General features: G+C 37.7%; 1 protein-coding gene across 6 annotated transcripts; it reads left to right on the plus strand.

Moving 5' to 3' along the window:
* Window positions 1–15,786: 15,786 nt before the first annotated feature.
* Window positions 15,787–47,892, plus strand: Tnip3 (TNFAIP3 interacting protein 3). 6 transcript variants are annotated; one of them, XM_013515239.1, is made up of 11 exons: window positions 15,787–16,137; window positions 18,865–18,973; window positions 20,523–20,588; window positions 22,064–22,204; window positions 24,745–24,873; window positions 27,431–27,550; window positions 30,545–30,670; window positions 34,408–34,458; window positions 35,319–35,417; window positions 38,199–38,259; window positions 47,278–47,892. In XM_013515239.1, exons 1-11 carry the CDS (start codon window positions 16,130–16,132, stop codon window positions 47,307–47,309), a joined length of 942 nt encoding a protein of 313 aa, XP_013370693.1. In that variant the 5' UTR covers window positions 15,787–16,129; the 3' UTR covers window positions 47,310–47,892. The 6 variants fall into 6 exon arrangements, with proteins under 6 accessions (XP_013370693.1, XP_013370696.1, XP_013370695.1 ...); XM_013515238.1 differs by having other exon boundaries at window positions 15,793–16,137; window positions 18,893–18,973; XM_013515242.1 differs by lacking the exon at window positions 18,865–18,973 and having other exon boundaries at window positions 15,789–16,137.
* Window positions 47,893–72,089: the final 24,197 nt, after the last annotated feature.

Below are 72,089 nucleotides of genomic sequence, written 5' to 3' on the forward strand. Positions count from 1 at the left end.
CCCACAAAGCCCTCATGGAGTCTCTACTCTTCATCCCACTCTGCCTGAGGTATATCTTCTTCAGTTGTCCCAAGAAGGTACCTTCAAATATTAGATTATGGAGTAAAAACAGCTTAGTTTACAGCTGGAATTTGCTGAATTATTATTTACATAATAGCACTCTGTAGAAGGTAATCCTATAATGAGAACAACAACAAAACAGAAGCAACAAGAACACCAACAACACCTGTACATTCTTGCTAAGATACAGATGGAACTGGGAAAAAGTAAACAAGATTTCTGTTTCGGTATGAAAGCTGCAAAAGAGCGAGCTGATGACCAAGGGACTGAAAAGTATCTGGTTTTCCCATTGAATGAATTCAGCATGAGAATGGTAAGGTAAGCTTCCTTTCTGGGAGCCAGATATTAATTTCTCTATGACTTTATGTGAAGGTAAGGGTGTAGCTGAGTAAGAGACATGATTTAGTGAAAGGGTCTGACACATACATCAAGTTCCCTTTTTACCAAGTTCTATTGCCAACAATAAGTAAAGAGAGAGAATTGCTGGAAGAGAAATGAACAGACTGACTCACTGCTTTGAGGAAATAGAAAAGCATGATTGCTAAACAGGAGCAATTCCATCAGCATGAAAATATACTTTAATATTCTAGAAGAATTGAAAGAGAAAGTTAGTGAACAAAGGTCATTTAAAGTCTTGTAGGCACAAGAAAAATAATTGCTTAAGAGAGACCGATATTAAGGTTCTAAAAATGTACATTAGATAACAGTTACATTCAGCCAAGTTATATCCTTATGCTACGAAAATGTTAATATATGAAACTGCAACGGAATGTCTTCAAATTCAACGGAAAGGAATAGGAAGTTCAAATGTGTGTCTTGGATAAAAAAATCCAAGGATGGAACCTGGGAGCGAGAAAGCAAAGAACTCAAATTTCAGGAAAATCCAGTTGATTTAAATTTGCTTGAGAACTCTGTCTTGTCTTTGGCTTGTTTTCCTTTTTCTGATTTTAACTTACATGCAGTTACAAAACATTGGTTTTAAATAGCTTCTTGTACAAGTGAACGGAGACACTCCTAGTGGTTGGAGACAAATTCTAGACCTGGATATTTCTTCCTGGTAAAAAAACATAGAGGACAGTTTGGGTAGCTTGGAGAGTAACATGAACATGAGACCTAGAAAATAATGAGGGGTAAAACTTAGAAGGAGCCTACATGTCCATCAGTATATAAATGGATAAAGAAAATGTGGTATTTATATACAATGGAGTAGTATTCTGGCATGAAGAAAGTTGAATTTGAGTCATTTGTGGGGAAAGTGGATGCACCTTGAGAACATAACAGTACATGAAATAAATCAGACTCAAAAGTTTAAATATTGCATGGTTGCTCTTTTATAAGAAACCCAAAATATACATAAAGAGCAAAATAAAAGAGATAAGAGAAAGTAGAAAGATAGATCAGTCTCAAAAAGGAAGGGGATCAAGAAATGGAGGACAGTATGAGAAGAAAACAAAATAGATTATAAAAAGAATTAAGATATGTTGTATATATGGACCACCTCCACACAACAAATCTAAATATTATGTACTGGAAATGTATACTAACAAAAATAAATAAAAAATACAACCAAATGTAAAAAAAAAAAAAGAAAAAAAAAAACCTTTTGCCAACTATAGTAAGTTGATGTACATTTTTGTTACCATATTGTAAGGGACGACTTGAATTAGAGACCACCAGGCTTGTGTAAAAGCAATATGCCATGCCATTCATTGTGTCTGGGGTCAAGCAGACAGAGGGCAAAAAGGCCATCTGTAGGCAGATAAATAGGGAACCTTTTTAGAGGGTTTGGGCAAAGAGGGAGTCAAGTGGGGAGATCAGGCACGGGACCTCCAGTGAAGAGGTCTGGGTAGACATCCGTGGTCAAAGTTCTCTAGTGCTTCAGTGGTCAAAGTCTTTGGGGTGCCGGTTGTAAATGTACAGACGTTTTCAGAAGTCCTGGTGCTTGGCAGACTCCTTGTTCTGTCCTGTCTTTTCTTTATGACATACTGTCTGGGGTTTGCTGAGGGCAGCAGCACTGGCACTGGTCTGGGTTTTCTCTGAGAACAATGCTGCCTCAGACAAACAGGGGGGGTACTGGGAAAGCCAGGTCCAAATTGAGCCTGATACCTATCATTGAAATAAAACAATCTAGGTTTTCTTCCTTTAGTCCCTTTTTAGAAACTTAAATTAGCTTTAATCTTTATCAAAATACAATTAGGTAACCAAAGCAAAATATTTGAATTTTGATCAAGATTGTATTTTGATTATCAAAATCTTATTTTCTCATTTGTAAAATTGGTTGTGATAATGCTATAAAGTAAAAGAAAATGTAAAAGTATGTAGTAAATGCAAGTCCTGAAGAGACTCCATATTGTCATCATGAAGAAAACAATGCTACTAGGATAAGCCTGAGTCTCAAAATTTTCATAACTGCTCTTCTCATGCAATTACTTAGCCTTCTCTTTGAATCTTAATTTCAGCTGTTGTAGTTGTAGATGATTTTGATCTGTCTTTCTTTTCTGTGAGAAAAAAATTGTTGAGTTGTTGCATAAGGACCTAGTTACTTTTCATTAGCTAGCGTTTGAATAGCTGGCTAGAAATTTCTGGCTCTGAGTTCTTCGGGAATGAGATGGTCTGTCTGGGCTCGGCTGCTTCACTGTCAGTCCTTTGCGGTGGGTGCAGCGGAACTGAGTGAAGTTATTTAAATGAGCTGTGTGCATTCTGCTGTTCTTAACGTTTGGCTATGAGTTTTCAAACTTCTGATCCTAACACTGTTTTAAAACCTCAACATTAAATAGCTTAGGTAAAGAAACCAGATTGTTCCCCCAAATATTACCATAGTATGAGATTAATCCTTTATTTAATCTGTGACATAGTTCTCCTTCCATTCATCACAGGAATTTCAAAAGGCTTCCACTGAACAGGAATATCAGCTACCTGTCCAGATGAGGAGGTCTTGCTACGTATGCCCAGCTTGAACTCTTGTCTCATAACACAGTATATCACTGGGTACTGCAGAAAAACAAAAACATTGATCAGTAAGCTAAAAGTGAAGCCTAAAACAAAGAATTAAAACTTTTAAAAAATGAGACAAAACCTTACCCTAACTTTTTAGAAGAATTTACTTAGTGGACAACATTTCTTTATGGGACAGGAGATGTGAAACAATTAAAAAATAAGCCAAGCCTCCTTCTTTGTAAATAGGTAACAGACTTTTGAGTAAGATGCTTCCTGTATTATAGAAAAATTGTCAGTTCCACTGCTGGGAGATTTTCCCCAAATTCCACAAAAAAGAGAGTTATAGAAAACTGAAAGGTCTACTTTTTTGGGAAAATGTAAACGAGCGGAAGGAGATTTCCTTTGGCTCAGTAAAAAGAATAGTCCTAATGGCCATAGTTATGTTTCCTAACGAGGCCAGGGGAGAATGGTAACTCAGCGGTTGTAGTGGAAACCATTAAAACTTGAAGACTTGAAGTGATGAGGTATCTTTGTAGAAATTACAAAAGTTAATTAAAAGAATATAAGGTACCCAGAACCATGTTAAGAAAAGAAAAAGTAGTGGGAGTCTTAGGGTTTCAGTTGACTGAAAATTTGGGACAACTTTTCCCTTTGAAATTCTCACTTAACCTTTGTCTTTGGTCAGATTTGTATGTTTCCAGTAACTAAATTTGGCCATGTCCTTCATTTTATGCAATAAGAAGAATAACTTTAGCCTGTGGTTTAAGAAATTTGTTAATTCATGACAATGAAGAAGCAAAACATTTGACTGTGAGATACCACAAAGAACATATTTGTGATTTTTAGCAAGCACATTATGTTCTTGATCAATTTCGCTTTGGAACAGGATGTGAACCTCTCAAAGAGACTTTCAAACTCAAGCTGAGTTTTTGAATTTAATGCTTCAATAAGCCTTCACATTTCTAGTTTTGTTTTTTTTTTTTTTACTTTTTTCCTGTACTGGAAATCGAACTCACCACCTTGTGCTTGCCAAGCAGGCGCTGTGCCGCTGAGCTAAATCCGAAGCCCCTCATTTCTAGTGTCACTGAAAGCAATTTTTAAGTATGGAAAAGGTACTACCAAAATGGACACTTTCAGCTCTCACCAAAAAATACATCATCCTAACATCCACCTTCCGTATGAAATACATTACAAAATTCTTTTTATCTTGTTTTACTCTTGAGGGGAGATTAAGATATGGCCTATAAAATACAGTCAGTAATGCCTTGGTTCATGGACAATTCAATTCACAAACGAAGCCTTTATGGAAAACTTTGCATCTGTTTGTGAACTCTGCAATGGGTGACCAACACAACTATAGCCATTTTCCATGCATGAACACAAACATAGCCATCTTCCCTAGAATCAGGGAATAAATTAAGTTTGTGAACCGAGATATCACTGTATGCAACTACCTTTTCCTGTAGGATTCTGGGATAAGTAGAGAAAATATGAGATAAAATATTTTTCTTTTTTTATAGTGAAGAAGATAGCTATACAAATTACATTTGAAAGTACCTATTCTTTAGTTATTAAAACTGTGTTAGCAGGACTATGGCATAGCTCAGGGATTAAACACTTGGTTAGAATGCACATGACTCTGGTTTCAGTCTTCATGACAAAAAAATGGGCTAATAATTGTTTGCAGCTATTGGAACATTTTCTTTTGAGCTAGGCTCTCTCTGAGAAAAACTGTCTTGATGTGCACTCTTTATATAACCTGGTTTTGAAGTCCTCATTGAAAGTTTCTGTTATCTATACATCATTTTTATGTGCATATGTTCTTTTTAAATTTTATAATTACAATATTTGTTACTTAAAATAGCATCTTCATCTACAGCATAGTTTTGAATTGCATTGCCTTAAGAAGAACTTGGCTCTCTCACCCTGAGGGTATTAAAGCTAATTTGGGTAATCACTTCACAGGAATGATATAAAAATGATTCTATTGTTAGTGGGGTGTAAACTAGAAAATAAATAAGAGAGACATATTCTTTGCTCACTTTTATGTTGCAGGACTTAGCAAAGTTATGTGACTCATGGTGCATAATCAATAAATATTTATTATAAGAATGAAAGCATGAATGAAGTTGAAATCCACACTTATGCAAAGAACAAGAGAAAAACAAAGTGATCTGTGTTGTCATCAAATGATTAGAGATTTATTCTCCTCCAGAGAGAATTTTTTGTTTAAAAATTTTAAAATAGGATTATAGTTTTTGAAGGTATTTTTCTCTTTTCTGATCACTAGTTTTTGGTAATAGAAATTAATCTCTAGGCAAGCTGTGGTAGGACTGATGCTATGGTTTAGACCTAAAATGTCTCTCAAAAGCCTCATGTTCACAGGTAAGGGACCTGGTCAGAGGAGCCACATAATTAACACCATAACCAGAGGAGAACATAACTAATACCATAACCTTCTCCCGTCTCTCTCAGCTTTCTGGCTGACATGGAATGAGCAGTTTTCCTTCACTATGTTCTCCACCATACTCTTTCTGCCTTGGAACCAACTAGATTGGTTCAATCATCAATTGAACCAATCATCATCAATCATCAATTGAATCCCACTGGAAAACATGAACCACATAAACCTCTCTTCTTTTAAACTGAAGGAGTTGGTTATTTTTTATCACTAATGGAAAGTGACAAATGCAGAAAATCAGTACTAGGAGTGGTGTCATTTGTACTAGGAATAAGACTCAAAGTTTTAGTTGCTATACCTGACCATATGGCTCAGAAGTTTTTGGAGCTAGTTTGGAGGAAGTTTGAAATGGTTTGGTGATGATGCCTAGAGAACCATTAGAATGCTGAAATTCTGGTTGGCACTCAGAAGGACAGAATGTTAGTAAGGAAGTGGACAGTAAAGGCCACCAGGCTCATGATGTTTCGGTTGGGAATATGAACTTTATTGACAATTGGAATAGAGATAATGTGTATAAAACTCTGGCAAAAATCTTCTCTACATTTTTCCTGTATACTAAGTCTTTCTATGAAGATGAATTTAAAGAAGGTCCGTAAATAAGCTGGACTAATTGATCTGATGGAAGGAATTTCAAAGCAGCCCTATATTCAGGCTGCAGTTTGGGTACTGCTGGCTACTTTTTGGCAGCTTTACACTAAGAATTAGGGGGAGATCCAAAAGTGAATGATTCAGAAAGTTTGCAATTTCACCAGAGAGGAAGTACCTTAAAAGTTGGGGCCAAGGGAGATGCTTGCAGAGAAGATTATCATTAAGAAGAAGCCACATAATTCACTTTAGGGCAATGGGATAGATGTACTGAACCTACCCAGGAATGGTCAAGATCAACCCTTTTCAGGTTCAAAGGAATAAAAGGGTAAACAACTTTGAAAGACTTTTCTTTGAGAAGGCAATGCCAGGGAACTCAGCTTATTCAGGGCTATCTAGAGAAGTGTTTTCCAGAGTTAAGCAGTTCAGGAACTCAGATGCCCCTTCAGCAATGCCGGGGATGCAGGGTACCACTGAATCTGGCAGCAGGCCTTGATAGCATCCACATGGTGCTAGTTTTCTAGGCACATTGAATGCAAGATTTGTGAAGTCATAGAAGTTTTCCTCCAGATTTAAAGATGCCCGAGAGGACAGGCAGTCCTGAGAGGGTAGTGTAAAGTTGTGAGAGTGAAGATGAACATTCAGTGAGGACCCCCAAGAAGCTGGAGAATTCAGGGTTCAGAATTAATTTTCTCATTCCTGAGACAAGATACCGAATGCCCAAAGTTAAGGGAGGGACGGTTTATTTAGGTTTCAGTCCACACTTGGCTGGCTCAAAGGCAGGGTGGTTTGGCAGAAAAAAGTTCATGGCAGGCAGACATAGCAAAGCACCTAAGGAGGGAAAGTCAAGCTTCTTTCTGTCCCCTTATATTGTATCCTGTCTACTAGGATATGGGTAGTGCCAATCCAATCAGTGGACTGATTAGTAATCACACACAATTAATCCTAGTATTGCACCATGAATCAATTACACATTCTAGATTCAGCCACCTCTGAAAAAGCCCCATCTATGACCTATGAGGATTTGGGGGTACACCTATATGCAAGCCATAACACCAGGAATGTGTAACACCTACTGAGGAAAGTTGCAGGCAGTTCACAGAACAAGAGAAGCCATAAGGGCTACAGTTGGCAATGCCACAGGGGCAGGGCTACCCAAGCTTTTTGTAGCTCACACCTTGGCACAGCCTTCTTCTAGTGGTGAACACAAAGCTACAGGCTTGAATGTTTGATCTGCTGGGTTTCAGACTTGCTTTGGTTCAATCGATTTTTATTTTGTTTTCTCTCCTTTTGGGAATGGAACTGTTTACCTTATGCTATTGTATGTCAGCAGTGTTTAATTTTCTTTTGGAGTTTCACAAGGGCTCACAGCTAAGAATTTGCTTTGAGTCTCAGCAGAGATCTCAGACTTTTCATCAATATTAGAATTGTTAGGATTTGATGACTCCTACAGATGGACTAAATGCATTTTGCATAATAAAATGGGCAAGAGTCCTTTTGGTTCCAGGGAAAGAATGTTATGGTTTAGATTAAACTGTCTCCAAAAGTCTCATGTCCGAAGGTGTGTCCTGGTCAGAAGAGTGGGTCACTGTAGGTTTCACCTGAAGAAGTGCATTCTTGCCCCCACTTCCTCCCTTCTCTCTCTGCTTCCTTATTACCATGGGGAGTGTTGGACATTTTGTTCTAGCAATGGGGAAATGACCAATACAACCAAGATTACTACTTCATATGACTTCAAAAATCAAGATAGTTTAAGTCCTGTGTATTTTCTAAATTATGTACTTCATGTCTCAGGTTCCTCCTGTGCTGAAAAAGTGAATGATGCTTTGTCCAATATATTTTTGGTTGTTGTATATCTCTCCAGTGTTATTGAAGGGAATAAACAAGGGATAATAAATGAGTTTTGGTGTGGATTCAGTGATTTGTGGCAAATCATTTAACATTTATGAACTTCAACTTGACCCTCATTAACATCAAAGATGCCTTTTTCAGCACCTTGCAGGGGTGTTATAGGGTTCAAGTTGAAGCTGATACAACATTTCAAATCACAGAAGTACAGAATTCATTTGTACGAAATTACTGTTTTGTCTTCTATACTGAATTTTTTTCAGTCTAAAACCTTCATCTTAACTCTTGGAAAATTATTTAATCTGGGTGACTGTAGGAAATCTCAATCATTTTGGTGTTTTCTTGAGTAATTTATTTTCATTGTAGTCACATATGAAATTCTTTCTCCCTCCTCCTCCTAATGATATGTAGATTCTGTGGAGCAAATATTATGAAATGACCTCGGTGAGGGGCTGGGGATTTAGCTCACCGGCAAAGCGCCTGCCTGGCAAGCGCAAGGTCGTGAGTTCGGTTCCCGGTACCGGAAAAAAAAACCAAAAAAAAAAAAAAAAAAAAAGAAATGACCTCGGTGGAGTAGGGTTTTCAGAAGTAAATGCAGGAAGTATTACTGATACCACAATTTTCACTTCAAAAAATTTCTTCTGTGGAATTATAATTATTTATATTGTTTATTAGACATTAGCCAACATTAAATGAAAAATTTTAAAGGAGGTTTTGTACCAGGGCAAAATAATACTGATCCATAACCAAAATGAGGGGGCTGGGGATTTAGCTCAGTGGCACAGCGCCTGCCTGGCAAGCGTAAGGTCGTGAGTTCAATTCCTGGTACGGGAAAAAAAAAAAACAAAAGCCAAAAAAAAAATTAAAAAAAAAAACAACACAAAATGAGAAAAGATGAAATATTCATCTATAAATGAATAAAAAGAAAACACACCAAAGCAGGCTAGCTCTTCAAAGATGTGTTGACACTCTTACTTCATTATTTCTGGTTTGCAGGCAAAATAAATTAGGATATCACTTTGGACATTCTGTGTCCTAGGCTGTGTTCTTAGAAGCAGAGGTGTACTAGGATTTCCTTAATGGAGATTCATACATAAGCTGATCATTTCAATAGAAATATATTACACCACTACTCTATACTGTAAGATACTATATTAGTTCCCAAGGCTAAAATGATAACTATTGACCCCACCATCAAGAATTTTATAGCCTGTCTGGGAGAAAGAGACATAAAACTAACGATTGCTCTGTGATAAGGGCTAGACTTGATGCTTCATAAAGCACAGTGAGATTACAAAGGAAGAAATAAGGAACTCTGCCCAGGGTTCTTTGCAAAGGAGCATTAGCTCTGTTGTAGAGCAGTGCTAAATCTGCAGACAGGGAAGTTTCATGAAGTCTGTAGTTTCAAGTAGATTACAGACTACTCAGCAAAAGCCAATTTGTCTTATAGTGCATCTGATGTGCACTAAACCTAGATGTGCATAATCGAGACAGACTGTGAGCAACACTGGTATATTGCATGGGAACAATTATTCCAGAGTCCTTTCCCGCAGGAACCTTCCAGAGGCACATATCCCCCAGACACTATAACCTCTGGGACATACTCTTTGTTGATACCCAGGATTCCAGGGGTCAAAGAGAGGTGATTTGCTAGTTTGGAAACCAAGAGGCTTCAGTTTCTGATCCGTAGGTCTCTTATAATGTCTTGAGATAACATCTGCTTCACGTCCACTATATAATTGACTTTTGGTAAGGGAGAAGGTGTCTGTGTGTGTGTGTGTGTGTGTATGTGTGTGTGTGTGTGTGTGTGTGTGTGTGTGTGTGTCTGTTTTGCATACAGACATGAAAATAGTAGGCATTATTTTAAGTTCAAGAAATATGAAGGCAACACACAGAAATTGATATTATGAAGTTTATATTTTAGTGGTGGGAAACAATGATCAAAGAAGAAAAATATATAGTCTACACATATAGTCTATATGGAAAAGCAAAGCTGAAAAGCTAGATAGAATGTTCTGGGGAGGAGAGTGACATTAAACCAGAAGACCAAGTTCTCAGTAAATACACCATTACCTATTGAAAAGATAGTTGTAGGCAGAGAATAAATTCAAAGGGCACTAGTGGGACCAGGACAAAGAGTGGAGTGAAGAAATGGAAGGATACTGAGAAACAAAACTAGAGAGGCCTGGGGTAGATTGTACAGGACCATGTATGTCACTGTAAGGAGTTCTGCTTTCACTCTGAGTAAGACTGGAAGCCACTGGTATACTCTATGCAGAAAGGGGCATGAACTAACACTGAGAAGCCTTACAATGGCTGCTTCATTGATAATGGAGGAGGGGAGCAAGAATGGAATCTTTTAGGTTACTTCCGTTTCCAGCTAAGAGGTGACAATGGTTTGAGTCAGCCCAACAGTGTGATCTTACCCAAGGTCATATAATCAGTAAGTGATCAAAGTAGGATTTGACAAAGAGTCTTAGATCAGTTACTGCTGGGAATGCCCTTAAAATGTTCTTGTAAATAAAATCAGGAAGCAAACATTAAAGCCCTCCTTTTGAACAAGTTAGAAAAAGGCATGTTTATTTCATTTTGCTACTTGGTCATTAAACTGAGAAGTCTCAAAGCTCTTGTGGCAATGGGAGCCTATTCTTTATGGCTGCATTTTCAAAGAGTCTATAAAACATTCAGATAAATTGGATACAGATTTTGATATGAAAAGCAGAGTCAAAGATGACACCAAGATTTTTGACCACAGAATGAAAATTGTCACTTATTGTGATGGGGAAGACAAGCTTTGTCTGGAAATCAAAAAACAGTTTTTAGATAGGCAGAGGAGGTGACTGTGAAGCTTCTCCATAGAGGCGACAAGTAAGTAAGTGATATGGGAGTCTGGAGTTCAGGCTGTGATCATTTTCATTGACTGAGGGAGGTGGTTGTCATAGATTTTCACTGCCACAATATGTTGAATAATTTGGTATCTCTTTTACTAGACTCTATGAATTGGTAGTGGAGTTCCCTACCTCATCTGTTTAATACATAACGTACAGCTCCAGGCTTGTTTGCAACAAAAAGCCACTTTATGATGTCGTTCTTTTGCCCAAACATCTTCAGTAGCTCCCCATGAAAGCTCTATAAAGTCAAAATTATAATCTGAAATTTAAAACTTTTATCCTTTCATTGAAATTAATCTGGGAACTCCACATGAACTCTAGTTAACTGGCTTGTGGGAGCCTTTCATATTTAGGCTTTTCCATCACTAGTCTGTTTTATTAATTTGCTCCCCATATAGTGTGACATTTCATCTTTCTCCATCCATCAAAAGCCTATCTACCCTTCCAAGTCTGGTAGAAACTCCAGCTTCTTCCATAACTACTAAAGCTTAAGAATTCATGCTGTTCTTTATGTCTCCATCACTTACTTGCTAGTTTTCACTTCCTTTCCAGTTTTTCATATATGCATACATATACACATACACAAACATGAGTATGCATACTTGCAAATGTGGGTGTCTACATGTATGTACATATGTATATGTTATGTGTGTACATCTATATAGATGTATGTATGTATATGCATTTTTTAAAAATTTAGTGCATATTTGCACTACATAATGTTTGTTTGGAGTTGGTACCTGTACATAACATCCTAATTTCTTTTTTTATCCCTTTCCCTACCTGTCATACCCACCCTCCTCTCTCTCTTTATGTCTTAATCTCCTTCACAATTGAGAAAGAGCTCTCTCTCCTACTTCCTATCATCTATCTTTTATTTTGTCCTTTATATTTTGGGTTTTGCATACAGGATTGAAGGTTGTATGTCTGATTTATTTCACTTAACATTATGGTCTCAAGGTGCATCTATTTTCCTACAAATGACTCAAGTTTACCTTTCTTTATGGCAGAGTAGTATTCCATTATGTATAAGTACATTGTTTTTATCCATTCATCTGTTGATGGACATATAGGTTTAATCCAAAATTGAGCTATTGTGAATTGTACTGCTACAAATAATGTGTATGCGTGTATCACTGTTAATATGATTTCTTTTAGTCAAGACCTGGGTCAAGTGGAATTTCTAGGTTTAGATTTTTGAGGAATCTGCATACTGATTCTCATAATGGTTATACTAGTTTACATTCCCACCAATGATGTATGAGGTTCGCTTCTCCTCTCTGGCATCTCTAGCATTTGTTACCATTTGACTTTCATGATGGCCGTTCTTTCTGGGATAAGACAGAATCTCTATTGATTTAATTTACATTTCTCCAATGGCCACTGATGTTGAGGATTTCTTCGTGTATTTTTTGGCCATTTGTACTTCATCTGTGAAGGTCCTACTTACTTCACTTGCCCAGTTTTTAATTGGGTCTTTTATTTTGAGTTTTCTAATATGTTTTAGTTCTTTTGTATTCTACATATTAGTTCTTTCTCCATGGAATAGCTGGAAAAATTTTTTCCTGTAATGCAGGTTTCCTTTTCACTTCATTGGTTGTTTCTTTTGCTATGTCGAAGCTTTTAATTTGAAATGATTCCATTTGATGATTCTCTATACTATTTCCTGTGCAACCCAGATTCTGTTGTGTATGTCTATGTCTATGTCTTCAGGGGTTTTACCTACTTGGTTCTCCAGAACATTCAGTCTTTTTGTTTCAACAGTTAGTTCTTTGATCCATTTTGATTTTAGTTTAGTACATGCTGAGAGATATGAGTCTAGGTTCAATATTCTGCATGTGGATAGTCACTTTTTCCAACATTATTTATTAAAGAGACTATCTCTCCTCCTGTGTATGTTCCTGGTCTTTTGTCAAAGATCAGAGTTGAATGCACTTGGAATTGTTTCTACATCCTCTATTTTGTTCCACTGCCTCTTATGTCTGTTTTTGTGTCAGCACCATGAAGTTTTTATCATGGTAGCTTTGTAATATAACTTTAAGCCCAGGACTGTGATGCCACCTGCTTTGTTCTTATTAGCCAGGATTGCTGGTTCCATATGAATTTTAGTATTGTTTTTTGCAGTTCTGTGAGGAATATCACTGGTACTTTGACTAAGAGTACATTAAATATGTATATCAATTTTGGAAATATGACAATTTTGACTGTGCTGGTTCTGCTTATGCAAGAATAGGGGGTTGTGTGTATAAACTTCATTGTAGGCAGGAATTTTTCCTTATTTTCCTTAGAATTCACTCTGTGCCATGTGCATAATGTTTAAATTATAATGTTTAAATTATGGATAGTCCTTCCCTTTTGCCATACAATTTGATTAGTGATCCTATTTTATGGTCAAAATTTATTGGTATCTAAAGTCTTACATATATTATTATAGACAGCAACTCATCCTACGAGGAAGATAATATCACTTTTCCATTGTATAATTTGTAAATTGAGCCTTAGACTCGTGAAGCATTTTGGCCAAAGTCACAAGTTGTCAGTAATAGAGCTGAGACATGAATATCAGTGGTCTAACTCTAGGGTCAGATCTTTTTGTCATATCATGATCCTCTGTCTTTTACCTAAACAGTACATTTATTTAAAAATTCAAGCTCATAGATTTGAGAAGAAAAGATTTTTCAAATCACACCCTAAAAGGATGTTTTAAAACATCTTTATTTCTTTTACCTGCCAAAGAATACCTCCACACATGACAAACCCATGTTGCTCGTCTTTTTGTAGATTAATTTTCAGAGAATTACTGGTAATTCAGATGACAGTTACATATCATTGACTGGTAGTTCCTTGCTCTTTCCCTGCACCGTATTTGTTTGGTAAAGTTTTTCCTCTGCATAATATTTGGTAATGAGAAATCTTCAAAACAGCCTGGGAAACATGGAGTGACACTTCTGTCTCTCTAAACGTTATGTTTTTATGAGATTTCTCCTGAACCAAAGCTTGACTAAAAGCCAGATGCTGAAAATATATAGCCCCTATGAGAGGGCAGAGGTGAGGCAAATAAGACATGAGTAAAACAAAACACCCAGTGCAGTCCTTGGGCTGGCCTGGTGAAGGTCCACTTTCTCTCAAACCAAACTTGGGTTCTCCAGAAGAGTTATTGCTTACTTGTAGGTAATCATATGGCTTTCTTGAGCTAATAAGAAACATTTTTGTTAATCTGCATAGCAGAAGAGGAGAAAGAATGGTGATGAGGACACAAAGGCACAGGATTTCAACTTAATGAGAGCCATCACACCTAACAATAAGCATACATTAGGGGACCTTGACAGAGACCGGGCAGAAAATGGGTAGGGGTAGCATTTCCTGGCAAGAAAACTTTCTTTCAGTTCACTTTTCTAGGTCAATGTTATCACATCCACTGGCTTTTTATGATCAAATACAAACACAAGGCTGAAAAGAACTTTGAACTATTTCACTTTATGACTACTCCGTGTGTGGGGTGGGGTGGGGTGGGGTGGAGTGGGTATATGTGTGTTGGAGGAAAATTTTTTCATTAGTTTTTTTTTCTTTTTTTTTTTCTAATAAGCAGATTTTACTATTGACAAATTGTCGGAAAATTTCTCCAGGAAATCTCTGCTCCTGCCCTCTAACATCAGAGCATGTTTGAGCCATAACTTTTACTTTTAGAACTCTGAATGAACAGTTTGATTCCCTCCTGTCTTTCGGGGTGTTACTATAAGGCAACAGCTCTCCTTTTCACTCACATATACCTTCAAAACAGACCAAGAAAACAACAGGAAGTAAATACATACATATCTCAAAAAGTCCATAAATTTGTTGCATAGTAGTTAGATAAATATTTATCAATTCATTCATTCAGGAAAACAAGTTGAACATCAGTTCTGTGCCAGGATACTTTGCACACAAAGAGGAACACAGGAGCACAAGGAGGAACAGTTGTGAGGCATGGAAGGTGCAGGCATCCTGGCTGGGCAGAGGAGGTGAAGATAAGATTCACCGTCAGGAGAGGCAGTAGCGTGGCTTTGCTGGTCACTGGTTAGAACATGATGTTTTCAAGGTCACAGGTGTGAAGCCAGCAGGACTGATTTCAAGACCTAGAGGAACTCAGTATGGCAAGAGTGCAGAGAAGAAGGAAAGCGGTGAGAGATATTAAAGAAAGGAGGGAGAACCAAGTCTTAGACACTCATTCATGGACTTTACATGGATTTGCATTTCGGGAATATAGACTTTTTTCTGTGTACAGATGGATATGTCATAGGCCAGTCTAATGCAAACTTCAAGTTAAGTGATTGGCTATAATTTATTTTTTCCTTTCAGCGACACATTATTTTCTATTTTTATATTGCTTGCCTTTTCTTTTGCGCCCGCTCCTCCAAGTCCAGAAATGGTGGTATGTTTGAGTAGCTCCATGTTAGCTGTCATTTCCAGGCTTTTATTTGGTTGACTTCTACAGTGCTGTGTTACCTGAAAGCCTGTAAAATAACAGGAGACCACTATTAAAGCTAAAATGTTAGAGGGAAGAAAGCTTTAATTTCAAATGCCTTAGTGAAAATCTGAAATACCTACCGAATAGACAGTCCAACGTTTGAGAATCAAGTTTAACTTTTCAGTCATTATAGAAGATTAGCTTTGCAAATAATTCCCATGTGTGGGGGGGTGTAATGAATCATTTTCTGTTGTAGCTCCATAAGAATTAGTAGCACTTGTAGAAATATGTATGACTCATTAAGTTCTCCACAGCTAGAATCCTATTTAGAAGACATTGCCAGAAGAAAATCATGCCTTTAGGGAAATAAGTATTCTAGTTGTCAAAAAACCAAGTTGCCTAATTGCTGTGGGAAATACAATGCATTTGTGGCAGTTAGGCTACTGAGGAAGACTTGGTTAGCCCAGGCTTTCTGTGGTGGTAACTTCCTCTTCCAGTGGGAGAAACTGCCAGTAAAGGAAGAATGACAATTTACATACCAGAGAAAGGCTAATCTGCCCCAGGTCTTAGTCACAGCCTGCCTGCTTGAGACATCCTGGGAAATCCCTGCTTGGAAGAGAAAAGTTAAAATCACAGTTTCTGCGCTTATAAGTTTATTCTGTGTAATTCACATAGAGTCACCTCTGCATTTTCAAAGAAAGATTACCATTGCTATGTTCTGACATGAATTAATGATAGCTTGTGATTTTCAAAGTTTGTATGATCGATCTCATTCTAAAAGATAACCATAAGAGATTTTTTCCCCCCTTTTGCTTTCCAAGATTCACAGAGGAAAAGCTTCCATGGCACATTTGGCAGAAGGCACAGCTGGAATGAGTGCTGCAGAAAGTTCTACCGAGCATGCAGAGGTAAGAAACGCGTTTCTGGTGATGAATTGGCCATATTGAGTAAAGATAAATTTCCAGTAGTTAATTGTGCCAGGATAAATAAGAGCAGAAATGGCTAGTTTGTTAGATAACATCTGCTCTTATTTTCAAGCAATGTTATTAGACATAGAAAAAGTATCTAGGTGACTATTGTACTGCCTTTAAACCCTGTCTTTCTTCTTCTACAAAATGATTAGATTAAATCTGTTCAAACTCCTGTCAGTTTGCCAATTCGGTGTGTTTCATATTTTGCCCTTAATTTAGAACAATGTTGTTCAATATAAAAAGTTAAAAGGAATACTATATTGTGACTATAAATAAAGCATTTAGCAGGAGTGTCTATAGTAAAACATATATTTACAATTGATATTACAGCTTTTGTTCAGTTACTGAAAGAATACTATATGAATTAATTAATTACTTAAAATGTATCCTTATTTTTTCAAAAAAGAGTTTCCCAAAGTAAAATGAAAAACTTGGTGGAAATCTGTTCATTTAGATTTTAGATATTTACTTTTATTTTGTCAGAACTTAAATATATGAGACTTTGTCAGGGTGTTAGAGTAGAGAAAGAAATACCCATATTCATTGAATATAGATTATATTTTATAGAATGTAATTATAGGGAATTACTTCTAGGGGATAAATGTTCTGAAATCAGGCCTTTACCCAACAACTAAAATTTTTTGTATTGATTGCAATATCAGATGCCTTTATTAACAACTAAAAAGCAAATCAAATACAAATGGAATGTTTCCCAAAATGTTTGCATTTGATTGCTTCTGCTGTGTTTTAATACACACTTGAAAAACATAAGCCATTGTTAAAATGCTAACTGCTTTATATTACTTAATTGTTCATATTCATTGTTTTCTGTCCTTTCTGATCTCTTCGTCTCAGTTTCAGAAATTAGTACTCCTGAAATTACACATAGGTTTTGTCGCAGACTTAGTACCTTGCTTTCCAAGAATTCTCATTTTTAAATAAAAATTAAGGGTCAAAGCATTTTACAATTTTTTGAGGAAAATTACCCATGAGGGCAAACCACAACAGCAGTAACAAACACTGTCTTTCGGTTCGCAACTCTTCTACTAACCTGTTTGGAAACTCTGTTTTAGTGTTATTTGTATTTACATTTTTCTTTTTAAAATAAAAAAAAAATTTCCAGAAGATAAAAGCATACATATTTTTTGCTGCTACATAGTTTTGTTTACATCATGAATAGAAAGGAGGACTTTTCAGGGCCCAAATGTCACATTTCTAAGCATGATCTATGTTAGGAGGATACTGAACTTAAGTAGAAATTATGATTACCTAAGACATTTGTTTAAAATAGAGATGGCCTGGTCCCTTTCCTGAAATTCTGATCTCAGATGTGGGTCGTTACATTCGGTGTTTGGTGAGCTCAGCAATGCCTTTGATGTGCTTTTGAGTTGACAATCACTGGTCTAAAATCCAGTCTTACTGCCCCTCTGCCTTCGTAAGCCCAGGACACACTGAACAGGGTTCACTCAGAGCATTTCTTCAGCTTAAAGATGCTTAATGTTTAGTAAATCTTAACCCAGAATGGGACCAGCCTTAACAGTATTCTTCAGAAAAGAGAAAGTCCACTTTCAGGACCAAGATACTTGTCATCTGGTGTTCAGGCAAATCAGCTTCCTGAGGTTAACAGCAAGTATCATTTTGAATTCACTGACTTTTAGTACACTGTCACTTAGAATACGGTTTTAGTTATAACAAGTGACTAAATTGAAAGAAGTTAAGAAAACTGAGAACAGCATCCATATAGGTATAAAGTATCAAACTCTAAAATACTTGAGACAAGCCGGGCCTGGTGGCACACTCCTATAACCCCAGCACTCTGAAGGTTGAGGCAGTAGGATCAGCATGAGTTCAAGGCCAATCTGGGCTCCATAGTGAGTTCAAAGCCAGCCTGAACTACATGGTGAGATCCTGTCTCAAACAAACACTTGAGATAGGAGTACGTAAAGAAAGATAGAAACATAACATTTCATAAATTTTTTCTAATGGAAAAAATCTTCTAAATCCCACAATGATTGCAAAAGAACTGTTTTCCTCAAAGCATTTCCAGCACTGACCAACATATCTGAAAATATTTCTTGTTTATAAATGCCTTTAACCAACTGGATGGTCTACAGTAGCTATGAAGCCTGAAACCAAGTGCAGATTTAGGGACGACCCTCATCTCTCAGTTTATTGCATTATTTGTATGACGCAGTTGCAGGAGAGGAAATGGACCTTTATGTGATTGTCGCTGGTGGTCAATTTAGCCAAGTGGCAGTCGGTTACCAGAGCTTTTGTATTTCTTTAAATAAATACTCATGTTCCTGAAAAAATATAACTGGAATGAAAAATGATCAACCTTTTCATTACATCAATAATTTGTTATTTGGTCTAAACTTCTACTCTAGTGGCTTAATTCAAAAATCTTGTTAAAATTACATAGTACCAGATAATCTATGCCCATTTTTATGTGAGAGAGAGAGTATGTGTGTGTGTGTGTGTGTGTGTGTGTGTGTGTGTGTGTTACTGGGGATGAAACCCAGGGTCTTTTGAATGCTAAGCACTTATTCTACCAGTAAGATACGCATCCCCAACCCCAGAATTAGATTTTTTTGACACATTAGAAGAGTTGGCTTAAAGGTATGGGGTTTGTGAAAGTCAGTGCGCCTCCTGTATATTTTGTAGATTATTTTATCTCAATCTTTTTTTTAAGTGTGCTCAGTCATCAAGAAGGAAAACTTTGACAAGTCCTCTTGAACATAAGATAAGATGCTTGGAAAAACAGAGAAAAGAGGTAATTTAGAAATAATTAACCACATATAGTTAATGCTAACAATAAAATATCCTTTAGTATCTTTTACTTTGGTTAGTAAGCAACACTATCTCTAGCATATGGGGATGCATTGTCTTAGAAGGAAAAGTTTTTTAATCAGTATTTGTGCAATACTGAATGAAAAAAATGACAAAGCCATAAATCTGATAATTATAATCCCAACTTCCCAAAAGTTCAATGGTTCTTGCACATGGACAAAGTAAGTTTATCACCTCTGTCCTTCAACAAAGAGAGGCCTCGAGTAAAATGGACTTAGATGTATGGTATCATGAATCAGGCATCTTATTACGCAGGAATAAGGATTATTATTTCAAAAATATATTGAATTCTAGAATATGGTTGAGAACTAACTGATACTGTTAATTATACTGTTTTTATTTTCTGTGTTTAGTGAATAGCAGAATCTCTTTTCTTGACAGAGGAGAAAGTGAAAAATGTAACAGCTTTAGCATTTCACATGTCATCTACTCTGTAATTCCTTTTCTCACCTGTTCTGTGCTATGTATATTTCGTTGTTCTCTTCTGTGGCACTTTTTACTCCTCCTTGATGATGCATAGAATGCTGTGCCCTTCTGGGGAATTACTGAACATGCTAGAGTAACGTTACTACAGTAAAAGAATGTTAACCCTCAAACTATCTTTATACAACAATTTGATGTAGCTGTATATTAAATAACCACATCTATTTCCACCATAACAGTTACCTACTTTGTAACTGCCATTCTGAATTAGGTATTTGTTTTGTAATTAAGAGATGGTTTTGACCATTGTGACTCTCTATTCTTGGTGTCTGTCCTGCACTAGTGTCATATGTTCTCTTAATATGGGAAACTGCAAACTTCCCCTGCATAAAAATAAAGCAGGTCATAGTGTTGCTACTTCTAATTAGAAGATAGTTTAAGAACTTTTAAATTATTGGAACTAAATATTGCCTTGTGGTAAAGATATTATTCCTTGAAGATTTGTACTTTCAAAATGGTGATATCCATTCACTGTGTATCACAGACAATGTGATAATCTTTTGAAGCACATGCTTGTGAGCAAATGATTACTAGTTAATAAACTTTAATATGAATTTCTTTTAAAGCTAAACAATTCATTATAAAATCATTTTAAGCACATATAAAGGTTTGAGAAAAGACCTTTCATATATCAGTAGCAATTCTACATCTTGCAAAAAACTACCCATCCTTACAATTTTTTACAGATTCCAGTTACGTTAAAAAAGATGGTGGAAATTTAAATAAGAAAAGTTAAAGTAGTTGATCAGCTGTTTAGCTGATTTTTCAAGGTATACCTAAGTCTTAATAGTGTTTCCTATATTAAAAAGTTATGAAAAGGTGAAAAAGTATCTGATTAAGTCATTCAAGCTGTTAGAACTTACTGGAAGGAATACTGTGTCCTCCTATGGCTTTCAAAATCTCAGCAACCTCAAAAAGTAATTGCGTGTTGCCCAATTGCCAAATGGGCAGAAATATTTTATTAATTTACTAAATTTTACTAATTTCAGCTTCTGGAAGTTAATCAGCAATGGGATCAGCAATTTAGAAATATGAAAGAGTTGTATGAAAGAAAGGTAAAAACTTCTATTTGAGATTTTTGTAATCTTGGTGGGACCACATGTGTGAAGATTCATTGGTTTCAGTTAAAAGAGACTTGTGGATACCCAGCTGCTGAAAAAATGAGGGGCTGTGGGGAGGAGATGAGTGCGGTACTGGCTCTTGGTACTGAAGATTAATGGACGCTGTCTGTGAACTGTCTTGAGCACCACTAAAGAAATAAGCTAAAATAGCCCCTGATGATGACTCAAGAGTTCTCATGCACCCTTATTCTACCTTGTGTGGGATCTCCTCGCCTACCTTTTGTTACTAACAGCCGTAAATGCACAGGTTCTAGCTGAGGTCGGGGACAGTTCCAAGTCCATATTGTGTTATGAGAGATTAAGGCTGTAAGTATGTTTTGAGACAGAGTCTTGTTATGTAGTTCAGACTGGCCTTGAACTCACAGAGATCCTTCTGCCTCAGCCTCCCAAGTGCTGGGATTACAGGCATGTGCCACCATGCCTGGCTCCTAATTCTTTAATTAAATTGCATCACCTTTTTTCCATAAAGAAACAAACAGTGCTAAGAGTGAAAGTGAGGGGGAACCTCTCCCTTACAACAAAGCACATTCACTATCAAGAAGCTTCAGCTTTGGTAGAAAGGAACACTGTGGAGAAAATCTCCTGGAATAGGTAAAAGTCAGTTTGTAATTTAAAAGTATTCTGTCTTCAAAAAGAGAAAGTAAATTCCCACAAATAATTCAGTTTTAAGAAACTTGACCACAAGTAAGTAATCTAACAGCACTGTTCCCCATTTTGATACTCAAGTATTAAATTTAGAAGGTGCAAAGTAATGTTCTCACTGCACCAGGCAATAAATCAGGGTGCCTTGCAGCAACTATTTGGGAGTATTTGGGGACTCCAGATTTTAAAGACAAAGATTCAGAGAGAATGTTCAAGCTGCTTTCCTGAACTGCTTGCAGGCAGAGGTGTGAAAACAGATGTTCACAGTGGGTACCTTTCCCACCTTGGAAGAAGAGGTCCTCTCACTGGGCCTAAAGTCTAATTTGGCATCTAGCCCGAGCCCAAGTGCTGCAGATTACCGACAAGTGAAAGGCCATGTCTTTTTTTCCTGGCGCAGGCTGTTCTCCCGGTGCCCTGACCCCTACTGCCTTCTCCCAATCAGCCAAGAAGGCCTCTCCTGAGCGCTAAGAGTAGGCAACGCAGCAGAGACCGCCTGTAGGGGGCCTAAGTTTTCATTCCCTCTGAGGTAGGGGTGGGGGACAGATCCAGAGGCTACTTCCTTGGGAGGCCTATGCTCTTCACCTTTGACCAAGCGCTTTATAAAATCCAAGTCCTCAGATCTGTGTGGTATGGGCGCTAGGACGTGGCACTTCTCAGGGGATGCCTTGGAGAGGACACGTCTGTCCCCAGTGCACAATCTGGGAACAAATCCGGGGTGAGGAGCTTTAGAACAGATGTCTGCAACTGTCTCTGACTGCCTTCCTCAGGTCGCAGAGCTGAAAATGAAACTGGTCGCTGCCGAAAGAGTCTGGGGCACCCTGGAGAGGGAGCCACAGCAGCAGGAGAGAGCACAGAGTCAGAGGCTGGACACGGGGCAGCGCGACCTGACCCGGGAGCCGCAGCTGGAGGTGGGTGGAGTCCTCGCAAAAGGGCTCCCAGTGAAAGTTGGGGGCGGTTTCCTGCCGAAAACCTACCGACCGTTGTGTTAAAATCAGCTCACTGCTGAGCAACGTGCGAGGGTGTGGGTTTCGCAAGTCCTCAAGCACCATCAGTAGGGCCACTTCTCTGGAATGAAGAGGGAGGTGACTGCTGGCTTCCTCATGTATTTTGCAACAACCATCATTTGCCAGGCCTACCGGGAGAGGGAAGTAGTCCGTGGGTTAGGTGGTGTCTTTCTAAGGCATCTCAGTCTAGGAGAAAAAAAATTTTCTTTTCATGTGTGTTGTTTTGATTAGTAGTGATAACAGGAGTGCAATACATTGTACAGTGGCTTTCCAGTTTGCAGAATTTTATGAATAAATATTACTTTCTTTCTTTCTTGTATTGCTGATCAAATGCTTTGGCACTTTACCTGTGAGCTACATCCCATCTGAGCCATTTTTATTTTTATTTTTATTTTTACCTTAAGACAAGGGCTCCCAAACTGCTCAGGATAACCTTGAATTTGTGATCCTCTTGCCTCAGCCTTCTGAATAACTGGGATTACAGGTACACACTGCTGTGGCTGGCCAGTGTCACTTTTGTACTCATAAAAATAAAACATTTTAGAAAGCATGTCACCATCTTTATCTCATTTAACACTGTCAGCCCACTTTTGAGGAAGATAAGTTTGCCAGGCAAAGATGAGAAAACCGCCGTGCTAAATGGCACACACCTGTAATCCCAGCTCTTCAGGAGTCTGAGGGAGGAGGATTACAAGTTCAAGGCCAGCCTGGGCAATTTACTGAGACCCTGTTTCAATATTAAATAAAATAAGAACTCCCCGGGTTGAATCCTTAGTTCTGCGCAGGGGTAAATGAGAAAGCAGAGGTGTAAAGAAGGCTACAAGACTTGGCAAGTTTCCTGAAGTAGTACCTTGAGTCCCGCCTTGAAATTCTAAGGCTCTCTGAATCCTGGCTAAGAACTAGATGGTAACAATTGAGAAAACAAATTTCTTCTAAAATAGATTCTATTTTTTTTCCTAATTTTATTTTCACTGACTGAACTTCATGGCTATTGCAGAACATGAGAAGGAAACATTAAATTCCTAAAAGTCACTCTTTTTTTAGGCACAGGGCAAAAGAACAGTAAGTGTCAATATTCTCAGGTGAAGTTTTATTGAGGCACTGTCAATATTTTAAAATCTGAAGCCCATGTCTAAAATCAGCAGATAGGGGCTGGGGATTTAGCTCAGCGGCAAAGCGCCTGCCTGGCAAGCGCAAGGTCCTGAGTTCGGTTCCTGGTACCGGAGAAAAACCAAAAAAAAAAAAAAAAAGTGAAAAAATAAAATCAGCAGATGATGCCAGGTCGGGTGTGTCCACCTGGTTAAGGATGACTTCGTCTTAGTAAGTCAGGAAAATAGGGTTCAGTAGCGCCCTTTTCTCTGTGGCAGTTACTTCCTATTCCAATTACATCTGGACACGGAATCTTAGTAATTTTTCCTTCCTGCAGTTGGAATCATTTTCTTATTGAAGTAATTTTCTCTTAAATTATGCTATACAAGAAAATGATTGGTTCATATTCCAAATGTGTAAAGTCATTTCATTTAAATAAGAGCAAATAGGAAAAATTTCCACTTTTAAAGAAAATGATTGCCTAAAGTAGATTGCTTCGAGAAATACTAAAGAATAAAATAGCCCATTACTTTAACACATATATATTAGCTATTTTCTCACCTTGAGTTACCTATATTGTACAATATTTATTTGACTAGACCACGTTCTCATTAAGAATCCAATTTACTCCACAAAAATTTTACTGTCTACTACATAAAATTAAGAGATAAGTGACATATAAATACCTGAGTCCAGAGCCTGTCAGTGTCTAAGAACTAACCCTCAATTATTTAAAACACTAGACTTTCTACTGATCTAAAACATGGATACATGAGAGAAGTTGGAGTAACTGACCTTCACCTTTGAAAATAATAATTTTACAGTAATCCTGTGTTCTGAGTAATTATCTTTAAGGAATGGTCTTATCTGCCTACAATTTATTTCCTTTGATCAGTACAGAATTACACAGGAATGGGTTTTGAGACATTTATTACTCTTCTGTTGTAACAATAAATTTTGCATTTTAGGATTTTCAGATTCTTTTACTGAGTTACATATTCATCATCCAGCAACAGTACAGGGAAACTGGATTACTGGGCAAACCCATTTATTTGACCATTGAAAGAGAGGATTAGAGATTTTGCTATCTTTCTCTGGGATCCCCAAACTTCTAAGAGGTAGCACCCGAGTTTTTATGCATGAAAGATATCTTCAGTCCCAACTCTGACCTCCCTGAAAAGAATATTGCTCAAATGAATGTTAAAAGAAAAAATCTGGCAGGGGCCCCATCTGTCCGGTATTTCAGAAAGATTACTCCTCCATGGGCCCCAGCAGCTGATGTGTAAGGATTCTTAAAGTATCATCTCCTTTGACTTGTATTGATTTTCATCTTGTTTTCTTGCTCTTTACTTCAGAAGGAAAAGGAAAACCTAAATGAAGAAATACAGCAACTGAAGAAAGAGAATAAGCTTTTGAAGGAAAAAAATGCTCTTGTGAATAAGAAGAGGGAACATTATGAATGTGAAATAAAACGCCTCAATAAGGTACCAGGCCGGGTCAGGCGTAGGAGATCAGAGCAAAAGCTTCCTGTAGACCAGCACTTTTCCCTTGAGAGTCATGACAAACATCTAAGCTGTGTGTGGCTCCCAGCCTCACAGTTTGCACAGAATGTAACTTCAAGCACAGGATGGTCTCTGTAACTTTATCAGTCAGTATTGCAGCTTCCAGCCATACTTGGCCAAGGAGGCTTCAGGAAATCCATATTCCCGCAAAGGTTCATCAAGAAAAACAGAAAAAGGGGCTGGGGATTTAGCTCAGTGGCAAAGTGCCTGCCTGGCAAGTGCAAGGTCATGAGTTCAGTTCCTGGTACTGGAAAAAAAACAAAAAAAAAACCAGAAAGGAGGAGGAATTATAGAAGAGAGTAAGGACATTTCTTTTTTTGTGTTCTGAAGGACTAGACAAAGCAAGTGGATGTCTATACAATAATACATCTCTTGGCCAATTCCAAGGGCTCTTGAGGAAACAAATTATTCTTTAAAATAGTCACTGTGGGGCAGAGGAGATGCCAAACACATGGAAGTATGCTTAATGTCAAACTCACAGCTGCCATGGAGCTCTCCCCACAGTAACCCTAAAACCCTCCTTTCATGGGTGTGGCAGGAGGAAAGGTTGGGGTTTGTAGGCCATGGAATGGTTTAATACTTTGGCTCCAACTTAGCTTTTCAGAGAAAGAACTATAAATTGTTGCAAAAAGATGGTGTGTGTGTGTGTGCCTGTGTGCATGTGTGTGTACAGGGGTGTTTTATGCACTAATTTTCTGGAGGAAAATATAAATTCTTTTCTGTTGATTTTTTTTTTTTTAAGAACCAAGCTACATGTGAAACATGGGAATGTTGTAGCAGGTGGCTGGGTTGAGAAACACATCTCTAACTGGAGATTTCATGTCAAAGTAACAAAAGTTATCTCTTACCAGAGAAGTAGGTGATCGACCTTTAAAACATGTTCAACTTCTTTTTTAATTTTCGACTGAGTTCTCTTGGTTTTAGTCAATTAGTGTTCAGAAGTGTCATTTAAGGATACACACACACACACACACAGACATCTGACAAGATCTAAATTATTAAAGTATTTTTGTTCTTTTTCTAAATTCTTACTGGAGGAAGAAGAAAGTTCCTATCTCGCATACAGCTTCCTGTAAATGATACAAATGTCAGGCTAGGCAGTATTTGTAGTTTCTAAGGCATTCTATTAGGAAATTCCCAGTCTGACAACACATACTCACAACCACAGATGTGCTTTTCCTTTCTGGCTTTTATGACCATATTGTATAGTAACACAAGGGAATGAGTATTACTGATGTCATCAAATGGACACCACTGAGATACTTACCAAAGAAATAGTCACAGAGGAAGTAAATTCTGCTTCAGACTCTGAAAATGAACCTTTTCTACTTGTATGAAGGAGTCATTTGCTTAATGAGCAAGTCATCATACTGTGTGTCTAAGGCCACAGGAGAATGAGAAATGTTATGTAATGTCATTTTTATTGAAGTCATCATGAACTAAAGTTTTCTGTTTTTTTTCAGTACTTAGGAGTGAATCCAGGGCCTTTGCTCTGAGCTACTTCCCCATTCCTTCTTATTTTTTAATTTGAGACAGGGTCTCCCTAAGTTGCTAAATTGCCGAAACTAGGCTTGAACTTGTGATCCTCCTGCCTCAGCCTCCCTGAGTGCTGGGATTACAGGCATGGGCTACCGTTCCTGGTCCATAGGTCTTTAAAATGGAAGTGATGTCTTTTATAAGATCTAAGTACATGCTATGTAAGAACATAAAGGGTTAACAAGTAAGGACGATGACCTTGTTGACAAATACATTTATCTCTAATTTCTTTAGCTCCTCACCCCACAGTAAAAACACCAGGATTTAGTGCATGTCACCTTGCCCTGCAGTGAATGTTTTAATAAGGAGTAAATACAACTGTTGCTAGGTCAGGGCATGTTTTCCTGAAGGAGAACAGCAGGTGAGTGGCCCAAAAGGAGAAAGAGTGAATCTGAATGAATTCATGTGTCTGAATTTCCCTCTCTCGTGTTAAGGGCATGGTATGGTTACATAGCAGGATATTACTGAAAACATCACTCAGGACCAACAACATCAGCTATTGCAATTTGCAGTTTCTTGAGTTCTGTTCTCAGGTTTACTGTCCCAGCAGCTCTGGGGTCAATGCTCAGGGATGGGAATATATAATCCTTTCGATCCTCCTCATAGTTTGGGCATCACTGCTAGAATATGTACTTCATTGAAGCAGCAAATCTGCAAAAAGGCTATACATAAGTTTTCCTTCTTTAGTTAACCAAGAGGAGAGGAGTCCAACATTAGCCCTCCCACATGATAATGAAGCATGAATAACATAGGCATAACCATCATGCAGCAAAGACAGAAATTCTGAAAATATACAAGAGAGAGGAAAGCTATCAGTCATGTAAACAACATTGGAAATGAAATGCTACCTGGTGGGTGCCCCTGAGACAATTATAGCAGCTACAGAGGAATGTGTAGGGTGTGGTAAGTCTCAGATCAACAGTGTGCTCATTTTATAACATAGGCCCTTCATGATGTCTTGAAAATTGAGAGTTCTTCATTTTCTGAGGACTGTTCTGGGAAATCTAAAGTCAAGTGCAACCATGCAGAGATGATAACGGAAATGGAAGTCCTCAAACAGCAGGTGAGAAGTTGGAAGTGGCATGACCCTGGGGAGAACACTGGGCCCATTGTTCGTGCTTGTTTGGACCCGTTTGGATGTCTTATTATTCAAAAGATGTCATAGGTTTTCACATTGCTTTTAATTAGAATTATCTAATTGATAGAAAGAATAGCGACCAGCTAGTTCACTCCCATAGTTTACAAAAGAAGGACTTGAGTTCCATATGGGTTAAATGGCTTATCCAAGCTCACACGGTTAACAGAGGAGCACCCAACTTAACCTCTGGGTGCGACTCTGTTGGCCCTGAGACTACCGAATTTCGTGTGGGCAGGATTTGTTTTGAAAACACTGCTAACCCAAACTCTTTTCAGAAAATAATAGCAGCGCTGCAGTCATCTCCTCGCTGCTGGCCTGAACAATAAGCGCAGTCGAAAGGGGATATTTTGCAGTGATTATAATCACTGAAGAGCCAGCTGTGCTCAGCTACCCACACGCACGGGTGGTGCTGCCAATAATGTGCTGATGTGCAACAACTTCCTCCTCCCCGTTCATCAGACTGCACTCACCACCACCGAGTGGACAGCAAGTACTAGGATGTGCTGTGTACATTTTCTATATTGAGCAGCATAGGACGGCAAGATATGGCACTGCCTCAACTATTTACACCAAATTTAGTTCAGCTAGCTGGAGTTTGCCTTTCTGGGGGACCAGCCATGCACTTTTTTTCTTCTGAGAGATGAAATAGACCAACTAGGTAAAAGAGTTAGAGCAGTCCATGGTGATATTAACACATATAAGCTACATGGAGAAATCACCCCCCCTGAAATACAAATTGACAATACTATACTAGTCATGGAAAAGAGAGTGTCATAGAGTAAAGGGCCGGAAAGTATTACTTTTCTGATCTTTTTCAGTGTGCTTTGTTGACTAGTTTTGCCTGAGCAAGTGTCAGTCACAGTGTTCTTGTTGCAATACACAGACTAACTGAGCAATTGTGCTATTGTTAACTTACTTTATTGTTATTAGTTCATAGGAAGTAGCCTATATGTAAATAGAGCTAACTAGTTCAGAGCACTTGGTGGTAAAGTTGAGTTTTCTCTTCCAGCAATCACATTTGAATAATCTACTTCATTGCATTTGGATCATGTGTACAGCTTAAAATAAACCCATAGAGAGAATAAGGATAGTACTCAGATTGTTAAAGCTCTGTCAAATTCTCAACTCCTAAAGTACTGTTGGTGCTAGCCAGGATTCTTTGGGAAGGAGGGGTGCTGCCTATGTTCGGATACTTGAGTCATCTTCAGTGCCCATATAATTATACCCCTGGGAGACAGCTGCTCTGATACATGGAGGTACAGTCATGCTCTAGCTTGAGTCTGGTGTAGACAGCGGCAGGTGTCCATTTTTCCGTAATCACCAAGAACTGACCAAAATTCATCTCCTAAGTGGTGGGAGGGCTCTATTACCTATTTTCTCCATCTTAACCGCATGTGTTTCTAATAAGGCACCTACAGTTATTACATCACCAAGTCCCACATGAAGCACTGGGGGCTTGGAATTCACAAAGAAACTGAGTAAAATCTTGGGCCCCACTTGAATGAAGCGATGACATGGCTCACAGCTAGAGTGTTCAGTTCGGATCAGATGGGCTTCTCCTGTTGAAAATGCTGCTGGTGATCACTGACAGAGCATTAGTTTGTGTCAGGAATTGAACCTCAGCTCTCAACTAAACAATAAAGTAAAAATATTAGCTTGGCTGCAATAAAGTTTTCTTGCAATGCTTCTATCAAACAAAGCATTTATATCTATCAAGAGCAATATGCAGTACTTAAGTTTTCTCTTGCTTTTGCATTTTGTTCTATTATTATTGACCTGAATAGATACATCTCTGGTTAAAATTTGTTGAACTGCTCCTGATAAAAGTTCAATGTGAGCTGGATAGAGTGGCAGACACCAGTAATCTCAGCTACATGGGAGGCTGAGGCAAGAGGACTGCAAGTTCAAGGCCAGCCTGGCTAACTTTCTGTCTCAAAAATAAAAAAGGGCTGAGGATAAAGTTTGGTAGTAAAGTGTCCCTTGAGTTCAATCCTCAGCACACCAATAATAATACTATTATTATTATTATCATCATCATTATTATTATTATTATAATGAATTAGTGTTCCACAGCAGTCCATCTCTGAAGGGCTAGGACAGGTGCTCAGTGATTGACCACTGGCCTAGCAGGACTGAGATCCTAGGTCCAATCTCTTTGAGGTCTCAATATAAGTAGTAATTTAAATTATGGTACCAGTGGAAGTTGTTTACTTCATTTTCTAAAAGTTTCATTTGTTTTTATAGTTTCAAATGCTAGTTTCTAAGTCATCACTCAAAAACAATAGCTAATTTTTTTAGTTTGGTCACTTTTCTGGAATATTTGGAATACTACTTTTGAAGTGTTTTGGTAAAATACTTCCAGAATTACTCAGAAGACAAAACTTTTGAATGCCTTTCAACAATCATGCTTTGCTTTCCCACATGCATCAGCCTGAACTTAATTTAAAACTTATATCTGAAAACTTCACCATAACTGTATTTAGTGGTTCTACTTAAGAGCTGTTGCCAGTCACCCATCCTGGAGACCACCCAACAGTATTACTGCATCAGAGCTCAGCACTGGGGAAGGGGAACTTGCTCCAAAGCAGTAACACCTAAAATTAGGCAGAAGTGTGTCACAAATCCACCACGCAGCAGAATAGTGAGTGAGAGGAATTCTTTTGAAACATAAACATGTTGTTTATTCACTTCTGAATTCTGGATGTGTGCTTGAGAAGGAAAAATTGAAGGACTTTCACTCTGAAAGTGAAAGATAAAATTATAGTCATGTATGCTTCCCATCCTACCATGAAGAAATAGTCATGAACAGAGGTAGGAATGCCTCCCGTTGCAAAGATCCAGATAGTACTTTTTCTGAAATGATTTAAATGGCCAAAGGGAAGAGTCTGCTGCCAGTAACAGCAAGTTAATATATTTTAGGTGAAAATATATGAAGAAGACTTCAAAAAGGAGCGCTCAGATCGAGAAAGACTTAATCAGGAGAAAGAAGAACTACAGCAAATTAATCAAACTTCTCAATCCCAGTTGAACAGGCTGAGTTTTCAGGTATAAGTCAAAAACAAAGTAATCTGCCAAACATGTGTGTGTGTTATTTTTACTTTCTCATTTTAAAAATATTGAAGTCTTTTTTAGTTCCGTGTTTGAGAGGGCAGCACCTGGTATGAAATCATTCTTCCGCAATCTTGTAAAGAGATGAAAATGTTTGGAAATTTCTTTTAACTTAAGTGTGTCAAGGAATTGCTGAAGAAATTGGATTCCAAAGCCTTTTATAAAATACAGTTCTTGTGATCTTTTTTTCATAATATTTATCTTGGTAGAATGGGAGTTGAACTACCTACCACTCAAACATAGTGAAGTGGTTTCTAAATTCTTGTCATTTTCTTTGAAGGGGTGTATTGGAATGTTCCTATCTTTAAAAAACATACATTTTTCTAAATGCCATGTATTTGTCTAGTGAAACTTTAGAATTTTACTAACTCAGATTTAACGTAATTAGAACGGTTTCAAGGAAGCCAGTTTATTGGAGTAGAATATATTAAATGTAAGTGAACTAAAATTGAGTGTAATAGAATATGTTAAAAGTAGACTCAGGAAGTTGCAATGGTGGGTAAATACTGATGTTAATGAAGGAAAATGTAACTAACATTACCTTGACTTGAGGAAATAAACCACAACTTTTTTGGTTTGCAAAGTCATGCAGTACTTTTCAGTGAAGAGGAAACTTGTGTGAGACATGCTATGGTAGTTCTTTAGCTTGAAGATGTTTAGTCTTCAAACAAATTTTAAACTATTAATCATCTCTTCTTCCTCATAAAAAGTATATTACAAATTAAATTTGATTCTTTCCCTCATATTTTTCCAAGGATTAGCTTGAAATTTTTAATTGTATATGGAAAATTATTGGCCAGAACCATTTCCTTTCTAAGAAATTAAGAGAAACAAAATAAAGGAATTAAAAGAAAATTAGAAGGAAAAAATGTAATTAGATAATTTTCTAAAATAATTTATGCAACTTAATAAATACTTTAGGAAACATGGGTGGGAAAAAGTTTTTATTATTCTTGAAGAAATTACTCTCTCAATTTTTACTTATTACATGTGCAGAGGCTTAATTTGTTTTAAATTGCTAGTACACAAGTAATAATTTTACTTTTGCCATATTTTAATTTTATTCATTCAACTATATTAAGTTCAAATTGATGGTAAATTGGAATCTAAGGCTGGCTATTATCTCATCTTTATAGGACTTTTAGTCCACTTGGAAGCATATATCTATCTAGTTAACATTTTAGGTTATGAGCCATAGGTAGTGTTTATGTGTAAAGTAATTTTCTGCTAATATTAAGAAAATAAATATGTTTTCTAAGTATGGTATGTCAAAATTGTGTTTATGAGTGAAGGAGCAATCTTCTGATATAAATAATACATTGAACTATCAAAAATTTTCTTTAAAATAACAATAGCTGAATATTTTTTTTCAAAAACATTCACTCCAGGAAAGAAAAATAATAAAATTCTCAAAGAGATATAGTAGATTGACTTGATGATCTACATTATATGTATTAACAGCAGATTAAATGCCATGGTACAATAAAAAGAACTGACATCATCTGAGTCAAGTAACATATTTTTAATACTCAACTGAAGTTTAAAACACATTTTGTATCGAATTACTCTGGCACTAGTTACATCCAAAAGTATATTCATTTTATCACTTAGAAAGTTTTAAGCAAGTAATAGCAGGTAAGTAAGCAATATAGTGAAGTGAAAGATACTAAGGGTACCTAAAAGTAGGAGGAGTACAGGGGAAAGACCCTGTAACCCTGACTCCTTTGACACTCGGTTGGTGGTGGCCTTGAGCAATTCATTTCATGTCATGCTTCCTTTTCCTCATCTGTAAAATGAAAAAGACAAAATGATCTCTAGAATGTTTACTAAAACCAAAACAAATTACCTAACCTTGCTTAGTATACTCATACTATGCAGTATGAATAAAGGTAACCACCTCGTGTCTTCTCCATTGTTTCGTCTGCAAGAGGGCTGGGACAGAAGTGAGAACCTTTATAAAAACACCTAGCTCAAATCGTGGCTCAAAGGCATTTCATTACTGTAGTCTGTCAAAGGAGTCATGTTTAGCAGTTTCATTTAATTGTAAAATTCGCGTGCAATCTAACTTTGCTCTTTTCATTCTGCCATGCACTGTGAGGAAATTAAAAAACAAGTAGTCCTTGCAATTAAAAGATTCATAATGTACTGAAAGATTTATGCAGGCTTTCTTTATCATTTGTAAATTCTGTATTTGTGAATTTTCCTACTCCCAAAATCAGTACTTGTGGTATTTTTGTAGTATATTTACAAACCTGGAGAGTGCAGTACCAAACTGGAGTCCCCTGACACATGTTCACAGCTGAAGTCAAACAAGCCTGCTTATGTGTAATTTCTGTATGCTTGCAATACAGAATAGTGGTACTTGTTAGGGAAATTGAGATAAGCACATAATAATCTTGATCACTTTCAATCCCTTTCCCCCACTTCTCCCACACCTCCCCTTGCCCTACCCTCTTGTTTCAGTTTATATACTATAATGTGCCTTTTTGTGGTCTATTTAGGACCATATTTTATGCATTTTCTGTTTTAGGTTATTTCTTTTTGATTTTGTGGGATTTCACTGTTTAAACTGGCCTCGCACTTTGTGCTAAAGTACAGCCCAGGGTTCCTAAATGTAAGATAGCTGCAATGTGCCATTACAGAGAAAACAGTGTGTCAACTTTGAATAGGCATAAAGTATACACCTGCTGACTATGAGTTCTGTGTTAATAAATCAACAATATATATTGAATAATGTCTTTAAACATTAATACACATAAAAAAAGATTATATTTCAATCAGTTGCAAAAAATGTTGTAACCAGAGGCTCACAGGAACCTAACCTTGAATTTGTCCTGGGAGCACTAGTTCACTGCTTTTGCTGACTTTATAGATCATATTTACTGCGAATAGTAAGAAGTGACTATACTAGAGTACACTGGACTAAAAAGTCACATAATAAACCTAAGGCTAAATGAGAGGACAAAGAGAGCAGGGAATAGTTCCAAGGCACAGGGCTTAGATTTGACCATGCTTTATGGATGCAGAATGTGAGTATAAGGGTGACAATGGTCTGACCAAAGAGTCAAAGCAAAGCCAGCCTTCTCTAGGAGCATCAGATGTAGCAAGAACCCCATCTAGGTGACTCTGCTAAAATTTGGCCTTAAATAGTGAGAAGACAGAAAGCAGAGCTGTGTGACATTGAAAAACTTATTCAGTATCTCATCTATCCAATGGGGTGATAATATGAAGTATCGCATAAGGGCATTCGGTAGCTTCAAGAACTTACCACACATAAATCACATAGATCAGTGCCTGAGCTGTGTTAAGTTCATATACATCCTCTAAACCTTACGGTGGAAAGCTCTGAATGTCAGGCTGTCCAGTTCTAATTTCATTCAGTGATCCACAGAAGGTGTTTCTACATTTGTATCAAAATAGACTATTCCAAGGCTAAGAACTGCAATGCGCTCCGTGGATTGGAATAACAGCTTAAAATCTTCTGCTTTATAAATTTCACTTGAGAATTTTAATACAGAATCAATGCATATCTTGAGGAAACAAGATGTAACTTGTTGACAAGACTGTTATCAATGCCTCTTATTTTGGGCTTCTGAGTATGTCACTGACAGCTGGGTCAAGACCAGATTTGAAATCAATGAACACTTCTTGAACAAATGCTTTTCCCCTTGTAGATAAAAGCTTGTCAGATGGAGAAAGAAAAGCTAGAAAAGCAACTAAAACAGGTATGTTATTCTTACCTATGCCCTATTGTCATGGTTAAAATGCCAATTTAAATTCCACCCACACATTTTCCCCATGTGCAGTATTTTTCATGGCCCCAGTTAAAACATACTCAAGCTCTGCCACAGATGGCCTAGGACAACCAATGCTTTTCATTATCTACTAAAATATGAATGGATAGATTGTGCTTAGCAACCACCAAAGCTTTTCAGCCCTAACATTCATGAAAAACATATGCTGTGAAGAGCGTTACCAAGAGAGCCAGCCTTAGTGTGTGTTTACTCAAATGAAGATTTCTTCAGAAACCCACCCACACCTGGGAAATACATTTCCTTGGTACTTCTTATAGTTGCTTACACAATTTGCTGTGGAAGCCTACATTACTGACTTTTGTCTCATTTTAGAAAAGAGAATCTCTTCTTAGGCATTGAATCGTTCCATCTTGCTAGTTCTCTGGTAGCTTTAAAAGTAAATATTATTTACCTTAATTCATAACTTCCTGCTTAGACTTTAATTATGTCTCTGGCTAGAGTTTAATAAAACTTAAAACTTTATGGTTCAATGGATGGTTTGTATTTAATGAAGACCTTCTAGGAACATGACTCAGAAACACAGTTAACTGTATGTAATTTTCAACTGTTTCTAATTTCTTCAAAATAAGGAATTAATTGTAGCATCATCTTAGGTAAGATTTAGCTTGTAAGCCTCACTGGTATCAGTCCCCAGTCTCTCTTGATGGTTTTACTATTTTGAGTTGGAATTATGGCATATTAGGCACAACTTTAAGGCTGAAACCAAACTTTATTATGCAAAGCAAGTGTCCATGACACCTCCAGTGATCTGACAGCATCGTTCTCCTCAGATGTATCTCCCAACCTGCAACTGTGGTTTAGCTTTCCACCTACCGGATCCACGGGAACCACCAGGCCCCAGAGCTGTGCAGGATCAACGAGAACACCCAGTAAGTGTTTCCATTTTAACAATAAGCTCTTCATCTTCTTGTTTGGTAGAACTTACATGCATTGCAGGAATTTTGGCACACACTGATGTCTATAGAAAGAGCCTCTATTTTATCTCCATCTCCAATTTGCAAAGTTCTAACGGTCCATGTACACCGTAATTATCCTTGGGGCACTCAGTCCATGGGGCACATAGATATGAATAAGTTAACTAAATGATAGCAAATTGAGCTGTAATTCTTTGAACAAACATAACATTTTACATGGATCATTTTCCATGGTCATGTTTGACTCTACCCAAAAGACACTCGTATGTATAAAGAGAAGCAAAGAGGAATTAGTAAAACAAATGAAATGCTTTCTGCAGTTGTACATATATTGAACTACTGTGACTATCATAGTATATGTGCAAAATAGTTTTTGACATTTTCCGATTGAAAGGACTTTTTTAAAAGACCCAAAATAAAGTGACCCACTTAAGTAGCTCTCCATAACTGTGTCTACCCAGGCAAAATAAAATGAACAGCTGAGCAATTATTTGTGAGTGGAATTGATTTGGACAGTCAACCTGAATAAATCAGACTCACAGCGCCCTTCCTTTCCTTCTCAAGAGCAGGATTTCCCTCCCGCTTCCCCATGATGGGGTGCTAGGCTCTGCTCCCCATTTTGCCTACATAGGCAGAACCTTTATTTAGGAAAAGAAATACACATTTTTCTGCACTTTGATTCACTCAACAACAGTACCCATACCTTAGATTTTATTACCTGTGATTCTAATTATGCCAAAATTGAAGATTTTTAACTGGGAGTTTTTAAAGTGCACTTATAAAAACTTGGTATTCCCTGAAACTCTTATGTTGTGTATCTGAGTGTGACATAAAGCCTGATTCCAAAGAGAGCAGCTAATGACTCTCTGGGTGGCGGAAGATGTCAAGATTTAATGAGCATCTCTTATTGACCCTGGTAAGGCACAGCATTCTGCTGAGGGTTTATTTTCTTGCTGTTGCCATTTTCTGGTTCTTTTTGCTTTCCCTCCCCCATTTCCTGTCTTCTTTACCTGTTTTCTTGCTTTTCAGTCTTTAACAAGAACTTCCTAGAATCCTCAAACATAGGTATTATTTCTTTGAAATATTATTATTATTTCTTTGATATTTTTAAAAGATGTAGAAGTAAACTAAGATTTGGGCAAACATAAGAAGGTGGAGTAATCTAGGAATTAGCTCCTACAGGTTAGGGAGTTAGAGGAATATTGTTGTGAAAGACTAACTATGAAACTGAGCAGTCATTCAAATTTATCTAGGAGATAGCGTTTCTGTAAAATCTTTATAAATGAAAAGAAGGAAGGAATTCACGTAGAATGGCTCACCAAATTCTCCTTTCACTTAGAAGAGGCAAGGAAGTCCAGATCACATAAAACTAACATCAAATAAAGCACTACCTTGGAAAAGGACTTCAAGTTCTGTATGATAGCCTACATTTTCAAGCAGTATCATCTCACTGAACACAATCTCAATCTAATAAAACCTCAGGGTTAATTTTAAAAGAATGTTTTATATTTCTTGCCTACCTCTAAACCTGAATTAAGCCATACATGACACTGCTGTTAAAATTATATTTACCTTCTTTTGGCAAGTCTCCTAAAATACAAAACTGGGGCTCATGTCATTTATCCTATGTGTTACTTGAGACATCTAAAATAAACAAGAAGATAAAAAACAGAGGTGATCTCATTTCCTGCTCTAGCTCTTTTGTGGGCCCTGAAGATCTAAACAGTGAGGCATCTGAGTCCTGGTGATGTGAGTTGAGACTGTACTGATTGCAGCATTTCTCAGTGTCTTGTCTGATAACCAAATGTTTAGACTCATTGTTATGGTCTGACGTTCTTAGAAAGTGCTCCCTACTGGCTCATTGTAGCATTATTTATAGGAGATGATTAAATAATTGGAACAAAGGTTTATACTCTTTGGTTCTTGTGGGGAAGTTGGAGGCAGAATGATTCTGTGGGTGAGTAAAGCTGAAATTGCTCCAAGGGGCTGAGCACTAAGATGACAACCTTGGAGCTATCTTGATCACATAGGTGTGGAGCTTATTAATTATGCAATACATTTGTTCCTGTTCTCTGATATTTAATACCTGTTGTTCTTGTCTGAAGATGTGTAATCTTGGGGGGACATTCCAAAAGAAGAGTCTAATTCCTTTAAATCTAACCTGAAGAATTTAGAGAAGGGTTTCTCCTGAGGAACAGTGCAAAGGGAGATATTTGTCATGCCTCACCATCCCGAACCTCTGTACATTATGCTCACATACTAGTTTAGATTTCTTCCTTGAGCCACTAGGAAACAATAAGCTTGTATTGTTTTTCTGGTCTTCTCAATGCCTCCAGTGTAAAGGGTTTTACAAACAACATTTGCTGATGGTAGTAAGATGCTTTGTTTTATTTATGGGTGGCAGTAAGCATCAGAAAAGTGTTTATACTTCTGCAGAAACTCAAAACACATCTGCCTCAAAAAAAAAAAAAAGAAAAAGAAAAAGAAAAAGCACACTGAAACCCCAAAGTCACAGGAATTGTAGCCAAATACAATGAATTGAGGACAGGGTGGGGACAGATGGTGCTAGTGATGAGGGAAGTAAGTGGGAAAAGAGAGCTGGGCAACAGGTTTGGTAGAAATTACTTTTGTGTTGCCCATTTAATAAAAGCCGCATAGCATAATTATATTTTAATATGCCACTATGCTTTGTTTGAAGTTTGTATTGCTGTAATAATGTTTTATTGTTCCATACAGCCAGACTATCAGTGGTATGCTCTTGACCAGCTTCCTCCAGATGTACAGCACAAGGCAAATGGTAAGACCACAGCTGTATCGAGCATTCTTTCATGTTTACATTTTAATAGGATCTTTTTGGGGTGTTTACATACATTCAGTCATATTTAGGGAGGACTTACTGTAAAGTTGTGTTGCACATACAACTGTAATTTGATGCACCTGGGGTTAAACTGAACTCCTTAAAACAAAGAAAATGTTCAAATGGAGAAATGCATAAATCTCAATTCTGGCTTCTCTTCCTATTGCAGTCTCAGAGTCAGAATTCCATCTGGGGATAGAAATAAAAACTTTCAGCAGAACTGTATTAAAACAACAACAACAAAGCTTTATGATTCCACTACAAAGGACAGATGCACAGCCACTATTCCAGGTTGAGTTCTCTAGACAGATGTTTTAAATGTCACTGGCAGACAGACAGAGGAAACCAAAGGCTCAGAAGTGTGTTCCCTCGTGACTGCATGTCAGACTCCAAGACAGAGCTCTTCTTCATTTCAGCCAGAGTTGCCCACAACACCCACCTCAAATTACGCTGGGAAAAACTAGTCACCTATAAAACACAACTGAGAGTAATTTTTGATCTTATTTTTCCTTGGTTTACCATCCTCCTCCTTCTTTCCAGAATCTGCCAAACTTCCTACTACTACTTTCTGCAGTCTCATGAGGCCACCCAGGAGTGGGGTACATAAACTAAGCTATAAACAGAGTCCCATTTCTGCTCTCATCACACGTATCTAAACGTTAGCAATATTTGTTACACATTTAAGGAATCCTATGACACACACCTGCCTCGTTAGTTTGTAGGGATTTGAATATATCTCGAAACCTCTATTCTAACAGCAAGCCATACTTAAAGTTTGGTCTCATTCACTTTTGAGCTGAGATCACATCATTTTAGTTTTGAATGCAAGGAATCTATTATGGAATGGAAGTAGGGGGCCAGGATTGCCACATATAGTTCTTTTTTTATTTTAAAGAGAATAAAAAGTAGAAACGATACAGAACTTCACAAAACAAGATAATAGGAATTCAGGAATGCTTGGTATATTGCATATTGTTGTCTTCAAGTTAGTTGATAGATTACTAGATATAAGCATGCAAAATTCGTCAAAAAAATTTAAGCATGAACTGTTCCTTTCAATAAATCAGTAGAAATCAACAGTACAATTTATCTTAGCTACCCTCTGTTCTGTAGGCTGTGAACTTCACAAGTCTAAGGGGTTCACTTCCTCATAGTTTAATGAAGGCAGCCTCCAATTTGTGCAATACAGACAGCAGAGTTGATAGTGAGAAAGGCTACAGCTTAGAGAAGAATCTTAGAGAAGAAATATAAAAAGTGAGAATTCTATAATAAAATTTCCAGGTATTTATCGGAGAACTATAAGACTTTCCATTTTTTTTCCCTTTCTACTACAAATATAAACTGTGATTTTAATGATGTTCTTGGGTTCCAACCATAATGGAAAACGTTTATTAGAAAGGCATACTATTATCTAGGATGATTATTATTTAATGTCTGTTTTTGAAATCCACTCTGGTATAATAATTGAGTTGCCACCCAATTATAGCTTTTAATTTTCTATTGGTCTGAAATGAATATTGAAGGTATTTTCTCCCTGATTTGCAGTTTAGTAGAGATTACACTTACTAGAAAGTTCAGAAGTATCATCAGGCCATTTATGTATCAATACTGAATTCTGCTTGAGATAATGGTACAGAATCTAATAATTATATAAAGTAGAAATAAATTGTGCTTCAAAAATGAAATTGAAAATGCAAAAATGAAGTTCTGTAGTGAGTATAGGAGACCTAATGACTTTTGTCTTCTTAAGGAAATATAATAAGCTTTGTGATGAGAATATTAAGACTGTTTACAAATATAAGATACAAGTACTTTTAAAACAATCTATATTTTATTATTCACACCAATGCTATAAAATGGGGTTATTTTATATCATTTTACATGTGAGAAAACTGGGGCTTGAAGAATTTAAGTAACGTACTGTAGGTACATGCAAGATTTGGCACTGGGGTTGTATTATTTAACATACGGGGTTCCAAACCCCGTGCTTTAGAACGTATCCTACAGTGCCTTTGACGATCTACTTCTCTTGTTATATTAAAGATTTCAAAAATTTGTAGATGTAAAAATGAGAAAGGGATGATAATCTGACTATCATTTAATCCTCAATTTTATTTTATGAACTCACAACACATGCTATCTGTGTTACTCACCTGTCATTTAGGATGTCACAGGTAAGAGACACAACATTATGTGAGAGTAAGTGTGTAATAAATGTCTCTTGGCCTAATCTGGGCATGGGCAGTGCTGGTGGAACCTGATAGTAGTGCTGGGATTGAAACCTGTATTTCTCCATACCAACACTGCCCTGCAGGTGACTGTGACTCATATAGCCCATATGAAGAGGACCCATCATAAGCTGGGAGCCACCAAGAAAGAAATTCCTTACTCAGAAATCTACCTGTTTAGGATTCCTTTTGTTCCTTTACTACTCCCTACCTGCTCGTATTTCATAGCTCAAGCCAGCTCATAGGAATAACTAGAATCACCCTTGTCACAAAATTCAAGTGCTATTGCTCCATTCCAGTACTGACTGTTGCCATATTTTGGTTCATTTAATTGGAACATTTTTTAATCTGTAAGTTTTGTCTCAATTACTCAGAGTCCATTATATAGTAATGATTATTTAAAAATCACAGGTTTTTATTTATCCTTTATTCAAGAATATATTTCTCATCAATATACTATGTTTTAGGCTGAAAATACCAAAGTTAAAACAAAGAAGGGAAAAATGCAAGAAAAAATTAGAGCCTCTTTTGATCATCTATCAACAGAAATTATTTCTTAAAATTTGTGTTTCATTTTTTCTAATGTTCATTTTACTTATATTAAAGAAATATTCCTTTTTCAAAATAAATATTTATTTTGAAAATATTTACATTACTGCATAATTATATAAACTTATCATGTACAACGTGATATTTCAGTATTTCATTATACATTCAGTACACATTTCAGATCAAATCAAGGTAATTAACATTTTCATCTCCCTGTCATTACTTTGTGTTTGGAGTCTTGGAGCTCTTCTACTCTATTTCTTCATAAAACATATAATAGGTTACTACAAGATGTAATCATCCCCATCTGCTGGAGAACATCATTGACCTTGCTGTGTTTGGGGATCTTCTTGTTTTGATACTCAACTTTCTTTGATGCCCCTTCCCTTCATAGCTTCTCGTAATTGCCATTCTACTCTCTTCTACTTTAAGATAAACTTCTTTTCTTTTATGCTATCTGTTATTCTGTGTCTGTCTCATTTCAGTTAATATAATGTTCCACAGTTCCATACATTTTGCTGCAAATAACAGGATTTCATTTTTCTTAAGGCTGAATAATATTCCATCATGTATGTAGACCACATTTTCTTTGTTGATCTGTTGATTACTAAGATTGATTCCACATCTTCTCTATTATGAACAGTCCTCCAATAAACACAAGAAACCAGGTATCTCTTTGATATGTTGATTTCATTTCCTTTAGCTATCCCTTAGAAGTGAACTGGTTGGATCACATGGTAGTTACATTAGAAGTGTGGATATTTAAATTACTATTAATTAGACTGTTGTGGCTTGTAAATCATCTAGTTCTGTTTTGGTGATTTTCCTGGTTATTCACAAGTTTACCTTTTGGACCTCTAATAAATGTTTCATATTAGTATAGTTTTGTCTTAGTATCTCCTATTATGATTATTTCTCTTGTGACAATTAAATCTGAAATAGTATCTCTGTTTTCTATGATTGAATGTTCATAGAGCCGTAGCATCATGCACTTTAAAATGTACAGTGAGTAATGAGTGATTAACCTTCAATAATACCACCAGGTCCTTTTCTAACATTCCTGGGGCCTAATACAAGAATAAATGAAGTGCTACATATGATATGTGTAAATTTTATGAATCAAGCCTAGAACTTCTTAAAGTATAGTCTATCCTCTTATCTTGATAAATATACTAGAGTGAACTTGGAATGCTCAGCTCCAAAGCCAGCTCTTTGCCAGAACATGGTGGCCTAGGAAGACCTGCACTGGACCTCATGCTACCCTGTCCCCTTCTCCCCTCCTCCCACTGTGTAGGCTCTTGAGTGTTGATTTGAGGACAGTCTGGCTCGTACATCCAAGCTCCCTCTCAACACCCTTCATCACCATACAGGCAACACCCTACATAGATGTTTATGACTGTTATTTCTTCCTCTTGAAGTTTTCCCCTCACAAGTATGTAGTGACCCTCTCTATCTCTTTTGATTGTTCTTGGTTTGAAGTTCACGTTGAATGCAAACAGAATAGCTACACTCACTTTTTTCTGGGTTCCTGTCACATGGAGTATTGTTTTCCATCCTTTAATTTTCAGTCTATGAATTTCCTTTTGAGTTAAATGTGTTTCTTGTATACAGCATATAGGTAGGTTTTGTTTCTTGACCCACTCTGCCAGCCTGCTTCTTTTTATTATGCATTGAGACTGTTTACACAGATGGTTATAACTGATGTATTGGCTTATCTTTGTCATGTTATTTTCCTGCTTTTGCTTCCTCCCTTTTCCCTCTGTTTAATTGCTTGCTCTAGTAGGTGGTTCCTTTCTGCTATTGTTCTTGAAGTGATGGTCCATTTTATCTCTTTGTCAAATATCTTTTAGTACTCTTTGTAGCACTGGTTTGGCACTCATGAATTTCTTCAGTTGTTCTTTATTGTGGAAATATTTTATTTTTTCGTTAAATTTGAAGGATAGTTTCACAGGGTACATCAATCTGGGTGGGAAGTTGTTTTCTTTCAGGACCTGAAATACTTCACTCCAAGCTCTTCTTCACTTAATGGTTTGTGTTAAGATATCTGCTGTGATTCTGATGGACTTTCCTTTATAGGCGATCCGTTTCTTTTTTATAACAGCTTTTAATATTCTGATGTTTTGCTGAGTTTCCGGGATCTTGATCACTGTATGTCTGGATGTAGATTTATTTTAGTTATGGTTAATTGGAGTTCTATATGCTTCACTTAACTATATGTCCAATTCTTTTTACATGTCTGGGAAATTTTCTGCCCTTATTTCTGCAAATAGTCTTTTTATGTCATTTGTGTTGACACCTACTGTTTTGTTGATACCTATAATCTGACATAGTTTGTTTTTGCTTTGTCTCACAGCTGTTGAATTGTTATTTCCTGGTTCCTTATTGTTTTTAAGAGATCCGTCTTTTCATGTTCATTAGTGGTAATGCTGTCTTCAAGGTCTGAAAGTCTATCTTCAACTTCATTCAAGTGGTTTTGCCAACTTCTGATGAAATTTTTAATTTCCTGGATATCTGAATCTGTTCCATGCATTCTAGTTCTTTTCTATATTGTTCACTGAAGGTTTCCATGAGTTGTCTACGTTCCTCTATTTTCTTATCAGTGTCTTCTTTGGATATGCTGAGCAATACTTTCAGTTTTGTTGTCATTTTTTTTTTAACCTGAGAGATTCTGATCTGATGTCTTCTATGGCCTGATGGAGTTGTTTCTTTACTTCAGTTTGTATCATTTCAGAAATTTCAGGTGTGACTTTCAGGCTCTTCTGTGTTGATGTCTCCTGGCCTTGCTCCAGGTGGTGTACAGATATGAGATTGCATTTTGCTTCTTCATCTTGTCATTTTTGAAGATCCAGAGGTTCTCTGGAGCTCAGACTCACTCTCATGATGGTGTGGGAGTGGTGGGGTGAGGGTCCAAAGATCCCCAGTGCTCAGAGTGGCTCTTGTGCTGTTATGCAGTGGCAAGGTGGGGTCCCACATGCTCACCAAATTTCCTTGCATTCAGTTGGCTCCAAGGGTGGCGGGGAAAGGGCTGAAGAGGCTCACTAGAGTTCCTGAAGCTGTCTGGGGCCATCTTGGCTTCCACAAGGGTGGGAGAATGCAGGTGGTAGTCACTGAGGCTTCAGATGTTGCCCAGGACCCAGGCTGGTTCCCACGCCTGTAGGGGAGGGATGAGGGTGGAGTCCCCAAGGCTGCTGACTCTGTCTGGGTTTCAGTTGGGTTCCCACAGGGATGTGGGTCCTTCTGGGAGTGATTGCTGAATCCACAAAAGGTTTCCGGAGCTCCACCTGCCTCACACAATAGTGGGGGAGGCTTGAGGGCAGCTCACCTGTGGTTCCTGAAGATGTTCCTAGTTCATTCCAGCTCCTATGGGGATCTGTTGGTGCAGGTAGTGGCCACCAAGACCCCAGAAGGTGCCAGGGCTCTGCCTACCTTGCACACTGGTCAACCACACAGGGGTGGTTCACTAGGGTTCCTGAAGATGGCTGGAGTTCAGCCCGATGCCCGCAGGCACACTAGGGATGCAGGGAGTAGCCACCAAGGCCCCAGAAGGTAACTGGGGTTTCATCTGCCTCGCATGCTGGTTGAAGAGGTGCAAGGGTGGCTCACTGGGTTTCCTGAAGATGTCTGGGGGGTCAGCCTGGCACCCAGAAGCTCAGTAGGGGCCCTCAGTTCTTTTTTTCTCCTTCCCTCCAACTTCTTTTATTTGGCTAGCAAATAGCCTTTTTAATATATTGGAATGCATAGATGCTAATGAATTACAGTTCCTATTTAGAAATATGATTTTACAAAGGATATTTTAATCTCATTTCATGTGTTATCAGAATGGGATGTAAAATGACTTCCATATTTCTAGAATGATTATGGCAGAGTAGAGTTTGTATAGCCTGGAAAATATGGTTTGTTTTTTCTTCTCTGAAATGTAAAAAAGCTATGATTCCTGACTGCATTGTAGGTCAGTCCCTTCTGCAAATTTTACATACACTGCAAAGGTAAACTTTGTCTAACGAGCTTGAGCTCAATTCTTACATATTTGGAAGGGCATGCAATGTAGATATGAGAGATTGTGCTACAAGCAAAAATAATTACTTCAGCATAGAAGAAACTGTCAATGAGTCTTTGGTTGATGTCTATATCTGTTTTCATGAGAAGCCACTTTGAAGATATCAATATGTAATACAACCACCATTGTTAATTCCCTACCACTTTGTTTGTAACTCTGTATTGTCTGTATTGTGCTTGTGATATGTTGTAAAATGTTGTATGTCTGTTAATGTTTCCCTCCTTTTATCCTTAAAATAAAAAAAAGAAGGTGAGATATGCACACCTGTGCACATACAATTAATATGGAATTTCAAAAAAATTGAAACTGCAAAACAAACAAACGAAAAATGGCAAACTAAAGCAACCTGATGTTAACTATAAAAAAAAAATACTTCTTTATAATATAAAAGATCAAAACCTAGATATTGTGATTAGCCTTTACTGACATTTAATAATGAGAAATTATATCTGAGTACTGATTAACCTTGTTTCATAGAACTGCCATAACAACATAGTGCTAGAAAATAAGTGGCATGCTCATTTCAGCAGCACATATACTAAAATAGAAGCTGAGTGACATAGAAAAGCAGGAAGTTATTTTTCACAGCTCTGGAAGCAAGAAGTTAAAACTCAAGGTGTTGGCAGAGTTGTGTTCCCTCCAAAGACCTCTAAAGGAAATTCTTTCCTAGCCTTTGTCAGCTCTGGTAGCTCCAGGTAACCCATGGCTTATGGCTCCATTTCAACCTGGAGTATACCTCCAGTTCCAACCTTCTTCTTCAAGTGACCATCTTCACTTGTATCTGTCTGCAAATTTTCCTTTTCTTGTTAGTCCACCATTCATGTTGGATTAGAGCCAACTCTAATCCAGTATGACTTTATTTTAACCTGATTATGTCTACAAAGACCCTACTGTATTTTGGAACAAGTCATATTCATAGGATCCAACTGCCTCTTTAAGCACAGTGAGCACCTGTGATTCTCTGGTGGCCTTTCTCTCGCTCACCATCATAACCAGGAGCCAAGCCTTAGGATGGGAGGGGCTTCTGCCTTCACTGTATAGGGAATCTCTGTAAGACCTGTCTTTCTGTTGAAATTTCCATCCTGCCATGAGTTATCTTATGGGCTTTTTCCATCTAAAGTTTGGCAATAATGACCTTGATTCTAACCTCTTTCACAAGAGCACTAAACAAATAACAAAAGTTACTTTAAGAAATATTTTAAAATAAATACCTGGGAATAGTATCATTTATTGCTTAAGTCAGATCTGGGAATTAAACTTCTGAGGTCACTTTTCTTCGTTTTCTTGTGTGAGAGTGTCTGTGTGTGTGTGTGTGTGTGTGTGTGTGTGTAGTCAGTAATGGAGATTGAGTGCACGATTTTGCACATGATAGGCAAGTTCTACACAATTGACCTGTTTCTAATATGTTTTTAATTTAATAGTCACAAGTAACTTACTGTCTTACTGTTAGGTTTGCTGTTGTTAAAAAAAGTTAGTGTGGTATATCTTTGATATAATAAATGCAAGGCAGCAAATACAAAAGTCAACATGTTTTTAAGCTATAATGAATGCACTTTCTTGACATTTTAAATTTTTGTAACTTTTTTCCTGTTGTGTGTAAACCTCTTTAATTTTATCTTCCTTGCAATATTCATTTGTGGCAATCTATCTAGATCTATACTAGATTTTTCTTACTAGTCTTCATGATACACTAACACATCTTAAGAACAGTGGTCTTCTCTGTGGCTTTGACAATATACCCAGTGACATATTTTAACCTGCAGTCTTGTGTTCATTTGGCAAATTATCTTTCTCTGGGGTAAGTGCTGAATCTAATAGCAATAGAAATGACTTACTTTCATGAGGAAATGCCCAAGCCACTGGAATGTTAGCCAGAATGAGAATTAGTATAGGAATTCTGCTTCAGGAATGATTAGAACTAAGCCACAAGTGATTTCACAAAATGGTAAGCATATGTCAATGCTTAAAATAATAACCCTCCATTTCCCGCCTCTTGATTTCTCAGTATAAACTTATGGGGAGTTCTTTTTGGCCAGCCCAGAAGTTTATGTTAGCCCTAAGCTAGGAGAAGAAAAATGAAATTTTAATTTTTAATTTGAAACCTTTTCCTGCTGTTTTTCGTAGGTTTCTCCTCAGAAAAGAAACTCAATCTGTAGAAGTCTATAACCCCAGAGGAGGATGGGGAGCTAAGGGAGCCCTTAGCTGAAGGCCCTGCCTGCTTTGTATCTTCACTGTGCCTTGCTGCTGCCGTAACTGCACATTGCGTACCCCATCTGACGTGTGCCTGGTAGTGTTTCCCCTTAGCATGGACAAAGGCATGGACAGAGACTTCTGACGACTGAGATCCTGACTAAGCCTGATGAGCAAATTATTATACAAATAAATACAACTTCCAGTTTCCTCAGAATGGGATTTGGTAACATGAAACTGTCTCCGACATATGGCTGTTGGATTGTGAAATTTACCAAAATGATTCCATGATTTAAGCAGCTCGGTTCTTGGTGTACTGAAATTGTATGTTGTATATATTCCCAAGGGAAAACTTTCTGCAGCTCTAAATTTTTAGCATTGCTTCCATTTTCCCCTAGGGGCTCAGTTCTGTAGGCAGTTTGATGGGATACTGTGTTCATCTTTGTTGGCATGAATGAAGCTAAAACTAGGATTGAAGAGGTGTATATACTGTGCCTCCTGAAATTAAACAAGTGACTCAAACTGAATAAAATAGTAAACTTGAAACTACACTGTAGACAGATTTGTTTAAGATTATGAAAAACTGTGGGTCTATTTCACTTTCAGAAGAAATTGATTATGAAAGATAAAATCCTAATGGGAAGGTGATTTATTTGCGGTGTCTATATGTAGTTACAGAAGCAGTGTGGATATATATACAGATATAGATAGATGTGTAGAGTCCACCAAAAAATGTATACACATGTCAGGAAAGGAAAAACTTCTATGAATATTTTAGTACTAAAATTATTGAGACATACTGAGGGTAATACAAGTTACCTTCAGCCTCCGGAGTTACAAGAGGTGTTCAAAGTGACCATTACCTTCCAGACATTTATTAGTATGATAAGCTGCTGCTTGGGTAACCTTGGTCATTGAGATTGCTGCACATGCATTTTCAGTTTGTTCTCTATGGGATGGCAGTGTAGTGGGTTTTCTGCAATATAGAATATCGTTGAGGGTCCCCTATATGAGGGTAAGACCATCTGTTGATAAAAATATACTACTTTTCTTTTCCTGAAGTGTGTGTACACACTCTCTCTCTGTCTCTCTCTCTCCTCTCCCTTCTCTCTTTTGATAGATAGAGAGATAGAGAGATAGATAGATAGATAGATAGATAGATAGATAGATAGATAGATAGATACATGAACAAAGGCAGAGACTGATTTATGGTTAAATCTGTACTTTTCCTTGCTTTGGATTTGAACAGCTATAAATGAAAAATGTAATTCTGATACAATAACATGACAGATATCTAAAGATTCAGCAAATTTAAATGTATTGGTCCATCTATTTAATTAGGTTTCTGCGAGGACCAACTTGAGTGCCTCTCTGTGAGGATGAATATGTAGCAGAAGTCTGAGATCCCAGGATATCAGTGGAAATGTTTAGATAAAACCAGAAATGCCCACTGCATATGTAATAAAATAAAACTATCCAGATAAGTGTATTCAAACCATCTAGTTTGAATTTCCAAAACCTATGCTGCTTAATTCCAGCTCCAACTATTTTTCTTTCAATTTCTAGATACACTTGAAACTTTCCATACAGGGAAGGTGAAAGACCACAGGAAATTAGATATTTTCAGCTTTAGTCATTGCCCACCTGGAACATAATTCTTGTGAAAGAATTATTGTTCTCTTACACTGACTTCATAATTATTTGTTTTTGCTATTATTTATCAGAGACAAATAATTTTCATGCATTACTTCAGTATGAGTGAATCATAAAAACAGGATAGTTAACAAGTTAGCTGCGTGCAGACACTGGCATATTTTAAAATTTCCATTTCCTCAGATTGGTGGAAACATTATTGTAATGTCAGTTTCTAGTGGTGAATTAAGTTTGCAAACTGAATTGTGCCCACTGGAATAAAACTGAATGCACACAAGAAAATACCCCCTCAACAGGCCAGTTACTGGTCTACTCAGCAGCAGTAAAGCATGATTTATGTACCCATTCTGAAGTCATCCTATTATTAAGATGCCAAACATTGGTAACATTCTATGGTTGCTAATCTAATGGAAGAAAATCCCAGTTAAGTGAGCCATAATTTCACCTGAATCCCCAGTGGGGGACAAATGTAGTGAATCTTCAGAATGCAGCTGCCTTTCTCAGAAGACAGATTTTGACAGTACTGGCCTGATAGATAATCGTGTGTTCCATCCCCATAACGTGTCTGGGGACTTCTCTGCCTAACCTCATCCTAACAGTCATATGCTCAGCTGTGGCTCTTCATTTTCACGCGCAAGTTGTGTAAAGAAAACTGGGTGCCATTGAAAAGAGAAGATGTCACATGACCTGTGTTATGTAGGAAGGAAATGTAAAGTAGGTATGTTTTAGGTTTCTGGTGATCACGGGGAATTTGATATTTGACTCAAAGGTACCTCCTGCAGAGAAAAATGTATTCACTCATTTCTGGTTATAATGTGAGTTTAGAGGAAAGCCTTCCCTGGGTTAGTAAGTCTGGAAGAAAAGTCAGCCTCTACTGTGTAGGAATCAGCCCACAAGCTTTGTGCCTGACCAAAGGACAGCAATGAAAAACTAAAAGACACAGAATTAGGTTAACATGTGGGGGCCTTAGGTCTCTTGTCTCCCTTCAACAAAGGGCCCCGAGTGACTGCCGCACCCTACATTTACTCACTCAGACACGGTACAAGCAATTAGAGTAAAATAGGATCCACCTGCCTCCCACCGCCCACGGTACATGTCCAGGGAAACGACAGGATCTCAGCTGTATTAACTTGCCCCACAGCGTGTCAACACACACTCACACCGCCTTTCTCCCTAGTGCTTACAGAACAGGCCAACTAGGCCTCCACCCACACTACTGTTCCTCTCTAGCTTCATTTTTTTTCATTATGGGCAATATTGGCCTTAACAACAAAAATAATATTTTGGACTAAACTATGAGTACTATTGTCCAGTAGTGTACTAGTGGTTCAAACCACTAGTACACTTGCTTCCCAATGATTTTCTTTAGTGTACACACTTTAGTTATCTCACTAGCAAGAGAGGTATAATCATTCCCTGTGGTAGATGATTACTGCGGGGCACAGAGAAATTCCATAATTTCCCCGGGGTCTCACAGCAAGTCCGTGGCACCGCCAATATTTAAAATGGTCTGCATCAAGACCACCTAGTTTTCTGGGTGCTTTTTAGATTACCTCAGAAAGTTGTACCTGCCTTTATGGTTCTTTGTGGTTTTCATTAAATTGCATTAGAGGGGCATATTTCTTAAGAGAAAATAATTTGTTCAGAAATAATATTAAATATTGTGGGGAATTTGTAAGTCACCTCCAGGTTGAGAGAAATAACTCATTTAGATTAACACATAGGAAAATAAAAAGGTACACTTAGTGTTAAAGTGCATTAACCCATGCAAGTACAGGCTTTTGTGGTTGTTTTCAGGTATCTTCACTTTTAATGTAGCTTGGTCACTAGAGGAATCCATTTAAAAGACATGCGATCTTTCAGTTCAATTACTAAGTTCAATTGTTATTATTTAAATAGCTACTATTTTCAAAAATGTCTAGGCAGCACACAATATGTTTGTGCCCCCTTGCAGAATGAAGAAATATTCGGAGGGGAGGACAGAATGTTTACCAGCCCCTGTTCTCCCCAGTGTGAGGATCTCTTTGCCCATGTTTTTGGTTTCTGCCATTTTTCTTCCATCTGGCTAGAGATCCCAGTGATATAAACCCTGAGAGATATAAAATCAGTAGCATTGCTGATGATCCAGTCTCACTATGGTCCTTCTTTCAAACTTACTTAAGCCCTAATTCTATAGCTGAAATTTATTGAAGCCCTAATTCTGTAGCTCAAAAGAAAATATTTGCCATAATCTCTACTTTGCATTAACTTTAAAAATAATTTCTTTTGTTTAGTTTCTTTCTTGCACATCTCATCACCTTTTTCATCTCTACCTCATTAGTCCTTTCTTCCAAGGAAGAAAGTTGTTACAGGGACTCCCTGCCTTTGTGATTTCATAGAATGAGACACTTCTGTCAATGCACAGCCACACACACACAGGCCATAGAACACACACACACTCCCTCCATTCACAGACATGCCACATACATACACATACCTAAAACAGAGACACACTCCACACACTTCCTCACACCTGCATACATACACTGCACACATCCCGCACACATGTACATACCATACACACACACTGCACAGACATACACACCTTACACACTGCATTCACCACACATCCACACCCCATTTACACACATCATACACATGCTTTACCTCTGTCTATCCAATCCTGAAGGCAACATTGAAGATCCCTGATATCTCCATTTCATGACCAAGATTATTTAAGTTAAAAAATTTGTAGAATAAAATACAATGCTCCCCTATTTTGTCTCAAATCCTGTGTGTATAATATGTTGCCAAGACAAGAATATTGACAAACATCATTCTAAGCCACTTACTGGAAGTGTTAATGAGCTCTAGAACCAATTAACTTTACCAGTATGTAATTGCTCAGCAACATCAGTGGACTTTTGATGTTTGGGAGTGTGTGGATTTCACTGATAGGTGTGTTGCATGCAGAAATGAAAATAATCTGTCTGCTCTCCTTCTACTTTGTTCCATTACAATGTAAGAAGGAAGAGCAGGATTTAGAAGGGTACTGATGCATTGTTTTGGTAAACTAAACCCAGCCCTGAGGTGGGTTCACTTATTACTGTGGTTCACTTATTACTGAGAAGTAATTTGCTGGGAGAATCCATCTTCCTAACTGGTTTTTCTGAGTTGGCTTGTCACCAGCTTGAGTGTGTTTAGATCGTCCTGAGACTCCATTTCTACGTCTGTAAGGGAACCGCATCCTCGTGGGCAGCTGCAGGCCGATGCCCCACCACCAGCACATTCAGAGCAGGCAAGAACAGGGCTCCATCCCTCGAGACATCTCTGCGGGTGAGAGGCCCAGAAGACCAGAGGAGAAGAAAACAATGAATACAGAATTCGAAAGAAGAAACCTTTCTCTTGATGCCTCCCCCACAAAATCTTCTTTATAGACGTGTTTAAAGGTAAGAGGACAAATACAACACCACCCAGGAACAACAAGCTCTGACAACAAATCAGTAGAGAGAATCAGTGGTGGAAACAAAACCCCAAGCCTGACCCATTCAGACTGTAGACATTTTAAGAGACACCAGTGTGGGCTAAACTGCTCAGGATCATTTCATGTGTCTCTATCACTACCAGGGCTGTGTCCTTTGCCCTCACAAAGGGGACAGAGAGGAGACTTGTGTGAATCTCACAAAGCGGCACAGGTAAGAGATTTTGCACTTCTCAAGGGGTTGCAAAATAATAACGATAATAATAACAATAAGCATTGCATTCAAGTTCCTGATCCTCCTTTGGCTGTGTTTGAATTGTACAGGTTCTTTCTCCCTGTTCCTGGGAGGGAGCACCTAGTATCTTCTAGCTTTGTGACACCTCCCAAATTCTTTCATCCAAGAACCTGTGTTATTTTTTCTTTCAGTCTTTCTTTTTGCAAACTTTCCTCATACTCTTTACAGTTAATTTAAGGTTCAAAAATGTAGGATGGAGTTTCTCCCAGGATGTGTGGTAACTTATTTGTGATCTCTGGATTCCCACTTCCTAAGCCAGACCTCTTTTCAGACTGCAAATAGAGAGCTCATTACGGCCCAAATGAAACTGATGAAATCTCCCTTCTAAATCCACTTTGTCATCTGTGGCCTATTTTCATCACACAATTGGCATTCATCTAGTCCCGCAAACTGGAAGGCTGTGAGTTAACAACTCTGCCTTCTTCCTAGCTTCTTCGATTTCACTTTTCCCAACCCCTCAGCTCCTCTCCACTGCCCCCTACTACTCACTGCTGCCTCTCCTCCTGGTTACCATAGTCTATAGGGCACCTGGTACCCTGCCTTGCACCCTCCTCAGAGTGGCTTCCATTGTTCTAGCAGCACTAGGTCCCAAGGTTCTGGTTCTGCTGAAGGGGTTTCAGTTTCATGGATCATCTCTGCATGGCACCAAGAGTGGCTCCACACTAAACTGCCACTCCATGATACCTGAAGCATGCCGGACAAAAACGTGTGTGTGCATTAGAAGCCCTGGGAAGATCAGTGAGGATGCGATTATAGTACACACTGAAGAAAACAATTATGTGTAACCAAGACTATAACTGCTTAGAGCTTCTAACAAGATAATGTGGGAGTAGAATTCGTGTCAGTAAAAAAAAATCCTATACAAATTTCATGCACTAATAAGGAAAAGTGAAGGAATGGAAAAGAAAAGAATAAAATTCCAACAGTGGATTGGATCGTCTATTTGCCACCTTCTCAGCGCGTACAGTGAGGCTGGAAGTCCATGTAGGCATCAGAGCCACCACTAGGGGGAAGGGAGCAGGCAGCGCTCAGGGCTTTTGTCTTCTACTTAATTCAGAGAGAAATTCTACTTTCATCTGATTTGTAGGTTTTAAACTCCCACTGACAAGTTTGTTTGACAAAAAGAAGGCCATATTTTTAAAAATGTGAAAATAGTCTACAGGACAAAGGATATTTTAAGTTATGTATGTTTTCTTTACCTTCTAGTTGCTGAGACAAAAAAACAACAAGTTAACGGAGAAAAGGATTATTTAGTTCAGTCTGTAAAGGTTTCAGTCCATGACTGGCTGTCTCCAAGGCAGGTGGAATGGCAGAGGGGCATCACAGACAGGAACAGTTCATGGCAAGAACACAGCAAGAGCAAGCAAGCGAGGGAGAAGACAAGCCTCTTTCTGTCCCTTGTATTGTATCCAGGCTACTGGGATTAGGGCGGTCCCAAACCAATCAGTGTACTGATTTAGTAATCACACAGCCTTATCACACACTCTAGATCCAGCCACCTCTGAAAAAGCTCCACAGATGACTGCATGAGGCTTTGGGGAACCTCAGACCCAAACCATAACAAAGGATAAAATCTTTATTATGGCTTCTGTGACCATTTCCAACCACCAGAGCTCACCCCAGAGCATTCCTGAGGAGAAATAGCCAGAGGCCTCCTTCCCAGCTTAATCAAGAGCTCAGAGTTATGTCCAAGGCCCTACTCATCTCCACCTGTAAGCCACCAGCTATTCTGGCTTCATGCATTCAGCCTTCAGAATACTAACACTGTTTTATGAGCTGTTTTATTTACACGTCTGTTTCTCTTGCTCGCTTTTCTTTCTTTCTTCCTTTCTTTCTTTCTTTTTTCTTCCTTCCTTCCTTTCTTTCTTCTTTTCTCTCTTCCTTCTTTCTTTCATTCTTACTTTTCTTTTCCTTCTTTTCTTTCTTTATGCAGCACAAGTTACTGTTGGCAGTTTGATCAAATAACCTCTCAACTTAAACTGTACCTGAGTGACTACCTCAGACAATCCTTTGAGGTGTCAGCCCTTCTGGGAAGGCTTGCTATCTCTGTTTTACCATCTCATCATGACCTCCAAATCTCTCATTAATTGGAGTGAAAATTTGAATATAAAGCTCAGAACCTTTTAGAGGCTCCACAAGTAATTTGGTCCTTACAGTGATTTTTATCATCATTTATCCCGTCTGCCCTGAGGACTTCTGGCATCACAGGGAAAGACTGTATTGATAACTTGCTACAAAAATCACTAATATTTATGTACTTTGCCTTTCTATGACTTTGTCTTTGTGTTATCTTTACTTTCTCCTCTGCCTCTCTCCATTTAGTGTGCAGTCAGTGACCCTGTACTCAAACTTCCCGCTCTTTCCCCGCCTTCGTAGAAACAAAACTGTCCCCTTTAATCATAAGTTTAGCTGCCAATGGTCATTACTTATTTAGCAAGTATATCCCTGAATTACTTAATGTGTCTTATTCTCCATGCTACTGAATATTTCAATATTATATCTATTCACTGATTTAACAACTACATCTGGAATGCCTAATATGTGCCTGGCATTGTTCTGTGTGCCTGAGTTGTATTTGTAAATAAAATATTCAAAAGATTCATGACCCTGAGACTTAATATTCTAATGAGAAAAAAAATAAATGATAAACATGATACATAGTACATTTATAAGTGTGTTATGACAGAAGGTGGTAAGTCCAATGGGGAACACAAAGTAGGGTCAGAAAATCCAGAGTACAGGAAATGCTGTTACCTTTTCAAAAGAGGTGGCCAGAATAGACCTCATGGAAAAAGCAATATACATTTCATATATGTCAGTACATATATATGCATTGTATACATTTACATAGGTATAGGAATACAAGCCTAATTAAAATTAAATGCCAGTGACGTATATGTACGTGTGTACGTATATTCTGTATCCTGAATATAATCCACTAGTGTATCTCTCAACATTTTCAGTCTGTCGTAATTAAAACACATCAGTCAAATATTTTGTTGTATTTTCTATAGAGAGCTTGTAAGAGTAAAAAGACCTCAGAAATAACATTTTATACTATTTTTGTGTTTCTTAATTCTTAAAGCCTATTTATTTTAGAAATTTACTACAGTAAAATAAAAAAGAAATAAAAATTATCCATAATCCCACATCCCACTTCTAATAGAAAGCTGCTAATGTTTTAGGAAAAATCCCTCCCTATTGTCGTCTCTGCATTTTTGTTCTCCCTCCTCCCTCTTCCTCCCTCTTTCCTCCTCTCTCCTTCCTTCTCATCCCTGTCTTCCCTCTTTCTGCTTGTCTACCTAAATTGAATTTCAAATAATTATATAAATGGGGACTTTTTGAAAACTGAGGATGAGCCTCAGCTCTTGCTCATGGAGGGCTGCACGGTGCATGCTCTTTTATGTTCCTCTTCCTCAACTCCTCAATCGTTTCCCCCTCCCTCCAGCTTCAGTTCTTCTGCCTACTTTCATGTGCTCTACACGGGGACAAGAGTAAAGCTGGAAAAGATAGTGGTGAGATCAGCTCAGGTGAGGATGGTAGAGAAATAATGTTTTGAACCTTACAACACTGTTTGTTTACCTTCTTATTCTAGTAAATCATGCCCAAGATCATGGAAATGCCACACCTATAAGAGTAAAGTAGAATACTTCAGCTGTCTGAGTGTCTTATGTTATACTTAGAAATTAATAAATAGATTAAGATTTAGTATTCATACTAAAATTTTAGTTTAAAAATGACTCTAAGGGTTACAAAATGATTCTTACAGATTGCAAAAGAACATTTGGAGTATATGCTTATCAGTAATTATCTGCCATTTCAACAAATAACTTCATGTATCTTTCAAGTACTTGTGCTTCTAATACTTGAAATGGCTGACTAGAAGCTAAGATTCATCTTCTGTTGAAACTCATTGACAATCTGATTGTCTCTTGGGAATAGAGGAGTACCTTGTAGATATTCAAATATATTAGAAAGAAAACAATAGGTATTTTTGTTTGTCTATGTGTTTGTGTGAAATACATAATATATAAGTACATGTACATATATTTATGTATATACAAATTATAAACCCCTCCAAGTAGAATTAGATTTAAAATTTCTAGCAAAAGAGATTATCAGGTTCTTAAGTTCACAACTGTCCTTGCTGTCATATCATTCATATGTGTTTGAGACTTTGCAAAGATTTCGCAGATGGGAGATTTTCACCCCCATATTGTTACTAATTTTCAGAGTCAAGTAAACTTCGCACATTTGAAAGATATTTTAAACCACATGTTTGTGATTCCTCCAAATCTAATTTTTCTTCTGTTTTTGATCAAGTATGCACTATACAAATGAAAATCCTGTAATAAATTCTGATGAAAAGTATGTAAAAATGGAGCACAATCAGAGCTGGAGCATCATTCTTATCATTCACATAAGGCAAATAAGCCAGACACGGTGTCTCTTAAGTTTTGCACATAAATATCACTAATGACAAGACAGAAATATGTGTTCTTGGAACACACACACACACACACACACTTGGGAGATCTTTATCATAGATAAGAAATTCAGACTAATTTTCAGTTTTTCTGTTGTTTTGTTTTTGTCTTTTGAGGTACCGGGAATCAAACTCCTGACCTTGCACTTGCCAGGCAGATGCTCTGCTGCTGCACTATATCCCTGGCCCAATTTTCAGTTAAATTAATGTGTTATGATATTGAATCTTGAATGAAGGTGAGGTGTGAATGAGGGTGAGGTGTGAAAAATGCATATTCTGTGACTACTTATACTCCCGTCACACCACATTCCTTCGGAAATATGCTTTCTGCAACATTAAAATCAGACAGAGCAGTTTCTTCGTTTTCTAAAATGTTAAGGATTTGTTTAGAATGATGGTAGACTGCAATATCACACATGGTCAGTAGGTGCCACCACTTAACATAATTTATCAGAATGTGGAAATTCTTTAGTTCACTGTATATAAACTAATCAGTCTATTTTTAAGTGGGGTTCATAAATGTAGAAAATATATAAAGTGGTTTTATTTAAAATAAAGATGGTGGGGCTGGGGATTTAGCTCAGCGGCAAAGCTCCTGCCTGGCAAGCGCAAGGTCGTGAGTTCGGTTCCTGGTACCAGAGAAAAAACCAAAACCAAAAAATAAAATAAAATAAAATAAAGATGGCTTCCATTAGGAGTCTAGAAAAAGTTAAATTCTGGAGATAAATGCTATTTTAAAAAAGGCTATGTGAAAATCAGCAAATTCAAAATGGATAATGATTCATCATTTGGAAAGTCATCCATCATTTTCCTCAAGTTTAGAAAGACCAAACTGCCTTTTGTATTTGATTAAGCATTATTCTGCTTTGAAAAAAATTTTAAAGAAGAAAGTATGTTTGTTCTCCAAAATATTAAAATAATTATCTTCTTCATAAAGAAAAATAAAAATAATATAGGCAAAAAGTTATTGTGGAGAACAGGATTTTGCCTTAATACCAGATCTTCCACTTACCATTTGCACAGTCTTAAGTGATTTTACTTAAACTTTTTTAAAGTTTCAGAATCTTTGTATCAGTGGGGTTTTTTTAGAAAAAATTAAGAATGTATATAAATTGCTGAACACATAGTGAGCACTTACATATAATAGTTATTATCAGTAGCCATGTTTGAGTAAAGCCTCAGAAACTACATTATCACCATAGCATCATATATTATCACCACAAATATGATACCATTTCACAGAATTAGTAGATTTATTATTAATTTGTTCTCCTACACTTTGAATCTAACATTTAAACTGCTAATAAATTTCCATATCAAGTAAAATTCTACTTTTCTATGCTGTATTTGGAAAACGAAAATCTAGTTAGATTAGTTAATTTGGTGGCAGAAGCTGAGGGTAAGTAATGACTATTTGCAATTCCTGAAATAATAGAACTGAAGACATCAGGCTTCCTCAGCTCTGTGCCTGTGCTCCTGCTCCTGGGACACCCCAATCTGGGTACCTCGGCACCATCCTGGATCCAAGTTCAGATAGTAGAAGGGATTAAAGATATGGTAAGTCCCTGCCTTGCAAGCAGCTTCAGCCTAGAGTTCCTCATAGGCCTGCAAAAAAGTAGAAAACAAAATCACCTGGAGAGGTGGCATACTACCCTAAGACTACCTCAGAAACTCCTTAGCAGTCTTAGACCAGATACCAGACATGATCACAGCTGCCACCCACAAAGCCATCAGCAAGTCCTGAGTAATGGCTGGCAAAGTGAAGTGTAGATCAGTAAAGCCCTACTAGGCAGAGGTGTGTTTGTTGGCGTTCACTAAAGCACTAGCAGCATGTCCTGAGTGCCTTAACCATAAACCTATTGCCTTGGTTCTGGCAGCTGAGCTTCCTAGATGTCAACTGGTCAGGAGCTTTCTAAAGGCTCTGATAAATGTGTTCCATACCTCTCCCTTAGCTTCTGGTGGTTTACTGACCATCTTTGACACTCCTTGGCTTAGAGAAACACCATCCTGATATCTGGCACATCTGAATTTCTCTTTTCCCTGAGGATACCAGTCGTGTCAGACCAAGGTATCTATCCACCTGTGAGACAACCTCATCCTAATAGAGTTAATGACATCTTCAGTGACTGTATGTCGAAAAGTTACACCGTGAGATCCTGAGGGTGCCACCTTTCTGTCCCTGCGATGAAATATCTGAGATAAGTAACTGAAAATATGGAAAGATTTCTTTGGGCTCCCAGTTTCAGTCCATGATTGCTTGGTCCCATAGCATTGGACCTGTGGTGAGAGAACATCATGGTGGGAAGAGCATGGCAGAGCAGAGTTGCTTACCTCATGGTGTCCAGGAAGCAAAGAAAATGAGGAGCCGAGGTCCCAGGATTCTCCTCAAGACCACACTCCAGTAACCTCACTGCCATCACTAGGCCTCACCTCCAAACAGTTCCACTATTTCCCAGCGGTGCCATGGGCTGATACTCAGTCCCTTAGCACATAGGCTATGATCCAAACCATAACAGAGGGTCAAGATTATAATTTTAATTTTGAGAAGATCAAAGTCTTCTCAAATACTCCCTTGTGGCTTAAAAACGCCTCGGTGAATATTCAAGGAAGAAAGTTTTGATGGCAAGCTTCCTGGCTGGGACTGATTTCCTTTCCAACAGGAGCCCTGCTGGTGAGGAAGGTGAATCAGACAGTGGCAGAGGACATGAGGAGCAGAATGTCCTTTAAAGGCTGGGGCCAAGTCCTTTTGGAGTAGTCTATGTTCGATAATTGACCAAAATTATGTTATGGCAAGATAATGTACTCTTGACATTTTGAATCCTGCCACCTCTGTTTCTAAATATTCCTTTCAAAAGCCTTTTAAAAAAGAAAAGTAATGGCTTTAGAAATGTTTTTAAAATGAATCATTAGGTGTAAAATTTGAAGTACAAAGACAAAAACAGAAGCTATACGCATGCTTCTATGGAAGTTTTGGTTGCAGTAGGTTTTGTTTAAGAAAGGTATGGTTTGGGTCTCGGGTGCTCAGTGGCAGAGTACTTACCTAGCATAAGTTCCAGAGAGAGAGAGAGAAAGACAGAGACAGAGACACAGAGAGACACAGGAGACAGAGAGAGACACACAGAGAAACAGAGATTGATTTTTATTGTTGCTTTTATTCTTTCCAGAATCTTCTTATTGCAAAACCTTTTTTCTGAACTAAAAGCTCAGAACTGTCGATCCACTGACAAGTGTTCTAGTGGTAGTGGTGACAATGGCAAGTTTTTCCTTTATAGGTACTTAGGATTGACTAGAGCCAGGTAAGTAGTGATACCTATGTCCTGAGAAGCACTCTACTTGGGCAATGAAAAACGTCATAATTGCTATGACTCAGTGTGTTTCTGTCACAAAATAAAATTCCTAGGACTGATAAAACAAATGAAGGTTGTTCAACAACTTAAGCAACTTTGACAGTAAATTCTCCATAGAAACATACTACAATAAAAAAAAAGAAATGCACTGGATGGTTGGACACAATACTACCCAGCAAAACCAAAACCAAGACCATTAAGACCTTACAAATGAGTCAGCATCAGATCATTGAACTTCTGGTACTGACAGAGGGAAAAGCTACTTTACAGATGCCAAACATATGGCAGGAATTTCTATTTTAAAAAAAGTTGAAGAGTCAGTACATTATTAAGATTGATAACAGATACTCTGAAAAGTCAGCTGTGTTGCTTTGATGCACTAAACAAAGCTTTGCAGGTATCTCTTCAAGCAACAAAAATCCTTAGGTAATAAAGATGGACCCTGGAGAGCACCATCACTGTTCATGTCATTTCTCCCTATGCTCTGACTCTTATCCTGCAGCTTTTTGCCAAATTCAGTATTGTTGGTTCTGAAGCTTAAGATATTTGACCTAAAAAAGGAGAGTCAAATCTAAGCATGATTTCCTCAAACTTTACTCATTAGAATAGTCCTGCAATCATGACTACACACAGTTGAATATATTTTCCTTTGACTCACTGATGAGGGCATTTTCTGAAGGTCACAGAGCAGGGAATAAGGCGAGGGGCCAGGCAATCCTCCATGTTTGAAAATCTCCCAACCCTCAGGCACTAAGAATATAAGGTGCAGAGCTCAAAAAGTGCTTAAAAGAACTCTAGCTGCTTGACTAAAGAGGCTAGTGTGTGTCTTTCCTACTCAGTTCATCTGGATTTTGTGGTTACCTACTTCTGCCCCATATGCAGAGTAGAGAATAGAACCATCAAAATACTGACATCATGGGAAGAGGGCTAATTGAAGTCCCTTTGTGTGCAGTTAAATAATGCTCTACATTGGTCTTACCCTTTTGCATTTATATGGGCACATTCAAGACACTCAGGAGGCATAAGCATAGCATACAACTGGAAGGGGAACAAACAGATTTTTCCTCTCCCAGTAAGACAGAGCCGTACTAAAGGGTGCTACAGAGACCATGCCACATTGATCTCAGCTAGTCTTTATTTTACCATCTGGCTCCTTTTCTAGGGATATCCCTAACTAACCCATCAGGGCCTTCTCCCCCATACATCAGTCCATGTAGAAACAACAAAGGAAGTCAATTGTGCTGGTTTTCTGTGTAAGGCCCCATACCAGGCTTGTTAGCAGAAGCCTCCTCCTTCACCCAGCCTAGCTGGCCTCCCCTTCGCAGTCAGGAGTCTTCATTTAAGTCTCTTTTAATGAGAGGAGCTGAGAGCTAACTCAATAGTCCCTACCTTCCTCTTAAGGAGCTGGGCTCCACCCTCCCTCCACAGCTACTTCCAACAGCATTCGTAATAGGACTCTGAAATGTTTTCCTATGGTACTCCCTCAGTGTCTACATGATTTTATTTGCAGACCCAACGCTGCTATGTGAAATTTGTCCCATTTAAAATAGAACCCCATCACCTACTTGTTTCTCAAATGAGCTTGCAAACTGAAGGTTCCATTCGATTATACCAACCTATGAATAATATAGACTAATGAAAAACTTGGACATTCACCGATAAATACTGGAATCCCCTTAACTAATACGAGTGTACTCCATGGAAGTCCTGAATCGTTCATCGTTTCATTGGCTGAAACCTGCTTACTGAAGATGTATGTTCAGCAGTCAAAGAAGGGAGGATGAAGAACAAGAGCAATTTCTGTTTCCAATTATCTCAGTGATTTATTTGGGACTAAATAAACCACTTAATCTAGAAGGGCTGAAATAATTGTTTAAATAATGCATGGGTGAGAGGTAACTTGCTGTAACTCAGTGGCAGTTCTTTTGATTTGAGAAAAGTCCATATGGCTTCCCAGATCTGCTTGTGGACAACACCAGGACCTCTATTCTTTCTATTTTCTTTGTCCCTATTTCCAACTGAGAGTGTTCTTCAAATGCAGAGTGGCATGTTCAAAGATATAAGTAGCACAAATTTTACTCTATTCAACACTGGAGCATGTATGTGTCCTCAAATTTATCTGTAGGGAGTCTAGTTGTCTTGTTAATGTTTAACAGAAAGCTCAGACTTGTCTATGTTTTTCATATCGACCATTTGTCTTCACCCAATCAGCTTTGCCTAACATGATCAATTCTCTTCCACTGGGGTAAATTTGTGAATGCTCCCTTATCTCACCTGTCATCTACTGTATGGGATACTTGCTGAGCAAAACTGTTGATCTCTGAGCAGCAGACAAAGGCTTGCATTAACTCAGTGGCTTTGCCTCTATGTTTTGTGTATCAAAAATGTAAGATTTATCATTTAAAAATGGATTTCCTCATTGTAAGGAGAGACATTACTGGCATGTATGAACTCTTCTGCAAGTGTGGTCCCCAGACTAGAAGCATCAACATCAAAAAGGAACTTATTAGAAATGCAAATTCCCCAGAATTTGAATCAGAAACTCAAGAGGTGGGGTCTACCGATATATTTAGCATTCCCTTCCAAGGCTTTATTGCGCACTGGAAGTTACATAGCAGGGACCAGATTTCACTTGCACCTTAATTGCATAACAAAACGTCAAGTCTTTGTTATACTCCTCAAAGTCTTAGTAAAGCACCATAGTGTTCACTAAACAACCTCGCACATACTATGTGTTGTTTTAATCACAATTCAAAAAATACTATGGCCAATATGATATAAAAGATATTAAATACTGATTCCCATAGTGGTTGTATGCTTCTTCTTTGCTGGTAGGAGTATAAACTGGTACAATCTCTATGGAAATAAGTACTGAGATTCCTCAGAAATCTATTTTTTATTGTGATAAAGTACATATAAAATAAAATTTACCATTTTAAACATTTAGAAGTGCTCAATTGTATAATTGAGAATCATTAATGACATTCACAATGTTATTTAAACATCTTCACTATTTCCAGAATTTTTTCACCATCTCAGACAGAATCTATATTCATTAACCAATAGCTCCCCACTTCCCCCAACTGCTATCCCTTGGTAATCTCTCTTTCTCTTCTAGTTTCATGTAAATTTGCCTATTCTAGGCACCTCAGATAAGTAGAATAATATGGTATTTGTTCTTTTGTGTCTGACTTATTCACTTAGCTTAACATTTTCAAGCTTCATGTTCAACAAGACACATTGTTACAGAAAATGTCTAAACCTGCACTCTTCATCAGCAAAATGGGGGAACAGGAGGTCCCAGGCTAAAGTCTCCCCGTGCAAGCAATGATCTGGAAACCATTCACCAGTAAAAGTGTCTTCAGGGGAACTCTAGAATCCAGGTAGGAGGCTGTAAAACTCCAGAGAAGCTTAAGCCCAAAGAGAGATGCTTTGAGAAGGGAACCTACACTCTAGGTACCAGCTCACTGAGCACAGTCCTTGCTGAAAGCAGAAAACACTCGCATCTTGTATGAACTTGGATTCAGCTCCTGTTAGCTCTAGTCCTACAGTCAGCCTCATCTTCTGAAGGACCCAGGGTGAGCTACATCTGGCTTTTTTTACCCCTATTTACAGAATCACTAAGCACAGGTCTGACTGCAGGCCCCAGAGCAGTCCTGGGCTTGACTCTACATTTTCTCTGTAGTAATCTGGAGTTAAATCCTGCCTATCAGAGATACAAGAGCAGAGGACACACCCATCCCTGTCTTCTGTAACAGGACGGCTGAGCTCACACATAGCTGCAGGTCTTGAAGCAGATCCAGGGCCAACTTCCAACCTCATTCCACCAATCTGGAGCCAGCCCTACCCATCCAGAGACCCAGGGATGACCGTCTGTAGCCCTGGTCACCACTGAGTCAGCACCAAATTTTAGCTGTCATGATTGTGTGTTAATCTTAATAAGGTAATTTTATTTCTGCAAATATATGAGGGGGTTTTCCTTTCATTCCACTTAGAGTATCTTTGGAATTTCTCTTTGAAGTGACTTGAGAGGCACTTTCCCGGTTTTTCTGGTAACAGATTATAGTTTGTAATGTTACCGGGAATGCAGTAAAACAGTTTGTCTCATCTGTAGTTTACATATCATTATTTTCAGACTAAAATGAGAAAGTGATTATGTGCTGTTCACAAACTTTTTATGTATCCAGGTATACCTTTTAGTGTATTCTTTTGTAGGATGAGGAGTGAGCCCTTATGAACTTCACAATCTTGTGGGAGAGGCAGACAATAACTTAGCAAATGAAATAAAACTAAAAAGACCAGTCCTGAAGACTGAATAATATTCCACCACATGTTTGTGTTGCATTTTGATTGACCATCTGTTGATGGATACTTGGGTTTTTTCCACTTCATGGCTAGCGTGAATAAACTGTGATGAACAGTAAAGTTTTTCTGTATAGAATAGTTCAATGGTTTCAAGCTACTTTCCCTAGAGCATCTTTCTATGTGCTTTACATATGAACATTTCTTCTAAAGGTTAAAAATAGTTTTGCTAGTGAAGTAGAACATGCTGAGGCTTTGACCCCAGGCAGCCAGTGCTACTTCTGCCTTCTGTTTTGTGCAAACTTGAGCACGCAGCTCAACTCTTCTGTGCTCAGGTTTTCCATCCATTAAATGCCTCAGTAATAATTACTCTGATATTAATGTTACAAACATAGGAGAAAGCAGTGAAGAAACTAGTATCATGTCTGACACACAGTAAGAGACTATTCGTTGCTAGTCTTTTCTATCATTACAAAATGTCACATATTTCAACCACTGGATTTTTAAATACAATCAAGTTCCTTTTGTCCTCCCATTGTCATATCTTTAAGTTTTATTCCCCACACCCCCCCAACAGCTTTTAAGAGTTTTGTTCCAACTGCTTACATTGATCAAAACAGCATCCCTCAATTTATTACCTCTTTGATATTTTATTATCAAAAGGTCTGTTTTACCAGGTTTACCTTCAGATCTATGTTGTATGTTCTATTGTGCAGAAAAATCATTAGGCAACATGTTTTCTGAATTCAAGAACCTTCATGGCTAAGTTCCTTTGTAGTTCATATGTGTAAAAGGACTTGAATTGTGTGTCCATCCAGTGAGAGGACAAAAATTCTTAACTTTTGAAGCTTAGATAGAAGACATTCAAGATCCATATGAATGAACTACCGCTTTATAATTGCAGGGTGGTATTGTGTGACCCAAAATGTATACGAGAATCCTTGAGAGATGCTAGACCATAAGCCCAAGCATGGAAACATCACTGGGAAGCCCTAGAATTGACTCCAACTCTGCAAAGGAGGTACAGAGATGCCAGGGCACTGACGTAAGCCGGGACTACCTCGGACTTCGTGCATTCAGTCACCATCTGACAGTGCAGGAGGGAAGAGACCCAGAAACTCCCTGCTGCAATCCAAGCGCTCCTGCATCTGAAAACCCAATATGTACATCTTCAAACATATGCTAGGAGCTTCATCATTTTGATTTTGAACCAAAATAAGAGTAAATGATGTTTTAATCAACCATTTGGTCTTTTGAAATAAAATTACTTCTAGATCCATTTCATGGGAGGTTTAGGTTTTAAGTTCATGACAAGCAGCCTAATGATAAAAACTGTTCTTTCAGGCTTATGTTGGTGTAGGCTGTCAGTCTGCTTTTAGAGGCAATGTAGTTAGGACCCTCAGTCAACAAAATTGACTTTAAAATCCAACCATGTTAACATTTTAGAAATGTTTGAATTACAATTTAGAAATATTTGAAATAAACATCTGAATTGATTATCTGAATAGCTATCTTGCTACTGTATTGCAAATTAGAGCCATTATCAGAAGTCAAGTTTTTCTTAATCTCTTTAGTGAGTCATTTTAGACTACCTCTATTAATAGATGGTCTCCCTTGATTTACACACAAAAGGAGGTGTTAGTATCACCAGGTGTTAGTGAGAAACTGGCACATGATTGAAGCCAGTGAATACTCTTGGCAAAATGAATATATGAGTAAATAATCTCTATTAGTCTGTATTTTGAAAGTTTTTGAACAAACTTTTTTTTAAAAAAAAGTTGTATTTTGCTTCCGATGACATCACTCCAGGGTCTGAGCTATCTAGCTTGAATCTCTATATAATAAATTTTTAGTAATGCTTTTATAAAATTTTTAGCCAAATTTTTACCAAATTTCTAGTCCATTCTTAAATGTATGAAAGTGTTCAATTATTCAGGCAAATACTTTTGTTTGTTTTTTTTAGTTCATTCATTTGATTTCTATCTTATTTACTGTATATTTCATACTTCAAATAAATTATCTCTGTTATTCTGGTGTGATATTTTTTCCTTTAATGAGGACTTTTGGTAAAAGAAAAAACTTAAACATTTAGAATCTAAGATTTGTTCTAAGCAAAACATCCACTAGATGGAACTATTGTTTCAAAAGAACAAAGATCGTGACGCCCTATTACAAAAACTTTTCTAATGAAAATTAAATCCAAAAATGATAAATAATTCCTTTCCCTTTACTCTCCTATTTTTTCATTGTGTATAGGTGACATTAACATTTGAGATGTATATCATTTGTTATATTCTGAAGTCTTTGCGTCACTATTAAGACTTTAGTTAAGATGTTTCAGTTGCTGAGTCTTTTCTAAACCTCATTTTTGTATGTTCCAGTTTTAATGAAAATATCTAACTTTAAAAAAAGTGAAAATCAGAATCCTTTGCTTAATAGTCAGGAATAAAAATTCAAAGAAGTTTAAATAACACTCTAAACCTAAAATGTCTGACAAAAAGATTAAAATAAAAACTTCAATTGTGGAAAAAGATTCGCAAAGATTAAATGTGAGTGTCTTTCCACCTTTCTGTCAAGTTTTCAAAGAAACAATATCATTGTGTTTTCACACATTCTTGTCCAGTACACACGATTGTATTTAAAGTGCATATTTTACTATTACCTAATGCACATGGCGTAGTAGAGTTGCAAGCCACGTTCCGTTCTTATTTGCTGTTGCTGTCATGAGCATACAAATTTCTTTGTTTACTGAAATTTTTACGGTTTGCCATTAGTTTAGTATACTTAACACAGCTTCTTGAGTACTTTTTTACATTCTTACTACAAAGTTTATGACTAATATAAGTATCATGCAGCCTCTTATGCATTATAATTAAATATGATGTTGGAATTAAATATTAACATTATCTTTCAGGGATACAATACTGAGAAAGCAAATTTATGATGCAATAGAAAAGCAGGTTAGTTGGAGGCTCCAAACCTCCAATCTAATGACAAGCTTCCTCCACATATTATAAAGAGAAGTCAGTCAGCCGCTCAGCACAGTCTTTGAGGTAATAATTGGAAAGCCAACTAGTATGTATTTGAAAAAGCAAGTATGGTTCCCCATGATGTCATTAAAAATGGTGTGGTTCTTTTCTTATTGTTATTCTGTTAAAGCTGAGGGAAAACTTTAAAATTAAATTGGAATAGTTGTAATATTTTCTTGAAGCTGTTTCACAGGGCCCTCACACATGAACAAAAGATTTTGTAAAGTTTTGAGAATAAATAGTCTTCCCTCACCATTTACTTAGCACAATTTTGCAAATGAACTAAGGTTCTTGAAAAGTCACGGAATGTAACATTTTCCTTTAAGCCATTTGTAAAACTGAAGTTTAAAACATTAGGTTTTGATTTAATATCAAGTACAAAAGTCGTTCACACTCTGTAAATTTTATTTATAAAATCTTTGTACTTTGAAAACTCTAGAAATTCATTTCCCAGTCTTAAAGCTTGACAACTAAATTTGTCTACTAGAGGATCATTGGCCAATTTGTTACAGAAATGAGAACGGTGTTGGTGTGTGGCCTAAATGGAAGACTTAGAATGGAAGTCGGGCTACTTACATCATTTAGCTTCTAAGCTCAAGACATTGTAAGCCCTTGATTCCAGTGTGAGAATGATAGTCTGCACTCCTCCATCCAAGCACCCCTTCATTCATTAGTCAGTATCTAATAATTGCCTACATTTTCTCTGCCTTTATTTTCAGGTATGTTGTCAACCTTTCTAGTTACCAAATGTTCCACTTTTTAAATATTAAAAAACTTTCCATAACTTCCTACTGCATGCTGGAAACAAATCCAAACTCCTTGGTCTGATATGCCTGGCCTTCCTCATAACAGCTCCAACTTCCATTTTGAGAGGTAACATCTTCGATTCCACAAATCGTATCTTATTCAGATTTCACCTATTCACCATTCCCAGGCCACTGCTTCACTTTACTGATACTTCCCCTTTGCTGAAACTGTTCTCTTACTGCACAAGATCTGCATCTCCAGGTTCGCCACATACCTCAAGACAAATCTCAGTTCCACCTCTTTGATAACATTCTACTCCACCACCAATCAGAAACATTTCTAGTCCTCAATCTACCACTGAATGCTTTTGACTTAATGTCTTTCTTATCACTTGTTAGTTTCTTCTGAATAATAAAACGGTTTGCATATGTTTTCACTTCCTGGAAGAGGGCTGAGATCCTATCGCTCTGCTGTGATTGCCTGGACCATGTGTCTGCCTGGACCATGCTTGCTCCTTTATTCTGTGTCCCACAGGGATTGCCTCTTCCTGGGAAAGGCTGAGGCTCACCAGTGCAGGGGGCCCTTTTCCCCCTTCCTGTCCCCTGAGGGACATCCTCCCCCTGTTTTCTTATCTTTATTGGCTTTTCCATTAGCATATAAACATGTTCAAATGTCTTCTAAAACATTTTGACCTGATATACTTCTTTCAACTCTTACCCCATCTCACTTATCCTCTTAATAGCCAAACTTCTTGAAATGGTTTTCTGCAAAGCTGTCGCCACAGTCACAGCTTCCAGTCAGTTTTCAATCCATGCAATCTGGCTTCCAAACCCAGCACTCCAGTGAAACTCTTTCCACAAAGGACACCACTGACTCGCTTGCTAAATCCAATGGGCATTTCTCAGTCCTCCCTGTATCTGACTTCTATACATCAATCAATACTATTCTTTCCTCTTTAAATTATCCTCTTCCCTTCAGCTTCTGTGACTTTGTGTTCCTGGATATCTTCTTATGTCCCAACTCATCTCTTAAAATGTGGCCTTGGTCTATATTCTGCCTTCAGCCAACTTCTCTTCTAACTCTACACACTTTTTCACAATCTACAGTTTCAGATATTATTAGGTTGGTGGTATTTGTACCTCTGTTTTATTTTCACCCCACATTTCTCTTCTGAGCTTTATACCAACATAATACTGCCAAGTAGCCATTAGTTTTTGAATGCCCATATGTATCCAAAGTACAGTGTGTCTTAAACCAAACTAATTCATCACATTTCTCCCCTCTATCCAAATCTGGTGCTAATATTTTGCTCCTCATTGCATTGAAAGGTAATACTATCCATTACATTTCCCAAATAAGAAACCAGAGTGTCTTCCATTTATTGTCCTTTTACCTTAGTCTACGTATTTTAAGCAAACACCAACATCTGCAAAGCTTTTGAACATGCTCCCTCCAGGCTGATCTCGTTCCTACTCTTCTGGTAAACACAACTGTGATTCTCCACTGCATTTCAGCCATGCTCTTTTTGTTTGTTTGTTTGTTTTGTTTTTTGTGGGTTTTTTTTGTTTTTCTCCAGTACTAGGGATAGAACTCACAACCTTGTGCTTGCCAGGCAGGCACAGTGCCACTGAGCTAAATCCCCAGCCCCTTCAGCCATGCTCTTTGAGCTTGTTGCTCTTCCTCTAGTCTTGCTTTCTAGAAACCCATTTTCCACCCTGAAGGGAAAACAAATTGGACAAATACAAGTCAGATTATTCCCATGGCTGAACATTTCAATCACTTTAATAACTTTTAGGATAAAATCCAGTTATAATGGTGTGCGTAAACTGGATTCTCCTCACTCTTCTGGTCTCATGTGGTCACACTTTCTTCAACCTTCTAGTTCTCTTAATTTGAGTTTCTCAACATGCCATGGACTGTTCACCTGGAGGTCTTGATATATGCCATTTCCTATGTCTTAATCATTCTTGTTTCCAGCCCTCAAACCCTTTATAAGGCTAACTCCTTCTCATCTACTAAGCCCTTGCCTTTACACATGCCTTCCTCCAGAATACCAGTAACTTACTGCACTTGGGTCCAGTATTCATTTTATGTATCTCCACTTTATAGATCCTACTTACTTGATCTTGCCTGTTTATGTACCTGTATGTTCATTAATTAGTGTACAGGGACTGTGTCCATCTGACACAGCCATAGCCACAGTCTTTAATAGTGTCTAGTCCATAGAAGAAACTGTTGAAAAGGTGGGTGCTCAATAATGTATGTAATATATGGTCAGTTTTTAAAAATAATCAAACTTACTACATTGGGGAGAAAAAGGCCTTTAGTGGTTGGTTAGATAGGATTTTTTGCCATGTGACTATATGATAACAGTAATATCTAAGCACATCAGTAACATGGGCATGTACATAAGTCACATCACAGCACAGAAGAACAATTCCATCCAATTATATTTCCATATATACATAGATGGACAAGTCTATATAGATTGCCATATAATAAAATTCAAGTCATCTTCTAGCCATTAACATTAAAAATGAATGGACTGGTTGGAGCAAAGTTTGTATATTCATGCACTTATATAGGTCCACATTAAAACATTTATAGTGGAGAATTTTATTGTAGATTATATTAAACTACTGGAGAAATCACTTTAATTTGTGCTGAACAATTCTAGTCATTCACAAATTGAAATAAGTTTTTCAGTTCAGTTTACAAGTTCACATCAAATAGAACCTTTTTAACTGCCCAAAATAGTTAACCACATAGCAGAAATAAATAGTAGGGTGGTTAGAGAGTGCTCAGTTCTTAACTAGCAAGAACTGGAGGGGTGAAGGTCATCTTTTTCAATGCCCTCATCTTACAGGGAAGGAGAAAGGAGTTCCATGTGATGCAGAGGATCCCCTTTCACAGCCCTCTCAGCACATAACAGCAAAGCACCCGTGCTGTTAACAGGATCTTGTCTTCCCTCTCTCCATTAACCCCTGCTGTTGCTGACCAACTCGCTCATCCATGCTGGTAGTGTGTGTGAAATACACTCACACTGGCTCGGACTTTCTGAGTCTCACAGCAAGAAGAATGCATTTCAATAATGTACATTTTTGAGCTGATATTATAAATACAAAAATATATATACTAAAGAAATATTATCTGAAGCCTCACTGTTTAAAACAGATAAAATCAATAAATAGATCTTTCAGGTTATTTAAATCGTTGCTGTTTTTAGACTCCCTAGTGCATCTCAAAGGATCTAAATACCTAAGGAGCACAGTTTGGAAACCCTGCTGATGAGGAAAGGGGATCTATGCTAGCTTGAATTCTGGATCCTGCCATTCAGACAACCTAATAATCCCCTTGAACTTAGAGCTGGCTGGTACAGCTAAACAAAATGTTACTCTGGTATTATTGTGTGACTTAATAGTGAGCT

The sequence above is a fragment of the Chinchilla lanigera genome, unplaced genomic scaffold (assembly GCF_000276665.1).
Source record: "Chinchilla lanigera isolate Chin_1 unplaced genomic scaffold, ChiLan1.0 scaffold00027, whole genome shotgun sequence".
NCBI classification, from domain to species: Eukaryota; Metazoa; Chordata; class Mammalia; order Rodentia; family Chinchillidae; genus Chinchilla; species Chinchilla lanigera.

Bases quoted from the DNA above. Each gene is read 5' to 3' on its own strand.
- Tnip3 (XM_013515238.1), top strand. From the start codon at position 16,072: ATGGCACATTTGGCAGAAGGCACAGCTGGAATGAGTGCTGCAGAAAGT. The intron at 30,671-34,407 runs GTATAAGTCAAA...TTCCCCTTGTAG, and splicing joins TGAACAGGCTGAGTTTTCAG to ATAAAAGCTTGTCAGATGGA. The intron at 35,418-38,198 runs GTAAGTGTTTCC...TGTTCCATACAG, and splicing joins AGGATCAACGAGAACACCCA to CCAGACTATCAGTGGTATGC.